A 72,089-nucleotide genomic window follows, 5' to 3' on the forward strand; every position below is an offset into this window, starting at 1 on the left:
TTCAGTTTGTTAATAAATATAATGCCAGTCAGATATCTATTTTTGAGTTTTGGTAAGTTGTGTCTTCAAAATTAATAGCATATCAATGGTCAAAATACCCTCTTGCTATCTTTTTTAATGCTTCTAGAATATGTGGTGATATTTTCCTTTTCATTTTTGATATTAGTCATTTATGATTTTTATTTATTCCCTTTGATTAGTATTTTTGTTTTCTTGATCTTTCCAAATAAGCAAGTTTAAAAGACTTAAAAATCTTTTCTCTTAATATGTTTCCTACTTTATTAGCTCCTGGTCTTTTGTTATTTTCTTTCCTCTGTATCCTGTGAGTTTAATTTGCTCTTCTTTTCTAGTTTCTTGAAGCTGATATTTATATAACTGATTTTTTAGTCTTTCTTTTCTGCTAACATATGCATTAAAGTTAGAAATTTTTCTCTAAGTTGATTTATTGTTTCATACCAAAAGTTTAATAGCAAGATTGAAGTTTTTACATTTCTAAATATAATTTTGGATTATTATGCTTGTCCTTTTTATTATGTCAGTTTTTTCTTTATTTATTTTGAGGCTATAAATTAGCTGCAAAACGTGTTACATCCTTTTGGTACGTCAATCCTTTAACATTTAAAAAAAATCCCTCTTTCCTTCTAGTAATACTTGATAAGTTGAGAGAAAATATTTGAGAAAATACTTGCAAATCACATATCTGAAAAACGTATCAGAACATATAAAGAGCTTTTAAAACTCAAAAATATACAAACAAACCAAAAACAAGCAGAGAATATGAATATACACTTTCTTATTTAATTTTTATTGTGGTAAAATTTACATAATGTAAAATTTACCTTGTTAACTTTTTTTAAGTGTACAATTCAGTGATATTAACTACTTTTGCAACCATCACCACTATCCATCTTTTGAACTTTGCATTATCCCAAAATGAAACTCTCTATAAATTATAATATTCTTTTTATTTTTAAAAGATGTCATGATACACATTTACTTTTGCTGTTCAATATAGGATTCTATATCTGTGGCTATAGACATATTTTGTCAAACTTGATTTGTGGTTCAATTCTCTTAAAAAGAATCTACAGATCTTTACAATTGACTGAAAGTTTTTATTATACTATCTAGATATGAGTAAACATAAAACAAGGAATAAACTAACTTGGTTATAACTACAAAGCCAAAATGAACTTATAAATTAAAATTAAAAAACTATAAAACCAAAACAATTCAACTCATTAACTTAGGTAAACATTTAAAATTCAAATAATCATTTAGAAACTAAATATATAATACTGATTACTATGGCACAAATTATTTTGAAGGTGGCAATCCTGTATTACCAAAATGTGGGATGAAGGCACCATTTTCAATTGTAACTAACATGAATGTGTGCACCTCATTTGACTTTGCTTAGAGCAGTGTTTCTCAAGCTTAGCCTCATACCACCCTGACACAGGAAACTTTCAAGAATACTAATGACTCATGGTTCAATTCAGGAAGGGGAGCATCACACACCGGGGCCTGTTGTGGGGTGGGGGGAGGGGGGAGGGATAGCATTAGGAGATATACCTAATGCTAAATGACGAGTTAATGGGTGCATCACACCAACATGGCACATGTATACATATGTAACAAACCTGCACGTTGTGCACATGTACCCTAGAACTTAAAGTATAATAAGAAAAAAAGCATACTAATGACTGGGCCTCACCTGCAAAGATACTGGGTAATTGCCCTAGATGTGGCCTGAGTTCTGGAATGTTTTAAATGTCCCCAGCTGAACCTAATGACAAGTCAAGGTGTCCACTCAAGGTTGAGGACTGTGGATTTATGTGAATATGTTGTTTGTATGCCAGTTCTACCACTATTATTTTTCTCATTAGACTGTAATTAACATATAATTACTTGGAACTGACAGTATATGGCAGTATAGTAAACCAAACGTAATGCAAAACTAAATGTTTTATGGCAGTACTGGTTATATACCTAATCCAAAATATGCGTATATTAATTTGTGTTTATATATTTTTCATTTAAAAAGCACAATGTAAAATTTTTTGAAGACAGATTATCTGTCTCCAAGAATATGTGTGAGGGCCAACAAAGATCTACAAATCATCATTTGAATAGTGTTCCTGTAACTATTTAACCTTATATAAGAATGAAAAATAGCCTACCTTATTGGTTCTCAACCATGGCTACACACATTAAAATCAACTGGCAAGTTTAAAAGGAAAAAAAAACTCACCTCATTTTCAACCTGAGAGGAACTAAATCCCTGGAGGTAAAAGTAAAACAATAACTTTTACAAGTTTCCCAGGTGATTCTCCTGTGCAGGCAGGGGTGGGAGTCATTGGAATAGACTATTCTATTATTTGCAAATTACATAAACTAAGTTGGAAATTTTGAGAAAGATTTAAATGCATTTGTGTCCTTTATGTAATCTTAAAAATCACTTATTTGTAAATAAATTGTAAAGGCAGTCTGGATTTTTATAATTACAAGAGAAATAAATGCACTGCCATATTTAAATGATATTCTCATTTTTTAAATAACAAATTTAAAGCTGGCAGCTATGTTTCACTTATTACTAACTGTCTTCTTAAGCATTTAGCATAGGGCAGAGTTTGGTAACATAAACGAAGATAAACTTTAACTCTTTAAGGATTTTTTTTAAGGAGAATAAAATGGCAAAAAGGTTGACAAATTATAAAAGACAAGAAGATTTCAATAAAGGTAACATGTGGCACTATAATATGGAAAGAAAATTGTATCATTTTAAGTAAAGTGATCCACAATTACCTAGAAAGTTCAGGAAAAAGACTGAGATTATTTTAGTAACATTTTATTCAGTAGCCATTTCCTGAAATGTTCTTCATAATAGAAACAGCACACATTACACACACACACACACACACACACACACACACGTAGGACTGGCAAATGATAATGTCAAAAATTCCACAAGTATCTGTGAATTCTGATTTACTTTTATGAAGTTTCTCAGTAAAATAACATTGAGAAATCTACCTAATCTTGTTTGAAGTCTAAGATATCTGGTATTGGAACTGAAGTTTTTTCATACAAAAGTTTTTGTTTGTTGGTTTTTCAGAAGACATTATATATTTGCAATACTAGGGAGTTCTTTAATTGATTCAATGATGTATTTATTATTGCTATGTGTCAGGCACTGTGGCAGGATCCAGGGAGTTACAAATGATTAACTTTTAAAGTATTTATTGGAGCAATGGACAAATCAGCCAAAAATTACAATTTAATTTGAGTGCTATAAATACTATTATTGCTATTAATAATAATACCAGCTAAAAACAGACAAATGAGATTACATCAAACTAAAAACTTCTGCACAGCAAAGGAATCGATCAGCAGAGTGACAAGACAACCTATGGAATTGAAAAATACATTTGTAAACCATACATCTGATAAGGGGTTAACATTCAGAATATTTAAAACACTCAAACAATACAATTGTAAGAAAACAAGTAACCTGATTTTAAAAATGGTCAAGGAAACTAAATAGACACTTTAAGAAAAGATATACAAGTGGCCAATAGGTAGATTAAAAGAATGCTCAACAGCACTAATTATCAGAAATTGCAAATCAAAGCTACAAGAAGATACAACCTCACACCTGTTAGAATGACTATTATTAAACAGCAAAAGTTAACAAGTGTTAGTGAGGATGTGGAGAAACAGGATCCCTTGTACACCACTGATGAGAATGTAAATTAGTACATCCGTTATGGAAAACAGTATGGAGGTTCTTCAAAAACTTAAAAATAGAACTACCATATGATCCAGCAATCCCACTTCTAGATATGTGTCCAAAGGATATGAAATCAGCATGTTGAAGAGATAGCAGCACTCTTATGTTCATTGCAGTATTATTCACAATAGCCAAGATATGGAATCAACCTGTATCTATCAGTAGATGAAAAGATAAATAAAATGTGGTATATATACCTAATAGAATACTATTCAGCCTTAAAAAGAAAATCCTGTCATTTGCAACAACATGGATGAACCTGGAGGACAATATGTTAAGTGAAATAAGCCAGGCACAGAAAGATAAATGCTGCATGATCTCATTTATATGTGGAGTGTAAAAATGTCAAACTCCTAGAAATAAAGAGTAAAATGGTAGTTACCAATGGGAGGGGGTGGTGGTGAGGGGTTGGGAGATGTTGATCAAAAGATATATTAATAATTTCAGTTAAATAAAAAAAATTCAAGAGATCTATTGTCCCTCATGGTGAATACAGTTAATAACAATGTACTGTATACTTAAAAATTACTGAATAGATTTTAAGTGTTCTCATCCCCCAAAAATAAGTATGTGAGGTAATGCATATGTTAATTAGCTTGATCCTGTCACTCCAAAATGTGTATATATACATCAAAACATGTGTTGTACACTATAAATACAGACAATTTTTTTCAACCAAAAATAATAGTACCAGCTAATAGTAATAGAACACTTGCTATATGCTGGACTCTGTTCTAAGTATTTCGCATGTATTAATTAAGTTAATAATATAACACTGACTGCTTTTGTAATGCAACAAGTCAACTGCTGTCTAATCCCTATGACACCAAAGAAGTTAGTGATTGTTCAGAGTCATAAAACATAAATAATTCCTGGCCAATTCAAAGAAGCATTGAAGAAATAGTCTAAATAGAGGGAATAGCATTTGCAAATGCATGGATGCATGGACTGTCCATTGAACTACAGATAATTTAGTATATTTGGAGCATTGGGAATATGAAATAGTGGTAGGAGGAAAGGATGAAAAAATTCAGGAATTGTATCTTGAGGAACTAATATTTTATGCTGATGAAGTTGGAGTAGACAGAAAGTGAAGGGAAACTATTTAACAATTTAAAGCATGGTATTTACATAATCAGAATATTGTATTTTAGAACGACTATTCCAGTCGTCCTTCCAGTTGGTATAGAGAATGAATTAGGAAGGAAAAGTTGGAGTTAGAGAGTTAAGAGACTGTTGTAATAGTCAAAGCAGGAGCTAATAGCCTGGACATAAAGCAGTACAGAGGGGATGGAGGCAGTCAATAAAGTTGATAGATATTAAGAAGTAGAATAGAGGCCAGGCATGGTGGCTCATGCCTTTAGTTCCAGCTCCCTTCTGGAGGTTAAGGCAGTAGGATGGCATGAGCCCAAAAGGTCAAGGCTGCAGTGAGCTGTGATCACACCACTGCACTCCAGCCTGGGTGGCAGAGCGAGGTCCTGTTTCAAAAAACTAAGAAAAAAAAGTAAAATAGAAAAGGAATGCTAATGAATTTTGTGGTGAGAAACTCTGATGGTTGATTTTATGTGTTCCCTTGGCTAGGTTAAGGTACCTAGATATTTGGTCAAGCATTATGTTAGATGTTTCTGTTAAGGTAGTTCTTAGGTGAGATTAAAATTTAAATCAACAGATTTTTAGTAGAGCAGATTACCCTGCTTACTTTATGAGGTTACTTAGATTGCATAACGTGGATGGGCATCATCCAATAAACTGAGGGCCTTAATAGAAAAAGACTGACCTCCCTGGAAGAAGAGGGAATACTGCCAGCAAGGCTTTGAACTTGAATTGCAATGCTTCCCTGGGTCTCCAGCCTGCTGGCCTACTCTGAAGATTTTGGACTTGTCAGGATTTCCCAATCATGTGAGCAAATTCCTTAAAATAAATCTTTCTCTCTATATATCCTGTTGGTCCTTTTTCTCTGGAGTAGCTTGACTAACACGGAAGGTAATTGAAAAGGAAGAGTCTAGGATTATGCCTACAATGGATAGTTGTCAGGGCCATTCACAGGCATTGGAAACACAGAAGGAAAGATGGGAGGATATAAAGAATTTAGTAAATCAGATGTCTGACCCGCATAAAAATGGAGAGGATTAGTGGAAATTTTATAAGGCTAAAAGTCAAGCAAGAAATCTGGGATAGATATTCCACTCCGGGAGAGGGGTTCTGTATTTGGAAAAAAACCATTCAAGAAAAACAGCAACATAAAGATAAGAATAGAAGCCTGGGATAAAGTAAGAGAATGAGGAGATGAGCAAAAACCTTTTAGGGTTGAAAATAAAAAACTGGGACAGAGTAGAATCACAGAAGTCAGGAGAAAGAGAATTTTAAGAAAGGATGAGTCAAATGCTACCAGACTACATAATTTTGAAATTAGAAGGAAATCAGTGCCCTTGGGAAGAAGAGTTTTCAAGACCTAGAGATTTAAGATCGACAAAAGCCAAGCAGCACTTACTACAATAGTGTTCAGAAAAGCAAGACACATTTTTATCTATCTCATAGCCAGATTTGTAATGAAATTAGGAAGGATATTTTCACTTAGCATACACAAATTGATTTGATGTGCAGAACAAAGTTGAGGCTGAGAGAGTTCAGGAAACTCGCCATCTTCCCTTGTGACAAAATGACATATCCAGAATTTGAACTTGTGTTCAGTGTTCCATAAGAGAGTCATAAAACATTGACTTGCTGTAAAAAAGCAAGACAAGTAGCCACATATAGCAATAGCTGAGAAGGGAAGAGAAAGAGACACAGGGAAACAAATAGGAATAAATAATCTTACACACAAACTTGCACTTATTTATAAGAAAAGAAACAATATAAAGTATCTTAGACTGGGAAGAGAAGTTGTTAGCTGGCCACATGGAAAATACAACAGAAGAATTTCCACAATGGTCATTACTCGAGAAAATGAGTAAATATAAGATGAATGATTGTTTGGGAAATATTGGTTTATTAAGAATCTGCCTTTAGGTGACTCAGAGAAGGAAATTCAAATTTCTCAAGTGGGACTTCAGAATCCTGCATCAGTACTACTTTGAGTTATTTAAAATAATTATTCGGCTGCAAGTCAGAACTTTTGACTCTAAATATGTGTGAATGAAGATCTGCTTTAAAAAACTCATATATAGGAGTTATCTATATTTTATATGTATACACTCAAAGCATCAGTGCATTTAAGGGAGGATGAATGAGTATAAATGCATTCTACATGTTCTGGAAATTAGATGCATTAAAATGCATGTCAGCTTTTCTCTAATAAATAAAAAAATTAAAAGTATGTGTTTATGTAATTACATTTTTAAAATTCTGTTCTACATCTATTGTTTTTATAATAAATTCCCATCTAAATCTGAAAGAGTGGTAGAATTTTCTAATTCTTTTGAAAATCAGCTGTAAACTTCTTCTAGTGTACATGTATTGTAACAAAGTTCAAGAGTTGGCTACAATAATTTTTAGCCTCCAAAATTTTGCAAGTTGCCATTTATTAGCAAAGGTAGGAAAACATATTGTCCAAAATTTAACAACAAAGAAATTATGCCAATCAAGTATCCTTTAAAATACTATATAATTTATGTATTTGATATGCTTGTTTGCTTATTAATAATTTACAAAGTAGTAAATCAAAAGTGAGATCTTAAGCATTTTGAAAAAGAATGTATGAGACAAAATAATGGGTGCCTATAAAAACAAACTTCTAATGCTTTTATATTCTTAATGAAAAATATTGCTTGTAGGTAGTAACATATAAATGCCTGTTCTCCACACCAAGTTCATGTTGTCAACACAATTATCTAGTAGGTATATGCATTATTTCAACATACTTTTAGAGAATATAAATTCTCCAGTTTTAAAAAATTCAATTATCTTAGATATTAACCTACCTGTACGTAAATATAGTTGAATGACTTTTGCTGCTCAGGTTTTTAAATTATTTATAATTTTTGTTATTTTATTTCACTAAATAATGTAAACTAAATAAATGATATAAGCTACAGATATGCTTAATCTCTACTTCCATTCATAATTTTACTTTTATATCTATCCCAGCATTATTAGACCTTTCCGTACTAGTAGAACAGTTAGTTAAGGCAATCCAGAAAGGAGAAAGAAAATACAAATGCATGAACTTTAAACTTTTTTAATTGAATATTTTGTATTAAATGATTATTTTGTAATTTTACAGGATGTTTTCCTGTAAAATTAAATATGTAAGCCAAAACCCAAATTATTTCTTCATGCATTTTTTTTTTTGCCCAACCTCTAACAGTTATTCCAATAATTTATTCCTTCTGAGGTAAAAACTTATGTATTTTGGGAAGTCATCTAAATTATATAAGTATGTTTGTGTGTGTCCGTGCGTGTAATTTCAATTATAAATTTATAGATTATATGACTTCTATGTGAATATAGATGAAGTTCCTCATATATCATTGTATTCAGCTCATATTGTTTAAGTTTAACAAAATTTAACCCTAAATACTTGTTTTTGTAATTATACTTCAATCTGTGCACAACATTTCTTGCCATACAAAAATTATAGGCTTCTAGGTTATGGGAGTGGATCATTGATTACAATCAACAAGATGGAAAAATGAGTGGAAGTAATTTATTTTACAGATAATTGTGAAGTAATTTATTTCAACAAGCACTTTGTTTTCTTTAAAATTGCTATATAATGCAGCAGATTTAGTAATTTATTACTTCGTATTAATAACAACCAACATTTTCAATACACACACTTCAGAAAATTGCTCTTACTGGAGAAAACAGACATTGCATTTTATTTCCAAATAGCTTTCTAAGTGACAATAGTAAAGACACACCATTACGTACCATTTCCTAATGCTAAAAATCATAAAGCAAAAATGTTTTTTCTTTCAGGCCTACACGGAAAACATAAAACTTTCCTTTTAAAATAAGAATCTCATGACCAGTCCTTTAGTCTTCAAATGACCAGGTGTTTTATGACAAAGATTTCCAAAGGTTCTTAGTTTTCAAATTTCTATCAATTTCCTCTTAATATGAAACTCATGCTATCTTTGATTTTTTTCTCGCAGAAATCCCAAATACTTGGATATTCTCTTCTCTTTGAATATATTTCATAACTGTTGTTATGGTAAATCCAAATTTACTTTGCTTAATCTAGTTATCTATCCATAAAAGTCTTCCAAGTATTCAGTTCTAAAAACAGCCTTTTATTTTTCTTCTCCACTGACTCATATTTTAAGCAAATTGCCTATTACTCATGCTTTGAAGAGAATGTTTTTAGTTTGCTACTTTACTTTTTCCTTAGGGGAAAAGAAACATTTTTCATGTTCTAAATTCTTAATTTAAATTAAGACATTTTGGGGGTGGGGTGGGGGACTTGTTTATATTGACCACTTCATTCCATGTGTTTCAGGGTTTCACAGAAAAGCCATAGCAACTAGGGACTCTAGTATACATACTGCCACTTAGCCAATGGTTTAGAAATTTTCACAAGATTAGATTTAAAGGAAATATTAATATATTGAGTTTCATTAAATTTTTTCAACACAATGTGATACTGTCACATAAAATTTGAAACTTATGTAACTTTCAAAAAATTGTTACCCATTTGTGAGTTTTTAGAGTTGTGCTTTTAAATTTAGTTGTGCTTTTAAATAAAATTGAATAAAATCACACAAGGAGCAAATTTAATGCTATTGTAATGCCTCTAGAGGGCAGTATTAAATTATTTGAGATTATAACCTAGACTTTTTCTCAAGCAAGTCACTCAATATTTGAAGAGGTGACAATGAAAATGGAAGAAGGTAGTGTTCTCTTTGTAATCTTATTCATGGATGCAAATGGCTGTGAAATCCAAGTCCTCACACTTGAATCAACAAGTGTTGTGGGAAGAGGATTTTTTTTAATTGAGCTTCTTATCTGCTCTGCAGAGAGAGCTTATTTTCTCCTACTACTAAGGTCTCTGGACTTTTATTGGCATACTCAAAATACATGATGCTTAGAGAGTGAAAATAACTAATTGTTTTCCAATAAGGACTCTTTCCCTGCAGACTACTGTAAGAACAACACTTTAGGTCAGATCACATTATTTTCACATTTGCGATTTGAATTGAGGATTTTGAAATATTCAAATAAATTGTTTCAAGAATCTTTCAAAATTGTATCAGCTGCAAGTATAATTTTTATCCTATGAGGACCCTTTTTCTCACTACATAGAGATATAACATTTTTCAGGTGGTTTCTTAGCTCTCCAATACAATAAAAAGAACACGTAAATATAAGGGATAATGAAATCCTTACTAACCGGTGTCAGTTAACTTTAGCCCTTTTCTCGCAGAAACCATGCTTCATCCCTGAAGCACGAGAGACTCCTGAGACAAGGGCGAATTATTTGCCTTGTTCAAATAGATAACTATAATTTACAGTTCTTCATTTCAGTTCTTTTCTTTGTAGATGTATCTTTCCAAAGTTATAAAGTCAATTTGATTTTTCCTGAATAATCATGTTACACCCTGAGGTGATGAAAGAAGATTCGAGAACCCAGCTGCTTTCCTGTATTCAAAACTGGTTGAAAGCATGAAGGTTTATTCTTCTTCTTGTTTATATAAAAGGTAGGATCAGCATGACTGCTTTACTCATTCTTCTGACATTCTCTTTGGGAGTGTAGAATATATTTTCTTTTACAGAATATGCTTCCAAACTGAATACAGAATCTGAAGGATGGTTTTACATTTCTTCCAATAATTTTTGTGAAAGAAATATTAAATATGCCCTTTAAATTTGTAGCAGCCATGCTTAATTTAAAACTAAGTACATAGGAATTGTTGATTTCGGAAAAAATCTTATTTGTTAAGATAGCTTATATACTTTATCTTCTTAGTACTCTATTCGTACAATATTGTAAATATTTTATGAAACCTTACAGTATCTATGTGAGAGGTATAAAGCATTATTCCTGCTTCTAAATGGAAAACATTGAATTCTAGAATCAAAAGTGACTTCTGTAAGGTTACATATAGATCAACATTGGCATGCATAAGAAAAAAGTTTTCTAATTTCTGTTGAAAACGTCTTATTTGAAATAAATCCTTTCTGCATCAGAAAACAGACATCCTCTAAAAGTAAAGAAAAAAAGCTATTTGTTTCCAACTTTCTCTTAACACCTGGAGTCTCCTCAGAAGGCAGATCTCCACTCCTCGAGTGCTACACACTTGTCTGTCCCTCTTGCCAGCCAGTGGTACAGAATATACCAAACTGCAGATATTTCTGCTGTAAATGAACTGATAGTTTTGCTTCAGAGTGCAGCCACTGTGGACATGAGAGAATGATCGGTCAATATACTCAGGAGTCTTCTGATATTTTTAATACACTTGGATACAATTGGCATTAGCATTCCAGGAAAGTCCCTGATTTGGAACGTATCACTAATATCTCCCACTGGCCCGTGTGGCATAAGGGATACTGTGATGTACATTGTTTCAAACCTGGGACATTCACACCTGGTGGGAGTACCCTGGATTTATCAGTGGTTCTGCTCCTCGCATACCCCTGTGCATACACTAGTTTGTGAAACTCTTGGAGGCCGCATGGCTTGTGAAACATGTGGAGGTCCAGCAAACTCAAAGAACTCCGTTCTCCGAACTCAAAGAGCTCCATACAATCACTGTAACCATTTACTGACCAATCTCTTAAGCTGTTTTTCAACCCCTAGATTCTCTCTTTCTACCCTAATACATCCCACCTTCTGCCTCTGCTGTTCAAAATTTGTCCAGATGCAGCATCCCAAGCCCCCTATAATCTCATCCCTCTTACTTAATATTCAGGTAAATATCCGTTTCTCATGCAATATCTACCATCAAAACAGATCGAGTCATGCGTATGCCAAAAACTTCCAACTCTCTTTGTTCAGCCCAATTCGTGCTTCAGAGTTCTAGACTTGTGTATATGCAGTAGCCCCTTTGCATCAGTACTTAGATGCGCCATAGAAAAACTGACCTCATCCAGAATGTAATTCATCATCTCCATACCCAAACCTATTTTTCGTCCTGTGCTTCCAATCACAGTGAAGAGCATCACAATTCAGCAGTTGCCCAAACCTGGAACTGCTGCATTCTTCATCCGTAACTTCTGATTATTCCTGAAATCCTAAATATCTCTTGAATCCTTTCACTTTTCTCATCTTTCTGAGTCTGGCTCATCATCATCTCTTGAAATGACTCAGAAACAGAAAGCCACAAACTGCACATTCTCACTTAAAAATAGGAACTAAGCAATGGGTACACATGGACATACAGTGTGTAATCATAGACCCTGGAGACACCAACAGGTGGGAGGGTGGCAAGGGGGTGAGGAATGAACTACTTAACCTGTTGGGCACAATGTAGATGATTTAGTGTATACTATTCAGGGTACACTAAAAGCCTAAACTTCACCACTACATAATATATCCATGTAATACAACTGCACTTGTACCCCCTTAGTCTATTTTTAAAAATTAGAAAAATAAAAATAAATAAATAATAAAATATTACAGCATTTCTCATAATGGAATCAAAATAACTAAAACAAAATTCATTCACTTGAAACTCTTAAATGATTCATTTTTCTTTCAGGGTAAAGTCCATATCAATTATATGGTTTTCAAGATCCTGTATTATCTGGGCTTTGTTTATTCAACCAACCACAATCTTGGCTTTCTTAAGATTGGCACCAATCATGAAAAAAATCATTTTTTCCTACAGGAAAACAATTCTTACCTTGATTTCTAAATGTGAGGGAATTCATGGCTCTGAATTGTGGTAATCAAGTATTCTCAGTTTGTTACAGACAGTTGCCTTATATTATTATTTCCAAATATTGATTCAGTCACAACTCCATGTGGATCGCTTCTCTCAAGCACATCCTATTCTAAACAGCCACCTTGCTATTTAACTCTTCCTCAAGCATCAGGCTTTAGCTTAGATACAAATTTTTATAGGATGCCTACCCTACAAGGTAGGTATGTGGGGTCCTACCTGTGTGTGCACATAGCATCCTGCATTTCCTCCATCACACGATTATTATATCTTGATTTCCTATTCACTTAATTGTATTGTCTACGAGACTCTTAGCTCCATGAGGGCAGGGGCTCTTTCTCTCTTGTTCACACATTTGTACTCAGTTCTGGGTACAGTGCTTAGAACCATTAGGTGCTCAATTAACATTAGTTAAGTGAATGAATGTAGCAAATATATCTTAGAGTTCTAAGCCTTATGTCATATTGTTCCATTTTTGGGAAAGCCCACATTTTTGTTTTATTTTTGTATTAAATATTATTTATTTTCAAATAATCTCAAATATATAGAAAAGTTGAAAGAACGGTATAAAGAATTTTTTTTCCTGAACTATTTGAGACTACATTGTCAAATTGTTGTCTCATGATCCCTTAATCTCTTTAGGCTGCTGTAACAAAATACCTTAGACTGAGAAATTTACAAACACAGAAATTAATTGCTCAAAATTCTGAAGCCTGGGAAGTTCCAGATTAGGTGCCAGCTCTTTCAGTGGCTGGTGAGGGTCCATTCCTCATAGATAGTGCCTTCTATGTGTCCTCCTATGGTGGAAGGGCAAGGAGACTCCTCCTCCAAGCTTCTTTTAGAAGGGTATTAATTCCATTCCTGAGGGTTTCACTCTCATGACCTAATCATCTTTTAAAGGTCCTGCCTCTTAATATCATCCCAGGGTGGGTTAGGTTTCAATAAATGAATTCACAGGGTGGGGAGGGGACACACAAATATTCAGACCACAGTAACTCATAATACTTTAACATGTGTTTTCTAAAACACATGGACATTCGCCTATATAACCAACGTGGAACCATTGAAATTAGAAAATACAAGATAAGTGACTACTAATTTTCAGACCCTTTTCAATTCTTGTCAAATGTACCAATACATCTTGATCCATACATGGAAATGGCAGGTCTGTTGGATAGAAGAAATGAATTAACCAATCCCTGAGCTGCCTTAACTCATGACTTTTTCTAACATACATAATGCATTTTTATATTGTTAGAGCCACTTTGAATTCACTTTTTAAATATTTGCAAATAAAGGCAATCTCATTGTTAAATAATATTTAAACAGTTGTATGTTGTTATTTTATGCATTTTGGCCCTGTATCTCCATTTAAAATTTTAAATCCTAAAACATGGACCATAATTAAGAATCATTTTCCGGCTGGGCATGGTGGCTCACGCCTGTAATCCCAGCACCTTGGGAGGCCGAGGTGGGCGGATCATGAGGTCAGGAGATTGAGACCATCCTGGCTAACATGGTGAAATCTCGTCTCTACTAAAAAAAAAAAAAAAAAAATACAAAAAATTAGCCGGGCGTGGTGGCAGGCACCTGTAGCCCCAGCTACTCAGGAGGCTGAGGCCGGAGAATAGCGTGAACCCGGGAGGCCGAGCTTGCTGTGAGCTGAGATCGCGCCACTGCACTCCAGCCTGGGCGACAGAGCAAGACTCCGTCTCATAGAAAAAGAATTATTTTCCATTTTTCCCAGCATCAAGCACAGTGTTTGCTGTGTAATAAATATTTGTTCATTAATTATATTCTCCTTTAAACCTTATTAGATTGTTCATTTCTTCTCTTAAATTTGAAAGATATTTTATATACTTCCATGATCATGAAAGAATCATCTAGAAATAAGACTATCAGAGCATATCATTTTAAGTGCAGAAATGTTTTTGTTAAATAAATTTATTGCAAGTTTTCTTTTCTCTTACTTTAGTATAAGAGTATAAAATGTCAGATTTGAAAAGGATCTTACAGATGATCTAACCAAATTCCATTTTAAAGAATTATATTCCATGGCTCAGGAAGAATTTACAGTTTTAGTTATTTTTTACCAATCTGTAGTTAGCAAAATAGTCCAATGTACACTAGTCCAAAGTATTTGAAAACCCACAGCCTTGACTACATCATGCTCTTTTGAATGATTTTTTTGATCAAGTACAAACCGTTACTTGAAAAACATCTACACCTATTTAACATTTTGACTCAAATTTCTTCTTTGCTCCCAATAGTATGCTAACATACTTTATGTTATAATGAATTATTTAGCAAAATATATTATCTTTTTCCTTGTGTCGTCATGCTTCTCCTATCAAGCAATCTATTGTCTGTAAAATATGAGATAAAATATTATAGTTATTAAGAGCATGGGCTCTGGAACCACACTGACTGGGTTAGAACACCCATCTCTCCATTTGCTCCTTGTGGGAACCTGAAAAATTTAAATTAATCTCTCATGGTCCTTGTTTTCACATATACAAAACCAGAAGAAGAGTAGTACTGGCCTTCCAGGGTGGTTGTAAGGACTAAACTATTTAATACATGTACAGCTCAAGGAAGATGATGAGCACTTAATGAGTTAATCTTTTATGTTATGGTGATTGCTATAGATCATCTATTTATAAAAACAAAAGGACATTATTAAAATACTATGTTTAAAGAAAGTTGTCCATGATTATTTCAGAACCGTATATGCATCTGTGTTCTCCTACACTGTGCTCTATTCTATTAGATGAGCACTCACTTCATTTTATATGTTTGTCATTTATGGAATTATTTGTAATTTCTTAAGATATTATTTAATAAAATGTATCCTTTTTTGTATTGTCTCAGTATATATATATATATATATATTTTTTTTTTTTTTTTTTTTTTTTTTTTTTTTTTTTTTGAGACGGAGTCTTGCTCTGTCGCCCAGGCTGGAGTGCAGTGGCGCAATCTCGGCTCACTGCAAGCTCCGCCTCCCGGGTTCACGCCATTCTCCTGCCTCAGCCTCTCCGAGTAGCTGGGACTACAGGCGCCCACCACCACGCCCGGCTAATTTTTTGTATTTTTAGTAGAGACGGGGTTCCACCGTGGTCTCGATCTCCTGACCTCACGATCCGCCCGCCTCGGCCTCCCAAAGTGCTGGGATTACAAGCGTGAGCCACCGCGCCCGGCCTGTCTCAGTATATTTTTAACTTATTTAATGGCAAGCTGCTTTTGAGTTATGAAAATAAAAATCAATAGTAAAATACTATATATCTTTATACAGGCATACTTCAAAGATTTTGTAGGTTCAATTCCAGGACACCACAATGAAGGAAATATCATAATAAAACAAGTCACACAATTTTTTTGTTTTCCTGGTGCATATAAGAGTTGTTTACACTATACTGATCTCCATTAAGTGTACAACAGCATTATGTCTAAAACTGTACATATGTTAATTTTAAATACTTTATTGCTAATAAATGCTAACAATCATCTGAGCCTTCTGAGAGTTGTAACCTTTTTGCTGGCAGGGGGTCTTGCCTCCATGTTATTGGCTGCTGGCTGATCAGGTGGTAGTTGCCAAAGATTTAGGTGGCTGTGGCAGTTTCTTAAGACAACAGTGGAGTTTGTCGCATCTATTGATTATTTTTCTTTTCAGGAATAAGTTCTCGGTGACATGCAATGCTGTTTGATAGCATTTTACCCACAGTAGAGCCTCTTGCAAAATTGGATTCAGTCTTCTCAAACCCTGCCACTGTTTTGTCACCAAAGTTTATGTACAATTCTAAATCCTTTGTGGTCATCTCAGCAATGTTCAGTGTCTTCACCACTAGTAGACTCCATCTCAAGAAACCACTTGCTTTGTTCATTCATAGTAAGCAACAAATCTGTTTTTTTTTTTTTTTATCATAGAGACTGTGGCAATTTATATTTTCAGTCTTAGTTCTAATTCTAGTCCTTTTGTTCTGTCCACCCCATCTGCAATTACTTCCTCTGAAGTCTTGAACCCCTCAAAGTCATCCATTAGTGTTGGAGTAAACTTTCCAAATTCCCGTAAATGTTGATAGTTTGCCCTTGAATCCCAAATGTTCTTAATGGCATGTAAAATGGTGAATCTTTTCCAGATTTTTAATTCACTTTGCCCATATCCATGAGAGAAATCACTGTCTATGGCAGCTATGGCCTTACAAAATGTATTTCTTAAATAATAAGACTTGAAAATCAAAATTACTCCTTGATACAAATGATCAAGAGCTGCAGAATGGATGTTGGGTTAGCAGGCATGAAAACAACATTAATCTTCTGTACATCTCCATCAGAGCTTTTGGGTGACCAGGTGCATTGTCAATGAGCAATAATATTTTGAAAGGGTTCTTTTTCTGAGCCTTAGGTCTCAACAGAGGGCTTAAAATATTTAGTAAACCATGTTGTAAACAGATATGCTGCCATCTGGGATTTGTTCTTTCGTTTGTAGAGCACAGGCAGAGTAGATTTAACGTAGTTCTTCCACTTAAAGTCACCAGCTGCATTAGCCCTTAACAAGAAAGTCAGACTATTCTTTGAAGCTTTGAAGCTAGGCATGGACTTTTCCTCTCTAGCTGTGAAATTCCTAGATGACATTGTCTACCAATAGAAAGCTCTTTCATCTACATTGAAAATATGTTTGGTGCAGCCACCTTCATTAAATATCTTAACTAGATCATCTGGATAACTTGCTACAGCTTCTACAGCAGCACTTGCTGCTTCACCTTGTATATTCTTTTATGAGCCAACTTCTGCTAGCTTCCAACTTTTCTTCTTCAGCTTCCTCACCTTTCTGAGCTCACACAGAATTTAAAGAATTTAGGGTCTTATTCTGGATTAGGCTTTGGCTTAAGGGAATGTTGAGGCTGGTTTGATCTTCAGTCCAGACCACCCAAACTTTCTCCACATCAGCAATAAGGCTGGTTTGTTTTCTTATCATTTGTATGTTTACCAGAGAACTACTTTTAATTTTCTTCAAGAGCTTTTCCTTTGTATTCACAACTTGGCTAACTGTATGGTGCAAGAGGCCTAGCTTTCAGTCTATTTTGGCTTTCCACATGTCTTACTCACTAAGCTTTATCATTTCTAGTTTTTTATTCCAAGTGAGAGGCACATGACTCTTCCTTTCAGTTGTACACTTAGAGGCCTAATTGTAATATTGTTTTGTCTCAGGGGATAGGGAGGTCTGATGAGAGGGAGAGAGATGAGGGAAAGCCTGGTGGATAGAGCAGTCAGAACACACAGAACATTTATTAAGTTCACTGTCTTATATGGACATGGTTTGTAGCAGCCCAGCACACTTATAATAGTAACATCAAAGATCACTGATCATAGATCACCATAACAGATATAAGTATAATTAAAAAGTTTGAAATAGCATGGAAATTACCAAGCTGTGATGCAAATACATGAAATGAGCACATGCTGTTGGAAAAATGGTGCCAACTGACTTACTCAATGCGGGGTTGCCACAAACCTTCAATCTGTAAAAACTGTAATACCTGGAAAACATAATAAAGTGAAGTGTGATAAAATGAGGTTATATCTGTAATTTAAAACTGTTTAATGAACTTCATGATAAAGTACTAAAAAGATTTCTAGAAAAAGTTATACAGATGCTATATACTAATTGATAGAAGACTAAAATGAATCTCTTTTTTGTTACTGATTTTCTTAATAAAAAGTTTAATTTCTCAACTGGTTCAAGTGTGCAGCTGCTTCTTGATACTTCAGGTATCTCTCAGACTAGGGATAGATAATTAAGAGGCATTAATGCAGAATGAATAGTAGGGCAAAGAACTGTTCATGGAAACAAAGTGAAAATAAAGAAGAAAGTTATAGCTTTGGAGAGATCAAATTGATAATGGTAAAGTCAGTATAATGTTTTATGGTTTACAATGTGCTTTCATATACACTATTATTGTTAACATGTTTCAAGGAAGAATTTTTAAATTTCTCAATCCCTACCCTTTTGAACCATTGAAAGGATGTATTTGTTTATTATTCGATATTTAATTTTTGTTTCTTCTTACTTCAAATATATACATTTATATGCATTCAAAATAATTTTGTGTTATCTTTCATATTATGTAATTGTGAATAACTCTGCAAGAAATTCTCATCTATATACTTTCCTTATAGAAGTTCCATATTCCTTGTGATGAGACATTTGGGTACATAAAGAAGAGTTGCTATAGGTAGGAGCTGCTAAGAAGCATGTTAAATCCCTGCTGAGCTTACTTCAGTTAGCTAAGGGATGGGTGGTGGGGATAAGAAAAAAAGAATAGGAGGAGGAAGAGCATATATTTCTTGCTCACATTTTCATCCACTTGGCAACTCAATCCTTTTGTGTTAACAAGCTCTTTGGGGAATATAAGTAACCACCAGGAAGGCCAGAACTGTGGATGATTCATTTTTTATCTTTTGTCTAAATCATATCAACAGCTAGAAGTGACTAGGGATTATACTGCTGTATGAGAAGATGGGAAAAGAACTGGTATATAGGAAAAATAGAGAAAAAAAGGAAAAGAAAACTGTCAAATGTTGCCAGGCTGGTTAGGCACTTATAACTAGGAGTACTATCAGCTTACAGTCTCTTTGATAACTCCTCCTTCGTTTCTCTTTCACTGTTGGTAGTGTTACTGGACAGTGGTCCCCATCCAGACCCCAAGAAAGGGTTCTTGGATCTAGCACAAGAAAGAATTCAGGGCAAGTCTGCCATGCAAAGTGAAAGCAAATTTATTAAGAAAGAAAAGGAATAAAGGAATGGCTACTCCATATTCAGAGCAGCCCTGAGGGCTGCCTGTTGCCCATTTTTATGGTTATTTCTTGGTGATATGCTCAACAATGGGTGGATTATTCATGCCTCCCCTTTTTAGAGGGTAACTTCCTGATGTTGCCATGGCATTTATAAACTGTCATGGCGCTGGTAGGAGTGTAGCAGTCAGGACGACCAGAGGTCACTCTCGTGGCCATTTTGGTTTTGGTGGGTTTTGGCCTGCTCCGTTACTGTAAACTGTTTTATCAGCAAGGTCTTTATGACCTGCATTTTGTGTTGACCTCTTATCTCATCTTTTGACTTAGAATGAATTAACCATCTGGGAATGCAGCCCAGTAGGTTTCAGCCTCATTTTACCCAGCTCCCATTTAAGATGGAGTTGCTCTGGTTCACATGCCTCTGACATGTGATTTCCTTTATTCTTGGGCTTTCTGTAAGATACTTATGATAGATGTGGAGATTCTCTTTTACTTATTCAATATCAAGCTTCCACTAGGGATACACATTGGGGAAGGGGTGCTACTCAGAGTGGTTAGGAAGTGCGTACCACCTATTTCCCAACTTTCTTTCTTTAAACTGAACTCAAATTGAATCCTAATAGGTGTATATCACAGAGTGACCAAAAAGAAAAATAAAAGGTCAAGATCTGTGTCATGACCTAATTCATGCTCTTGTACCAAAAAGAGGAGCAGGGCTCATAGCTTTAGGCCTTCTCTATGTAATGCCTCTCTTCCAGATCTTAATCAGTGCTTCTAAAATTTCCCTGCCCTGCCTCTCCACACACCACAAGTGTACGTGGGTGCACACACACACACACACACACCATTCTCTTCTAAAAGCATCTCTAACCTCTAATATTTGATTCATTAGGACGTTTCTGTGTCCAAGATATACAGTATTTCTTGTGTTCTCCACTTTTGCTAGGCTTCAGTCGCAGGCTTTTCCTCTCTTTTTTATGAACTTCGATTCTGTCAGGGGTAAGATACAATGTCAGTAGTCTAGAGAGCCCTGGAAAATTTCTCCAAGAATAACTTGAAAGCAAGAACACTTACCATAAGACTCAACATAGCCTGGTCTCATGAAGAAGGCACATCCCTTTCATTAATGTGACTTTGACCCTACTCCTTGAAAAAAATAACTCAACATTACTTCACAATAGAGTATGTATTTTACTAATTTCTAAGCCAGTTTATACAAATAGGCTGCTATATAAGCTGAGAAGAACTTTGTGTCACTCGGAATAGGTGTCAGTGATTTACAGTGCAATCTGACTCTCTTTGTCTCCCAAGCAGAATGGATCACTTTGAATTCATCCCATTATAAAAGGTGAGAGGAGACACTCCAGCTTTCTTAAATAACACTTTGAAGACCAATTTAGTCTCTTCAACTTAAGTTTTCTGTGATAAGTTGAGAGATTTTGTATCATGCATAAGAATGACAGAACTTACTAAGTGTTCAAAAGTATTTACTGAGTTTAATAGAAATAAGATTGGCAATTCTTACCTATATTAAATTTCTTCAGTATTTGTCATATGAGGCTGCTCATCCATGCAGCAAGTAATTATTAAAGGCCTACTGTGTGCCAAGTACTGTTTCATAATACTATTTTTCAGTGTCCACTCCCTGTCATGTGTCTGCAAGATTTACACACAAAGCATGACTTTAGTAATGCCTCTCATCATATATAATAATTTTCAAAAGGACCCAAGAGAGGAATGTTCTAACAAAGTATATGGGAATAGCTGGTGGCAGGGAGCCCTGTGTAGACTGAAAAGGTCCTGACCCCATTCCCACATTCCACTCTGATATCTCAGACACTTTAGATCCTCTATCCTACCTTCTTAGATATCAAAAGCCAGGAGCAAAGCAAGGCCAACTAACAAATTTGAATTCAGCTAACATATAGTATAGTGTATTTTGTAATTGACAGTAATTTTTATAATCACAAAGTTTCAACTTCCTTTTAATATAATCTTAAGTTTAAAAAAGTTTTTGTGAGGTACTTTTCTGTAATACGAAAATTATATTATGCCTAGATAGAAACTTTAAAATGAAAAAAAACGGAGTTAATCTAATCTTCTTTTCTACTTTTTTTAGTATTATGTTTTCTAAAAGGTTTTACTGTCAGTTTATCTTATGTTAAGATACTCAAATTATTTCTCCAAGTACATTGGTGGGACTTTTGAGAAGCAGATACCACACACACACACACTGAAGTTACATCTCTTCTGAGTGTTTAGAAACTAGGATTGGTTGATTTGCTTTATATATATATATTTTTTTTTAGCAAAACTTTAGTAGAAATCATTAATTTATATCATTAAAATTCTCTCATGAAAATAGATTCATAAAAGATATTACTAGGCCGGGCGCGGTGGCTCACGCTTGTAATCCCAGCACTTTGGGAGGCCGAGGTGGGCGGATCACGAGGTCAAGAGATCGAGACCACGGTGAAACCCCGTCTCTACTAAAAATACAAAAAATTAGCCGGGCGTGGTGGTGGGCGCCTGTAGTCCCAGCTACTCGGAGAGGCTGAGGCAGGAGAATGGCATGAACCCAGGAGGCGGAGCTTGCAGTGAGCCGAGATTGCGCCACTGCACTCCAGCCTGGGCGACAGAGCTAGACTCCGTCTAAAAAAAAAAAAAAAAAAAAAAAAAAAAAAAAAAAAGATATTACTAGATCCAGAAATTATAGACCTTTATTCTGAGATAAGATTGTGTTTTTACTCATAATTAAGAAAATTATACATTCAAATATTAAGAATTAGTGTGGGAATCAATATAAAATGAAAAGAAAAAGGAAGAGAAATGTATAGCAAGCCATCATTTAAAAATAAAAAAAATACTTTTGTGGCTTGAAAAAGATGGCATTAACACACCTCTCAACATAATTAAATTTTAGACAGGCTTCTTCCTCACTCAGACCTCCATTTTCTTAAAGTATTTACTTAAGAAAACTTACCACTGTAAATTCTTTCTCTGTTTATTTGAGATGTAAATCTTTTAGAAAGCCTCTTGCCAGTTTTATAGCCTAGGAATGTCTCTCTCAATGACTTGGGAGCCATCGCTTCAAATGTACTCAGCAAGGATGATAGCATCCCTATCCCTCCAGTTTCTCCAGCAGGATGGGAGCCTAATTTCAGTGGGCATTTTGCTCTGAGTTGTAAAACTACCTCCTGCCTGAATATATGAGAAAGTTTACTTTTCCTCTGGGTAAGGCCAGTAATCACACATAGGTAGCCTATGCTCCCCTCCCACCCCCTACTCTAGCTGTTAAAGTCTTGAAAACTTCAGCTCTTTGTTTCAATGGCATCAAGGTCAGGCTGAGTTCTGGTCTCTCTCTTGTATTCCACTAGTCTTGAATAAAGTCTGCCTTGCCTGTTTAACTTTGTCTAGTGCAATTTTTGTTTTCACAAGCATTATGTCATATGATTGGTTATTCTATACCTGAGGTAAGTGGTTCAGAAATACATATATTACTGAATAAAATATTAGTATTTTGTTTCTTAAATAGTATTAGTGAGTCAGCCACCACAAATTCTACAGAAATTATATTTTATGTAATGTGTTCAAATTAAAAGTCTTCTGTGTCTGAATCTATCATAAATGTATCAGTTTTATATGGGGGTATATAGGCTTGTATTTGTTCCTAAATATGTGATACATTTGTTTGTCTATAGAAAAAAACACAAAAGGCATCTCTTACTCACTTAACAAATCAGTCAATAAACCCAGTATTTGAACTTTAAATTTCTCATGCAGAGAATCCAATAAATTCTTCCACAGATTCCCTTTGGCATCTGAGTACATTTCTAGTGCCCTTTAAATTTTTATGGCCAGTTCTCTTCCTGTCTTACCCTAGAGACAATGTTTCACTACTTTCACAATATTTCCATGTCTTTACTTGCTAACTCCCCCTCCCCCAATTCTGAATTAACGCATAGCTGCTAGACTTTGCTAGTTTCCACCCAGAATATCTCTTTCTGGCCCTTTCACTCTCTCTCTCTATCAATACTCTATCGTTGCCCTTAGTGCACAAGTAATAAGAGATTCCTAGTATTTCCAAGGATTAACCCAAAATGTCCAATGCATGCACACACACACACACACACCTATATATAATTGTATTTATGTATGTTCATGTTTACATTTATAGAGGCATTCAATTTTTCACAGGATCATGTAAGAAAACAATAACAAAAAGAGACCTTTATGTTAGAATATATATTGATTTACAAGAAAGGCTTAAAGATAGAGCTCATTATGTCAGAAGCTTATATATCACTAATTTGTTTTTATAAATTTAATGAATAAGAAAAACATTACACATTTTTGATTAGTTTTAAGTTTTTAAAAACTATGTGATATAAATATTCTTTAAAAAATATCAAGGTCAAGTAACAACAAGGAATAGAAAAATTGTATTCAGTTGAACATATTCGTTTGATAATTCAGAACTTTAATGTAAAGTGAACATTGCTCCAATAAGTTCATATCTTTGTGTACTATATCATTACGTAAAATATTAGACAAAATAAAGAAGACATCACTTTTAAAGTATAAAGTACAGAAGCTGGTCCAAGTTATATAAATTGGTTTGGCTGAGTTCACTTTATTAGTTCTTCAGTTTTAATGATGATTGTGGATCACCCATTATTGATTCTGCCAGAGTGGTGAGTAGTGATGTTGAAGAAAAACATGGTGATTGCATTGACAAGTTATCACTTACTGTGTTGCCCTCATATCAGTGGGATGCTGATGTAGTATTAATGATTTGTGCAGAGAGTCCCTGAATCCTCAGTTCTAGCAATATTAACTGAAGTAAATAAAGTATTGGTAATATACAAAACCTCTTTTCTACTGTAAGTTAGCAGCTTCTTTAGCTTTTGTAAAAAATAAGCTACATTATTTATGAATTGGTTTTAATTTCAATTGATGAGATTGCTAGTAATATACTCCTTTTACCTGTCATGAGACACATCCTGATGAATGCAGATGATCGTTGATAGGTAGCACCTCCAATGTGCAAAATTTTACTGTGAAATTATGTGAATTTGAATGTTACTTCTGTTTATGTTGGATTAAATTCATATTTCTAAATTCAGCAGCCTCTTCTCTCTCTCTCTTGGTTCATTTTCAACTGTCAAAAGTCACAGCTTTCCCCAAAGCATTATAAATAACATAAAACAAATGTAAACGAATGAGAAATAAGAATGACAAATTCCCAAGTTTTTCGAGGGGCAGAAGAGGAGGTGTATGAAAAATACATTCTTTATCAAATCCACAACTAAATTCTGTGTCATTTTCATAGGTTCAGGAAATTATAAAACATCAAGAAATCTTACAGATTTTCTTTTATTCTTAGGTCATCACTGATATTTCTGTCTCTTAAATAATAAAAAGTGTACCCCGCCCAATTTTTATCCTCTGCATCACAAAAAATATATGGCAATTATAGGTAGAGTATTAGTAATCTATGAATTTTTTTCTTTTTATTCATGTCAAAATACATTCGCTGCATTATAAGGATTTAGAAACAAATTTTCCCCCATAGAAAAAATTAACACTAATAAAAGAAACTATCATCAGAGTGAACAGGCAACCTACAGAATGAGAGAAAATTTTTGCAGTCTATCCATCTGAAAAAGGGTTAATATCCAGAATTTACAAGGAATTTAAACAAATTTACAAGAGAAAAACAAACAACCCCATCAAAAAGTGGGTGAAGGATATGAACACTTCTCAAAAAAAGACATTTGTGCGGCCAAGAAACATATGAAGAAAGGCTCATCATCACTGGTCATTAGAGAAATACAAATCAAAACCACAATGAGATGCCATCTTACGCCAGTTGGAATGGTGATCATTAAAAAGTCAGGAAATAACAGATGCTGGAGAGGATGTGGAGAAATAGGAATGCTTTTACACTGTTGGTGGGAGTGTAAATTAGTTTAACCATTGTGGAAGACAGTGGTGAGTCCTCAAGGATCTAGAAACAGAAATACCATTTGACCCAGCAATCCTATTACTGGGTATGTACCCAAGGGATTATAAATCATTCTGCTATAAAGACACATACACACGTATGTTTATTGTAGCACTGTTCACAATAGCAAAGACTTGGAACCAACCCAAATGCTCATCAATGATAGACTGGATAAAGAAAATGTGGCACATAAACACCATTGAATACTATGCAGTCATAAAAAAGGATGAGTTCATGTTCTTTGCAGTGACATGGATGAAGCTGGAAACCATCATTCTCAGCAAACTAACACAGGAACAGAAAACCAAACACTGCATGTTCTCACTCATCGTGGGAGTTCAACAATGAGAACACATGGACACAGGGAAGGGAACATCACACACCGGGGCCTGTCAGAGGGTGGGGAGCTGGGGGAGGGATAGCATTAGGAGAAATACCTAATGTAGATGATGGGTTGATAGGTGCAGCAAACCACCATGGGACATGTATACCTATGTAACAAACCTGCACGTTCTGTACATATATCCCAGAACTTAAAGTATAATAATAAAAAAAGGAAAAAAGAAGAAATGTGATCAAATACACTGAATTAATTTTTTTGATAACCATGCAGGAATATTTGCCCTTGAATCATATATGAAGTATATCTTTGACAACATGGGCCACCAAAATTTAATTAGTAACGAATAATGTTGAATAAATATGTTTGTTCTACAAAGGGAAAACAATTTTTTATGTCTAAAGCTTTAATGAAATTGTCACGAAATATAATTCATTTTTTTTCAAACATTCTTCACACTAAAATTTAAACCTCTTATGTTTCCTTTAGGATGTTCTTGACAAGAATTAGGACATGTAAGCATTAGAATTATTAAGATCTACTATTCCCATACATTAAAATACACCAAAGAATGCATAATGTTTATGCCAATTGATGTAGCCGAGGTATAATTTTTACTGTTTTTAAGCTAAACTAAAACTATACTTTAGCAAGTGCAATTGAAATTAAAAAGTGATGTGTAATTGGAGGCCATTTTTAAGACTTTTGTCAATATTTAGTGTCTACAGTTACTGATATTTTGTTATATCATCATCTACATTTCAAAACTCATCAAGTACTGTTAAAAGTCTCTATGGCTGCATAACAAACCACCCTAAACTCAGTGGCTTAAAACAAACAGTATCTTATTTGCTCCCAGTTGTGTTCCACAGTGTCAAGATCTTTAACTGGGATTTCATGAAAGATGAAGGCATAGCCGGGACAGCTTGAATGGGGCAATATGTGTGGGTCATTGGATATAAATATTGATTTAATTTCTAGGGTCTCCTCCATGTAGCTACGCTATATGTCCAGCTTCGGCTAACTCAAAAGGTGGTGGTTTCTTGGTTCCAAGAACAAATCTTCTAAGGAGCAAATCTTCAATGTGCAAATGTTTTAACAAGCCTCTGCTTGCCTTATTCTTACTAATGTCCCATTGGTCAAAGCAAGTCACATGACCAAACCCAGAGTCAGTGTGAGAAGAGACCACACAAGGAGTTGAATATCTAGAGGTCTAAGTCATCTGGCACCACTGAAGTAAGAGTCTACTATAGAACTATTGTTGGGGTTATAGAATTCCTACCTGCTAGGGATCAAATTTGAATGTAGGCTTTCTAGTTTAATTTCTTATTTTTATTGTATTTTTTCCCATTTATAATGTGAAAATCAGAGAAAAACATGAGAAGCTAAATTTATACTGAAAAGATGGTGGTGAATCTTAACAAAATCTTCCCAGTAGTTTTAAATTAACAATTGGAAATTGTGGACTGAGGTTTGGAGTTATGGATATAATCAGTATCTCTTCAGAAACAAACATAAAGCAAGCACATTAGACTAAGCCATCAATATAAAAATACCAATGACATCTTACACATTTTAAAGTAGTAATAATGAGCACTATACCATTTTCATCAATCTTTTTGCACTCTCTAGAAACTTCTAGGGTTCTTCTCTGCAGTTTAAAGATGTTCATAATCAGTTTTTCATTTTTACATAATAAGCACACCGGGTAACTTTAAAAAAATCTCTACTATATCTATGCCTTCCACCAAATACTTGATGTTTTTGTGTTTTTATAACTTAAATTTGTTGATTCACAACTCCCACTTCTGAAAGTGGACTATGAGACACAGAGTGACTTGGATGTTTAAGCTACAGAATGGCTTGTATCACTTTATGCTCTCTCCTCAACATCACTGAGTAGGTATTTCACAGACTGCCTCCTTTGTAGCCTGGGTTTCATATTTTTTGCAATTGCACACAAATAACTTCCTGTCAAAGCATTTGCCATCAATCCATTTCCTTTCTCATCTGAATGTGGTTCTCTGATTTGAATCGTTTTTCCTTTTCTCTCTTTATCTTTTCAAAGATTCTATTGTAAGAATCTCTATTTCAAGACAACCCACTTTAACTTCCTTTTGAGGTTCCCAACACCCAGTTTCCGTTTTCAAAATGATCTTCAATAGAAGTGAGTGGAACTGATATTCTAGTAGTTGCAAAAAATATATAGAAATAGATTTGCATATATTTGAAATTCATATAATAAGAACTAAAATTGGAGAGGGATTACTTTATATGTAAAAATACTTTTTGGATTGTAAAGTGCTATACAAATTTAAGGTGTTATGAATAATAATAGCGATGTTGATGGTGATCATCAGTAGCCTTTACTAAATCAGTAGCCTTTACTAAATCAGTAGCCTTTACTAAAGGGTATTTCAGCCATGAGGAGTTGTTCAGTTAATTTAATATTCATCGAAGAATAACTTCCAAATCATTGAACTGTCCAGATTATAATAGCAGTTATTTTAGGAATATGTTTTACATAAGTTCATTTACATATTAGAGTCTTCTTAAAAGTTCACTTTCAATGCCAATCCATGTAAGATGCAAGTTAGTAACTGGGAATCCCTATTGTCAGGTGGAATAATTAGAAGATAATTTTATAATTGACTAGGTCTGATATTTTTATAGGTTGTTTACAAGTCTGTAAATGTTGGGTTTATTTTAAAATATTCAACAACAAAATATGGAGATAATATGTGTGCTATTTTGCACAAAACAAAAAATCAATGGCAAACCTTAAGTAGTGAAAGGACATCACTGTAAGCTAGTTATTGATGTGCTAAAAGTCATTTACACCTGCCATGGAAGATAGATTGTGACACTATTAATTTAACCAGCAGTGGATATACTAACATAGCTGCCATGTAAACCAGCAGTCCACCATCTGTAAAATTTTATGCATATTTTGTGCAGATAGCTATACAATATTTTGACAACCCCAAATCAGCTTTAATCTATCAATTTCAAAGTTTGTCACCAGAAAGTTCATCTGAAGGAGAGTGTCTGTTCAATTCATGTTAAATACAAAATGATTACAGTAGGTAACACAAAATCCACCATTTCTTGGAAAAATAAAGTTGTTTAACATGGTTATTATGTACTTTCAAGGCATAATACAGTTTTTTTTTAAAGCACATCTTAAAACACCAATTTACAGTAGTATAATGAAAGATATATTTTCTCACGGAAGGCATATGGCAATAGCAGTAAAAGTAAAGATGCTTTTCTCTGCAATAATTCTTCATTCACATAACAATATGTAAAGGGATAAATGGTGTAGTGCTGAATTTTCATTTCTGGTTCACTTTGAGGGAGGCTTGAGAAACTATCGCAAAGTGAACATTTTTTCAATAGTGTCCACAGCTTTTTCATCCTTGGGCATTTAATATCATTTGGCTTTTTAGCAAAGTGTGGATCCTTTTAAAACAGAGGCAGAGCTGTCTCTACAGTGTCCCCTCCTTAACCATTCCAAGGGTAGCATTAAATAGCAGTTGAAAACTACCGAAGTACACAAAGGATCTCCCTCAAAGAAATTATAGTAAGAAATGATGTCTCAAGCTAACATATGATCACTTAACACTTTTTATTTTTTATTTTTGTTCTTGCCAACCACCCAGTTTTAATCTATTTAACTCAGATGTTGCATTTGGTGAAACAGCAAAAGGAAAATAATACTTCATGAAAAAATGATAAAAAAACTAATAAATATCATGGCTCTTCAAAAACCGTAATGAGGCATAATCACACCAAGTACATGAATGGTGTACATATTTTGCTTGATATTAGGACACATAGTCCAGGTTAGATACATAAGGATTTTGCAATTTTTTTCCTTGTCAAGTATGCTTTTTAAATGATTAAAAATCATTCTTCCTAATCTTTCTTATTGTACGAGAATCTTTGGACCCATTTTAATGAAAGTTTCTTTTGTCCAATATGTTTTCCTGTAATTGTGTAACAGTTGAAGAGCACTTTCCATTAAAACAAAATAGGTTTAGGGCTGAGTGCGGTGGCTCACGCCTGTAATCCCACCACTTTGGGAGACCAAGGCAGGTGGATCGCTTGAGCGCAGGATTTTGAGACCAGCCTGGGCAACATGGTGAAGCCTTATTTCTATAAAAAATACAAAAATTAGCTGGGTGTGATGGGGTGCAGCTATAGTCCCAGCTACTTGGGAGGCTGAGGCAGGAGAATAGCTTGAACCCAGGAAGCAGAGGTTGCGGTGGGATGAGATCATACAAGATGAGATCCAGCCTGGGTGATAGAATGAAATCTTGTCTCAAAAAAAAAAAAAAAAAAAAAAAAAAGAGAGATTTAGTTGGGTGGAAGGAGAGTGAGCTTGTGCCTTGGCTATGTGCTGACAGCGGAAAGATTTTACTGTTCTGTAGAAAAATGTCAATATAAATTGGCACACACAGGATGTGTTAAATAACTGTTCAATATTTTCTTTATCCCTATGTGTGGAAAGTTGTAATTACAGATGTTTTCATTTATAGATCTAATGGTATTACAGAGTCATGTCTACAGATTGTGCATAGTGAAATCTATTTCAACAACTCAGAGTTTAAAGGACATATCCTTCAAAATAGGAGCCTACACCTCATTGATTATATTGCCATCTTCTACTCCTTACTATTTCACTGTTGGCTTTTTATCCCACAATTTTTTTTAAATTATCTATGCAAGATCACAAATAACCTCTTAATTGGTATGTTAGTACCAGTTTTCATTCTTTTTCCTCTTTTTCCTTTCCCTAGTATTTAAAAATGCAAATCAACCACTACTTGAAGCTTTTGTTTCCTTACTTAGATGATCATTTTTTCTGTTTTCCCTTCATAGTTCTTAACTAATTCCATGATTCCTGAATATAAACAATCTTCATGGTTAATTTTTTACCTTTCCTCCTTCTATTTTTACTATTTCTAAATAAATTACCTAGACTCTTAAAAAATGAACCATTTCAAATCTCTTCCCAGCCTACCTGGCCAATGTTAATTCCTTTTTCTAAATGTCTACTAGACATTGACCAATTAATGTTATTCAGTGGTAGCTACATATACCTCACCAGGCTTAACTTTGGAGACAAAATAGTGAGGAAAAGCAAGATAGCCATTGCCATCACGGTTCCTTAATTCTTATGGGAAAACTAGAATTCAAATAATCACACAAATTAATGTAAAATTAAATATGTGATAAAGGGTATGAGCAAGTATGTTATAAGAGCATGACCTAGAGAAGGCTGTTGTTGGAAGTCATGTTTAAAGTGAGATGTAAAGACTTTTAGTAGAAATTAACTAGGCGAAAAGGAGAGATATGGTGTTCCAGACAATGAAAATCACAGGTTTAAAGGTCATTAGTGAGCATGTCCTGGTGTGTTTGTATCTGAAAAAGGCCAGTGTGGCTGGAGCATATGTGAGATGAAGCTAGCTAGGAGATGCCAGAGCTTAATGTCCTTTGTAAGCTGTGACAAAGAATTTTTATCTTTATCCTAAGAGCAAATTTTTAAGCAATGTGAGGAGTGGTGTGGTATGACAGACGCTCAGTTTGAAAATATACTAGGTACAGATTGGAGAAAATATTTGGGGGAGCCAAGAGAGGTACAGAACAGTGAAGAAACCCACTGAGGTGGTCTAGATAAAGGATCATCAAACAGCAGGCTAAGCCATAGTGATGTACTGATTTAGAAGTGGCAGTGAGAGAAAGGAGGTTCGACGATGAAGTCTTCCGAAGAGGGTTGTCAGATAAAATAAAAGGTGCCTAGTGAAATTTGAATTTCAGATAAACAATAACTTTTTTAGTGTATGACTCATGCAATATTTGAGAGATATAACACATGCATGCACGCGCGCGTGCGCACACACACACACGCACACACACACACACACACACAATTCAAATTTATTTGCTAAATCTTACAACCCGGTTTCTGACTTGCCATTTCTGATGTAGAAACAATGGAAGAGGACCAGGAGAAGAACAGGAGTAATGTTTTGCTCATGTGGAGTTCCTTTTAACTCTAGACAGCTGAGAAGAAATGTGAAACAGGCACTTGGACCTTGAATCTGGAACTGAGAGGAAAGGTCTGGGCTGAAGATATTTTTGTATGGTTTCTTCAGAAATATATCAAATTTCATATGTTCTAAACAAACGTATACTTTTAATCATCAAACCATTCCCTTCTCTAGATTTCATCTTTGTTTTAGTGATACACAAAGTAGCAGATATAACCTCTTATTATTCCCAAATAACCATTATCCACAAGTAAGCAGAAACGACGAAACAATTATTATTGTATGTTTTTCTTTTATTTTGTCCTACTGATCCAATTATCAAGTCTTTCTACTTATCACCCCAATATCTCTCAATATCAGTATCACTCACTATGTCTATTCTCTAATAATTTTTGAAATCACATTAGTTAGAACACTCATTTTAAAAATAAATTCTAATCAGTCTCTAGTTTGTTGCTTCTAGGATCAAGTTTTAAGCTTGTAATGCTTTGCTATTTCCGATAAAATAAAGATCACTATGATCTTAATATTTTGGCACGAAGTAACTAAAATAATTTTTCTTGACCGTAAGAGTCCAGAAGACCAGACAAATCTTTCTATAAATGTAAATATTTATGCTAAATGGATTTTCACTTTTACATGTAGTAAAGCTAAGCAGTTGAACACATAGAAAAATTGTTTATTTATTATCCAAGAAATGATTGCTTAAGAATTGATGAGATAAGAGATAAGATAGACAAAAGTGTTAGGAATCAACACGACAGTTTAAATGATAAACTCTTGATTTATGATCATGTTGACCACTTAAGCATGAACCTGTTAACACAGGATGTGAGTATATTATTAAGAAGATACAGATCTTTCAGAGGAAAAAATATTTATTGGTATTTTTCACCTAGCAATTCATAATTATTTTGAGTTAAAAATGATTTTCATGTCTCTCCAATCCCAAAGTACACAACTATCACTCTTACAGTGACACTATTGTTCAATTTTCCATATGTAAGGAATGCTTCTAGTTTCACAACTGTGCTATTACTGGAGACGAGGCTTGTTGTACACTCACTTTTCTGCTGGGAGTACTTCTATTCTGCTATTTCAAGCATGAACAGCACACTATTAGGTAAATAAATCGTGCACAGTGAAGAATGAGCATGACCTAACAAAAAGCAGTAAAATAAAAGCCAAAAGACTTCCTGAGTTACTTGATCTTTATTGGTAGAGATTATCCATCAATTTTCTTATAACCTAATGTATTTCTGAATCCACACTGGGGATATTATCTAATCTTTTTCTCTTTGGGTAGTTAGATCCATACCTGCATGCTCTAAAGAAAGGATTAGACCATGTTGTAGAAAATGGACAAGATTTTAAAATAGGATGAGTTGTAGACCACTGAGACAATAGAATATTAAGATAAATGGTCATTACTCATATGGTAAATGCAATTAGAGATTATTTGAAGGCAGTCATCTGCTGGGAAATAAACTTTTAAGAAAAATATAACTTCTTGATGAAGGCTGTCATTTGACCCCATTATTGTACCTTGTCAGTGATATCTTTCATTTCCAATGGTATGGCATGTGCTAGTCAGTTTTGTGGTTATATGTCAAGTCATTCAATTCCTGTATACGTCTTTCAAAACATGGAAGGGCAGGGATGAGAAGGGGGAAGGGATATAAACTGACTTTGAACTCAAGATGGACTTTATGGGCACTTCATCAAAACATAAGAGTCTCTATTCCCATGACCTTGTCTAAACCTTTATAAACATTTCATTTTCTTCCTAGCATACATCAAATCTTCATGCCAAACTCATCTTAAAAAAAGATATCTCCTTTCATTTCTTTTATTCAAATTTGTTTCTCCCCAGTGGTTCCACGTCTAGAATGCTGTCCCTCCCCATCTCTGGCTGAATTCTTAATTTACTTCTCTCACCCATAAGCTGTTGTCCCCTGAGGTGACAAAGTAACAGAGACTTGCACCATTTGACCAGGATGGAAATAAAGTTCATCCCGAAATGACAGTCAAGGGCTGTCCAAATGCAAGTGAGAATCAGAGAGGAAACTTAAGCAATATTCGAAGTCCATTTGCAATAGTCTTCTCCAAATTCTCCCAATACCAAACCCTGAGAATTTGCAAAAAAAAAAAAAAAAAAAAAAAGGAAGAAGGGGCAGGTGGCTAATATGTATCTTGTCCTTCACCAATTTTAAAATCATAGCACCAAGGCAAAGCCAGATGCCTCTCCACCTTGTGCAATATTGAGAATCCTAAAAGGTGCAGATATTGCATACCAACGAGGGTTGCCTTCCCTATGTCTTCCTTGATCATCAGGGGTTGTAAAGAACTCTAAGCAAATTTGCATCCAGACATATGCAGAGGAAATCTAATGTGATTATCTTGGGTCAAAAGGAATAATAGGACAACATTATGTAAGGTATGGACACGATATTATGCTTTGAGAGATTAGCAGATGTCGGGGATGATTTGAAGAACATGATTCAAAATAAAGGTAAGGAGGTAGGCAGAAGTGTGACCATGAAGGACCTTATCAGCTATATTTAAAATTCTGGTATATTTCTTAAAAGTCGTTTTAAAATTCTTTAATAATAAATGTTTATCATATTATATGCTTAATGTAGAAGATCTCATTAAAATACCATTCCTACAGCAAATATTTGTTTGGTGCCTGCTACATACAAGTCACTGAAGTGCTTCCTCCTCTAATAATTTCTTGACTCCTCAAATGAGATTTGAACCCTGCTTCATCCAAATCCTTATAGCATTTTTATCATTAGTTTTAAATTTCTCATTGTATAATATATATTTTAAACTTACATATGACATGTTAACCTCTGGCCCTTTGTCAAAATTTACAAAAGATTATTATTTCTTTATTGTTGTTACTTTTGCAGTTAAAATACTTTCTAGAACAATATTGTTTGTACTATGAGTTTATTTTGGGGTTCAGTATTATTGAACTCTTTAGGAGTTCAATAATAAGCAGTGTCACCTGCTGATGTTAGAAGGCTTAGGAGATCAAAATGACCCTAAATCCAATTTTGATATCCTCTGTATTTTAAATTATAAAGGAGATCTGACACAGTATAAAGTCCTCAAATTCCAGACTCTCAAATACTGAAGTCCTTTCCAGAGGCGCTAATGTTGCTTAACTCTTCATCTCACTGTCTTTCATCTGGAATGTAACAAAGACATTTGAGATCAGTGACCACAAGCAGATCATATTAGTAGGCCTGCTATCAACTTGTCATATCAGTGCTTAGTTATTCTCACTAAATTCATTTTGTGTTGTTTATCAACATAGGCAAGGACTTCAGAGAATTCATGATAATAATCACGGAGATGAAAAGATTGGCAGGAAGGAATCATTATGGAGTTAAGCAAGTTTACACCCTATCCAGTTAACTTCAACACTACTATCAGAGTTAACAACTGAAAGTAAAACAAACAAAAAAAGGCTTCATCACTAAGGAAGAATAATCCTTTATAAAAAAATTGATACTGTATTCAAGTATTTCTGAACATGTATCAGTAAACCAGAACCATCTCAATGAAGTAGGTGTCATGGATTGTAAATATTTCCTAAATACGCTGCTATGGAAATGATCATTACTTTTTAACATTCTCTAAAGTTAAATTAAAGAATGAAGACTCCAGATTATTGTTTCTCAAAGCTTGGTTCATAGACAATTTGCATCAGAATAATGTGTGCTTTATTTATTCATTCATTTGTTAGTAATTTATTCACTCATGCTTTCGTCAACTATTTATTGTTTATCATATGGCAAGTATTGTTTAATGTTCTGGAGTTGTAGTGGTGAAACTAAGAAAGCACCTTCTCTTGCTATTAGAGATGGGTATTATTAAAAAGGAAATTATCCTAGGCCCAACACTGACCTACCAAATATGAATATATGGTGATTAGACCATCCAAACTTCTGTCTTAGATTTATAGGTAAACATTGCAATTGGGAGAAAAGCTGCCCACAGTTAATCATTTCTGTGAGATACAACTTTTAAATAATGTACATTTTTCCACCATTTGTTTCCCCAAAACTGTATACTTGAAATAAATAAAGAGTTCTCATTCCTTATGTATAAGCACCTGTATAAACACAGACAACCCTCCAATTTTCTCACTCATGTAGGGGACTGAAGACACAACTAGAAACATATAATCCTCTTTTATTTGGGCAGGAGGCTTCCGTTAAGCATTACATGAACACTTCAATGGACTTATTCAAGCCTGACCACTTTTTCTATGATTTTTACGTTTGATTACTTCTGTTCTGTTTGCATCCCCTGACCATCTTTTAAAAATATATATTTAGTATTACAGATTGGATGTGACTTATTGTTTCATCTGTTTCACAAATGGCATTCATATTTTTCAGATTATAAATTTAGCCTAATGTCAAAGTTTTTTTATAGTGATCCTACAATACTCTTTCTGCCTCTTTAATTACAATTTAAACCCAGACCTCTTTCATGTTTTCTAACTGGATTCTTTTTCCCTCATAGCTTTCCTAATTATTCTTTCACTCATGCCATTTTTGGGTGGGAAGGGGATCAATATCTTAACTAAGTTTTTTTCTAATGTGTCACCTGCTGATGTTAGAAGGCTTAGGCTCCACACAGCCAATAAAGTTAGCAAAGTCACTGCCCCCAAGATAAAGTGAGACTAATTTGCTTTGGCAGCCAACATGTCCCAAGAGATTTGGGAGCCCAGCCAACCTGAACTCGGAAGCAGTGATAAAGCTGTCGACTGCCCAAGATTCCCCTCACTCTGATTCAGTGCAAAAAGGGTGGTACAGGACAAAGTGGTACCCAAATAGATTTTTTGCAGCCTAGATTTCATCCAGAGTATGGTGCTATGAACCAAGCCACAATTAAGACAGGAAATAATGTAGAATAAAGCAATGCATCTTTGACAGAAAACATTTTAGGGTATCAAAATAGTATGCTAATAATACAGTGATTTTTCTGCAACTGAGGAAACTACAAATACTTTCCTAAGTATAATTTAAATGGCTTCATTTAGTTGCATTTTGTGACCCCCAATACTCCTGGGAATTTACAAAGGCACATTTAGAAGAACAGAGTTGTGATGTCACCTATTTACTTGGATGCTTTCAGTTGAATATATTTTTTTCCAGTGGATTACCATGAAATACCCCTGCAAAGAGCATATTCAAGATGTTCTTAATTAGCTTCAGAGCAGGTATGCACTGCTAGCAATTTCTTAGTGTCAGGGTCAAATATAGTGATCATCATTGCATCATTTCATACATGGAAATTCCCATAGAAAAGTTAATCACGTAGAAATTTAAAAAATTCTGAGCCCTGACATTCAATGTGTACAAGAAGAAACAAATATGACCAAATTAAACAAGATAGTAATAAACAAATAACAATAATAATGATAAATGTGCATTTTTAATAACTTCATTAAATTTAGAATCTTTGATTCACATAGTATATGTATACCATATAAAACTTATTTATAGCTCTGCAAAGTACTATGGGCCTAATTTTCACATTTTTCATCATTAAACTTGAAGACTCATTTTAGAATTTTGTAGGAATTAATAGAATGTACTTTCTGTGATGCTATCTTAAAGATTCTTAGAAAATTGCTTATATTTTAAAGTATTTTATGATGAATGAATCTTCTGTATATTATACAAGATACCATAGTTTGCTGACATTTGAGGTTTTCTTTGATACCAAGGCAAGAAAATGAAATACTTAGATTCGTATTCCTAATTTCTCTCCCCATTTCTTTCTGTCATCCTGCTGTTTGTCAGCTGCAAACCTAGCTCTTACCTCTAGGCAAGCAGGCAAGCAAGCGTCTCTTTCCTGAACTAATAGCCATGTAGCTCCTTGAATTAATTGGCAAGTCAATGGTACAGCCTGTGTGTTGTTTCCCCAGGAGACCTGGTACTTCACATCAGCAACTTTTTGAATTCAGTTTGGCCTTAAGTTTGCTCCCAATCTTAACCCTTTTTTGGCCTCTTGTATTCAAATGGATGGTCATATTGAGTATATTGCATATATGGTACAGGGACACATCTATCAATAAAACTCGAGAAAAGTGGGAAAGAGCCACTGATTTTTTGCAAAATAACTAAAACACGCTTTTAAGGAAGTCTCTTTTAAAAAATTATCTTTTGTTTTGATCATTTATATAAAGGAAGATCTTTAAGAGACTCTTAAGAAAACCCATTTTTATGTGTTTTGCTGGATAGTTTCTATTTTAAATTATTTAAATTCTTAATTCCTTATACTTATTTAATCTTAGCAGAATAGATTGAAAATTAGAATTTTTACTCCTGACTTGATCACAGACTTTTAAAATAATCTTGGAAACTCAACATAAAGTAGGTTTTCTTCTGTGTAAGATTAACAATTTAGATAAGGTAAGACCTTTTCCAATTCCAAATTTCTGGATATATTTTAAAAATTCAGCCAGTGATTTGAAATATATTGTCAGTGATAAAGACAGAGCCTCAAATGCTTTTAATTACTTTAATTAGTTTTTCTGCTTAACAGAAATAACTTCACTGGAGCTCAGGTGTTCTGCTTCATTTTTTATTCACTCACTACCTGAATTGAATGATTCATGAGTAATTTTAGCAAGAACTGCTTAGAAATTATTCCCTTCAAATGACCCAGTGCTTCAGATAAGAACCGTCCAGTGGAAAATAGTTTGAGTCACATAAGCAATTTTTTTTTTTTCCAGAGATGGGGTTCTCACTTAGTCACCAAAGATGGATTGGGTGTGATTGCAGTGGTGCAATCACAGCTTAGCTCACTGCTGGCTTGACTCCTGGCTCAAGGGATCCTCCCCTCTCAGCCTCCCAAAGTGCTGATTAGAGGCATGAGCCACAGTTTATTTTATTTATTTATTTATTTTTGAGAAGGAGTATCACTCTGTCACCCAGGCTGGAGTATAGTGGCTCAATCACAGTTCACTGCAGCCTCCAACTCCTGAACTCAAGCAATCCTCCCACTTCAGCCTCTCAGATAACTGGGAACTGTAGGCGTGTGGCACCATGAGAGACCCCACCTAAGTAATTCTAAATTTTCTAGTAGTCACATTTAAAAACTAAAAAGAAACAGATGCAATTATTTTTAATATATATTTTAAGCCAATATATTCAAAAATTGTCATTAAGACATATAGTCAATATTTTAAAATCATAAAATATTTTACATTGTTTTTTCTTGTATAGTTTATATTTTCAGTGTATCTCAATTTAGGCAGTAAATTTGTATCAGAAATAATTTATCTGTATTTCAAATGCATAACATTTCCAGTTGAAAAAGTGAATTTATAGCCACAAGTTATTCCACACATACTTATAAAGCTTTTAGTTAATTTTAAAATTAAATTAAATTTAGTTAGATTTATATTAAATTTCAAAATTGAGTTCCTTAGTGACACTAGTGACATTTCAAGTGCTCATGAAGCACATTTACTGCTGTATGTGTGGGTATCTACACATAGATCCACTTCTCATTGGAGATCAAACTTGAACATTTGCTGGCTTTTAATTTACCAACAAAAATTCTACAAAGGGCAAAAGAGATTTTCTGTTAAATACACACAGTTTAATGAAACGTTAAGATAAATAGTTTTGCCTGACTTTAAAAATTTTCTGGTTCTTCTCTACAAATATATGTTGCTTATATGAAAAATAATTATTACCCTAGACTTTTTATTTTTGAGGTAATCCAAGTCACCCACCCTGTTCTTTAAGTAATCTAAAATAAGAGGTAATCCTTGAACAATATTTTTCTATTTTTTGCTGAGCTTTTACAATTTTGCAAGATAAAGCCTCTCAAGAGTGGAGAGAGAATATTGTCTAAATGAAAATATTTAAATATACTTGGGCGTTGATTTCTTAAGTACATATACTACAAATGATCTTTTTGAAGCTCAGATTTCCTAAGCTCTGAGTGAAAGTTACTGGAGAAGAGGAAAGGTTTTTAATTTTGAATATGGTATTTTTTTAACAACAACTATTTATTTTTATATAAACTCATATTATCATTTACAATGCTTAATTTTTCTGTATATAATCTTTATCTCTAACTAACCAGGAAAAAAATTTGTTCACATAAACTCTTTTTGTTATCATTGTTTTCAAGTGTGTTTTACATACACAAGAGAAATTGTATATGGATATTGCTATATTAACAAATTTAAATGAGTTAGTGTTCTTATTTTTAATATTTTCTTAAAATGTAATGGCCAGACGTATGTGAAGACTACATTTAATGAACTAGCACCACCCTGCTGAGTCTTAACCATCAGTACATGCCTGTGCTAGGCCCGGTTTCATTTCCAGTTTATTTCAATTAAGTGTCTGTAATGTAATTACATGGCACAGGAAGGATCTGTTGATGTTGTGAATTTGATTTTTAATAAGATTACTCTAAACTATAATCTGTCGTTATAACTTTGAAAATTCCTGTTAGGTAATTATCTTTCTATCAACTGTTAGGAAAAGACCCATTTACACAATTACTGGGCAGGATTTCCTTTAAGGTGGGTTACTGTGGTGAGGGTATTAGAATCACTTCTTGGTTTATTAATTGTAAACACTTTCTAAATACAATTGGCACTTTTGGGGCTAGAGGTAATTTCAAAATATCACATGTGGAGAAGTACTGTTATTTAGAGTAAAAACTCCCCATTATTTGGATTTTTAAATATTTTCTTAATTTTTCTTCTACCACCTCTGTTACCCACCCATATTTTCCTTACCGTTTCCTCGAATTTCCCAGATATCTCTTGGGAAATCAGGTTTTAGGGGCTGGCAGTTCTCAATACTTAAGCTGCTAAAGAGTACTTGGCTTTTAGTTTGGGGACGTCATTTCTCTGCAACAATCACAGGCCAGGTGACCTGTAAAGGGATTTTAGTCAGTTTCACTGTTCAACTGATAGCTTTTTGGTTTATGTTTTCGCTAACATTGAGGAGGGAGCTGTAACAATTGGCTCCGGCAGTGGAATGTGTTGTTGAAGAGAAAATTCCGCAGTAATAATTTTATATTACTTGTAATATTCTGTATTATCTTAAATATTGAAGAATATATACAATACTTCCATTATTTTATTATATTGACTTATGCGTTCTTCCCAGAAGATTTTTTTAAAACAACAAAAACAAACTTTTTCCGCCTGGCTCTGTGTGCATGTATAAGTGTGCGTATAGATTTTTTGGGTCACAATAAAAACACGGTAGCATATTTGCAAGAATGACTAATTAAGGTCAATTTAAGACCCCTGAATTGAATGTGTCCTTTACCCTAAATAAATACAACAAATGGATAACCATCAGTTTGATTTTATTTTATGACAAACTTGTACTGAAATATAAATGGAATAATTTTCATTTTAGGAATCTTTATTGCTTAGCTATATCAGCATCTTGGAATAAGTCAGTTTTATTTTAACCCTTTTTAGGTAAAAATTTTATCCTATATTTTGTTAGAAAAATTACTAATTTCGATGTGTGTAGTTTCCTTAATATTATAATCTAAAACTTTAAGAATTAAATACACGAAATGGAGAAGGTGGCATTTATATAGCTGTACATACTAATATCAAATACAGTATGAGGATAAATCAAATGATGAAGATTATATAGTGTTTATTACATAGTGAGCTTACCTTATTCTTGTCTTCTTATACTTAAACATAATTTAAAGATAGAACAGAATCTAATTAAGTAAAGTATTTCTATGATTATTGATAGCATATTCAAAGTAGGCTTTTTTGAAATAAAATTTTAGGAAACTAAAATAGGTCATATAATTGGAACAATTTTTAATTTAACTTATTTGTTAAGTTCTTACCATAATGCAAATGTCTAGATAACAAACTTAAATCTTTTGCATTACCTATTTGTCACTGTGACTTCTTTCAGCTCGAGGATTGAAATTGACCTCTAAGCACTGCCCCCGCAATAAGAACCTTGGCTGAAATCTCTGACATTGGAACTCTGCTCACTCTTTCTCTGGGACCTTTGAGACTGAAAGCTGCCATATGATGTGAACTAGAGTCAGTTATATACCAACCAGTTTTATTCACCAGGGATCAAGACTGAGTAGCTTTGTAGACTTCTGAAATTAATAGCCACCCTGACAAGAGTTGTTTATCTTTTTCTCTTATTTTAATTGATGAATGCTTCTTGGATCTTTAGAGAACTGTAAGTGACTGGCTGAGGCTGGTTGGCCCATAATACAAGATTTAGCCACTGCATTTTAGCACTTTAGTTTTCTCTTCCCCATCGGCTTCTAAAATAAGAGTTGAACAGTTAACACTGTCTATTTTTTTAATATGTAATTTTTCATATGTAGTGCCATGTTGGTTTTGCTTTTATATAAATGAACCAATGACATACTCACTCTAAATTTATTTGTTAAATACACCATAAAATAGAATGATTTACTTTCTGAATTTACACTGGACTGTGCAGCTAGGAGGAAAACTCTCTCTAGGTATACTGAGTTACCTTTATAAAATCTCAATCCTGCAACTAAATTTTGAAATGGCATTTACCAAGCCTTGCTGTTTAGTAATATCAATGAAAAATAGTTTATTAGGAAGAAAAATGGTTTTTGGAAAAGAATTTTAATCAGTACTTTTATATATGTCAAGATGTATTAGTTATGCAGTGACCTGGTGGCTATGAACTTTACCTTCTTTTCTAGAAGAGAGAAGGCCCCCCATCAGCCAAGGGCAATTCTGTGGAGAAGGGGTCAACTGTGAGCTGTTAGAAGCCAACTCTTCTAGTGGCTGATAAACAGACCGGGAGACAGATGTGCCCAACTGGTAAATGGAGTCTGTGTGGAGCATCACAGGGTTTGCTGTGGTTAGAAAGGAGTATAAGAACTATCTCTAAAATCATAAAATGTCACATAAGGTAACATTTAAAAAGTCTACATTAATACAATGAGGGGACACTTAGAAAATTAAGTAGTTTTAAGACAAATTTAAAAATGCTCTTCTGCATAATGATTAATCATTATCACTAACCTAGCAGCATCATAGTCAATGAATATCAAAGTTAGCTTGGGTAAGTGTATGAGTAAAGAAAATCACAAATGGTTTGGTGGGAAGCTGTAATAATTCCACCATTTAAGATTATTATTTGGAAGAATGACTTTCACTTGGAGTGTCCGTTGACAGTAAAGACTAAACATGATCCGGTACTACAATAAGATATGTATTATGTTTACATTCATTCATGCGTTCATTTGACAAATATTTATTGAAAACCTACTATGTGCCAAACACTGTGCTAAAGATACAATACTCCCCACAAAAAAGCATACAAATACTCAGAAAAAGCATACAAGATACACAAAAAAGATACAATACTCCCCATAAAGGCATGGGGGAGATGATTGTGATCCAGTAATCATACAAGGATAAATTCTGCGAAGGAAAAGTTTGTGAAGGTATAAGAGCACGTTTGCAGTATGACAGGGTTAGCCTTAGGGTTTAGAGAAGAGTTCCCTGAGGAAATGATGTCTGAGCCACGGTCTGAAAGATGACAGGTGTTAACTTAAAAAAAAGGTGGAGTTTATCCCAAGAACATTAAACAGTGTATTTAGAGGACATGAGATGGAAGGGAACAAAATCCAGGGTAGAAAAGGATTTCAGAATATGGTTTTAAAGTGATAATTTATAGATCTACATAAACTAGCTCATGAATAGTCTTGTAGACCATAGTAAAAATATGAGTCTCTATCCTAAAAGCAGTTGGAAATCACTGATGAGTTTTAAGCAAACAAAAAACATTAATGGATTTTTATTTTAAAATGCGTGGTTTCGGTGGGGTGGGGCAGCAGGAATAGACACTGGCAGGGCAGTGAGGAGGTTCTTACACTTGTACAGGTGAGAGAATATGAAAGTTTAGACAAATAGGAGGTTAATGGTAAGAATAAAGTGATGACTTATCTGTTGGGGGTAACAGACAAAGGCAACATTGAATATTACATTTCTGCTTGCTCTGCTGAATAGATGACTCATGCCTGATGGGAGTGTTTTTCTCTGCTTTGTCAACAGTCTTGGCTATAGCAAGGGCTAAAAGTTAGCAGAGGGGACACGGAAGTGCAGTGCTGCCTTCAAAGTCCTAGTGAAGAGATACATGGTTTTTGAACTTTTAGTAATTCTGGCACATGTCACCTTTCTACACTTCTCTAACCATTTCTTTCAGGAAGCCAACAGTTGATTCTGAATCTGTGGTTCTCACAAGCCCATTCAAAAGCATGTTGAATTGGTGGCTTTAAATTACCTGTAATTCTAGCAAAGAGTCTGGCTGGAGCATCAATGTGTTCTCTCAAAAGCTTTGTTTTGTTGTCTCCTTTTTCTTTTTTTTTTCCTTTTTTTTCTTTGCACTCTCTCTCTCTGTATATATATTTTAAATTATACTTTAAGTTCTAGGGTACATGTGCACAATGTGCAGGTTTGTTACATATGTATACATGTGCCATGTTGGTGTGCTGCACCCGTTAACTGGTCATTTATATTAGGTGTATCTCCTAATGCTATCCCTCCCCCCATCCCCCTACCCCACGACAGGACCCGGTGTGTGATGTTCCCCTTCCTGTGTCCAAGTGTTCTCATTGTTCGATTCCCACCTATGAGTGAGAACATGCAGTGTTTGGTTTTCTGTCCTTGTGATAGTTTGCTGAGAATGATGGTTTCCAGCTTCATCCATGTCCCTAAAAAGGACATGAACTCATCCTTTTTTATGGCTGCATAGTATTCCATGGTATATATGTGCCACATTTTCTTAATCCAATCTATCATTGATGGACATTTGGGTTGGTTTGAAGTCTTTGTTATTGTGAATAGTGCCACAATAAACATACCTGTGCATCTGTCTTTATAGCAGCATGATTTATAATTCTTTGGGTATATACCCAGTAATGGGATGCCAGAGAAATGCAAATCAAAACCACGATGAGTTACCATCTCACACCAGTTAGAATGGCGATCGTTAAAAAATCAGGAAACAACAGGTGCTGGAGAGGATGTGGAGAAATAGGAACACTTTTACACTGTTGGTGGGACTGTAAACTAGTTCAGCCATTGTGGAAGACAGTGTGGTAATTCCTCAAGGATCTAGAACTAGAAATACCATTTGTTGTCTCCTTTTTCTGTGTCAGGCAATACCAATCACAAATATCTAGGGATTGGGATTGTCCCTAAATGGTAGGAGAAATTTGGAAGCACCTGGAGCAGAGCTAAGTAAGTAGCTTATGCATACACTTAGCAGAAATTGCTAGAGCCCTTGTCTGATCTCTCAGGTGCCTCACTGATGGTCAGTGTTAAGAATCATTAAATTGATGGCGTGTTTATGGATAGTGGAGTTTCAGAGGAGCATTTTGGAGATGTCAAGTAGGCCACTCTCAGTGGAGTTCTCTGGGTCGGGTGCATGGTTGGTATAATAATATAAATTTGAGAATCATTTGCATAGGGAGAGTGATGGATGGAGTGAGTTACCATGTAATTTATTGCCCAAACCAGAACACTTTAGAAAGTAAAAGTGGTGTTTTTAAAAATCCTACTGAGACAATAGGCAACTGAGGATGTCCTAGAAACACCAGGAAGAAAAACTAGCAAAATAATAAAAAAGAAATACCAGCAAAGAAAGAAACCTGGGATTTGAATGATCTTGTCACAAATTCCTTTACAGATATTTCATCAGTGGAAACTGGCATTGTTTTGGATTAACATTGCCATGTAAAAATCACTGTTATTTGCAACCCATTCAGGTAGAAAAAAAATCAATAACATTGCTTTAAACTGAAATTGAAAGCCATCCTTTTTTGTTAGGGTTGAAACAAATGTTGTAGAGTCACTGTTTAGATATTTTTGTCAAGCTTTATTTTATTTTATTTTTAGTTTTGAAAAGCTCTTTGTAATTATAACCATAGAAAGTGGACTGGATTTTAGATGAGATCTATCATTCTTAGTGGCTACTCAGCACCATTTGACAATTCTTCCTTTCCTTTCTTTTGGCACATGCAGTCCAAGGTTCCCTGGCCACTATGTGCCAAGTAGCCTGCTGGGAAGCCTGTTACTTTCAGTTTGAAAGTGACTGTCGTGGTTGATACTGCTTTTTCCCTTGCCCATCTTTGATATAGAAATGATACCTAAGCTATAGGAGCAGTCTTGCATCAGTGAGGGAAAGGTCAAAAATAGATATATTGGACCTGAATTATTGAGCTAGTTAGATGGTATTCAGTGTCAGTAGCTATTTTTTGTTTTGTTTTACACGTGAGAAAAATGAGCTCCTTTTATTTAAGACACAATTTATCAGTTTTTCTATACATTTGCAGCAAAAGCATTTCACAGTGATGCAAAGGGCCAAGAACTGGTTACTAAGGAACTATTCAAAAAACTCTGTTGCAGAGAAGTTGTTCAGCATTCATGTTCATGGCCACTGATTTCCTTATAATGGATTTTAATTTCCTTATACACTAAAACTTTAATGTTAAGTGATAACTTGAGTCCAAAAAAAGTCAATCAGGATGTGGAATCAGGTTTTGGCAAGAGGAATGACATGACTGGGGCAAATTTGGATACTAATTTTTCATCAGTTCCCTGGATGCTTCTGAGGCATTCAAATGTACCCTGGTAATGGTTTGACAACACCTGAGTGGTGTTTGTGCGCTCTGGTTTATATACTAATGGAGGCTGTTAATGGTCCTAAGGGAGTGATTCACAAAATGAATTACACTGCCCATTTTGTTGTTCCAATCTGGATCAGGTAGCCAGGATACTGTGGAGGCAGGGATCTGCTTTCTACCTCCTTTTTGCCATTCCCAAGCCTGCTGGGTGGAAGATGAGATTCAAGATTAAATCCAATTATATCTAAAATCTCATTCCTATGAAACTTTTTGAGAAGGTTTCACTGTACTCTATGTCCATACTCAAAACACTTGTGTTCTTTGCAGTGATAATAGCCTCTCACGATAAGGTTCTGCCCTCCTTAAAAGGTGAGGGATATATGGCACTCACCTGACTTCCCTTTGACCCATATCCCATGTGCTTAGGTTTGTGGGATGGACGGTAAGTTTAACAAAGAGTACCGTCTTTGCCATATGCTTTTCTATGAAGGCCACATTAATTGGGCTTTAGTCTTAACTGTCTTAGGTTTTTTCTTTTTTTCTTTTCCTAAGAAATCCATTAGGCCAAATATTGGTTTTATTTTCTACTACAGTGTCTTCTAAATTGGATTCTGTAGTCATGTGCTTAGATAAGTTTGGAAAGGGTAAGCATTAAACGGTTATTTTTAATTTTAAGTCTTCTCAGAATTGTCATTCCTGAGCTTTTAAGATTGGTAGTGTAGAGAACGTTTTAGACACATTTGATCACCAAACCCTTTCTTTTTTTTTTTTTTTTTTTTTTGAGATGGAGTCTTGCTCTGTCACCCAGGCTGGAGTGCAGTGGCGCTCTCGGCTAACTGCAAGCTCCGCCTCCCGGGTTCACGCCATTCTCCTGCCTCAGCCTCCCGGGTAGGTGGGACTACAGGTGCCCGCCACCATGCCGGGCTATTTTTTCTCATTTTTAGTAGAGACGGTGTTTCACCATGTTAGCCAGGATGGTCTTGATCTCCTGACCTCGTGATCTGCCCGCCTCAGCCTCCCAAAGTGCTGGGATTACAGGCATGAGCCACCCCGCCCGGCCACCAAACTCTTTCTTATGGAGAATATTGTGGAAATAATGTCTCATGAAACATACGTGGGATTTTGGCAGATTCATGTGGTAAATTTGGAGTTGTGTTTTCATTCTGGAATGAGGCAGTCCTATTTGCATTCTGCAGCCTCTCTTTTTTGTGTGCTCCCTGTTCAAGTATTAGGTGTTTTCCCTTTCCAATATTTTTGTATATGAAGACTAGTATCAAAGGACTCTCATGATATGAACTTGATTGTCAGAGTGGGAAATGCACTGCTCAGTTTGAGGAGTCTGGAGCAGCAATCTGGAGACCCATGGGCTAAATATACAATATGATGCACTGTCTGATTGAAAAATGAAAAATGCAGTAATGAATGTTAGAGCTGGAAGATACTTTGTTAACTATTTTACTCTTCTTATTTTACAAATGAGAAAATTAGTGCTCATTAAAGTAGAGTAGCCTATTCTTGGTTAGCAGCCAGTTAGTGAAAGAACCAGAATTAAAACCATTAGCAAATTAGTATTTTTTCCCACTACACTATTCTTCCTCACAATTCTTATAACATAATAGTAATGTAGTAAGTGTTTATTGAATAAATAAATGATTACATTAATAATAATAACTGAGTATTTTCTCTAAAGCTGTCTGTCTATATTTTCCTTTCACATCTCTAGAATCGTTCTCTTACAGTATTTTATAGCCTATCCTTCTATCGTAATTATTCGGATATCAAGTGAATTAATTTGTCATCCAAATTTTTTCTTAAGTCATAAAAATCAACACTTTATTTCAGAATTCTTCCACAGTTACCCATAAGGGAAATAAGAAAGAAACTGTATGGCATGGATGCTTGGTAATAAAGATGAAAGTGAGACTGATAAAGTATTCTTTGAGAACAAATTTCTCACTCCTGCTTCATACTCTCTCCTACCAACTAATGCCTAAAGTGGCTTTCGTCACTTACAGATGCACCATCATGATATCCAAATGAGTTCGCAGTAGCCATTTCTCTGTGTTCTTAATTTGTGAAGTTGCAGTGGCCTCTACATCGCTGGACCCACACTTCCGTCTTATGGTCTATCATCATTGTGTTTTCTGGGAACAAGTAGCACATGCTGACCTTTTTGTATTCTATTTGGGAACAAGACCTGTATTCAATCAGAATGACCAAAGCCTGACATTTTAGTTTAACCATTCATCCAAATCTGAATTAAGAGACCCATATGTGTGAATGCAAAGACACATCTACATGCTATTAGGTGAGCAAATTTGTACATCTGTGTATCAAACAGGCATACAATGAAAGTCACAAACATTAGGTAAAAAAGCTATACCAATGCACTGTGACCTTTTTGGTGGATGTAATGTCCTTAGTAATCTAAGACTTTGAAGAGAGTCACTCTCAAGTTGGCAGAAGGAGGTCAGAAAGAAGCTACTACACATTCTATAGTGACATGCTCCCCAAAGGAGAGTGAAAACGCTTCAGAAAGATAAGTTGAGTACTATGAATTCTCTTCATATGGAATGTAGTGTGCATCTGAACCTCTTCTTCACGAGTGCTCTCAATTTCTCCCAGCTGTTTCATACCTGTTAGTGTTTCATACTAAGCCTCACTCCAGGGTTTTGATTACTGACATTCATAAGGTTAACTCATTTGTATAAATAGCTTGATGTCTCATGACAACCTACTGTGTTCAAGATATGAGTGTGCAATATTTTGGCAACTATTCCTGATGCTGAGTATTACTTTTACATTCTTTAAGTAGTAGTGCTCTTTTTGTTAAGTAAGAAAAAAAAGACCCACAAACCTCTTTATGAACTATACAAAGTAACCAGTTCCGTCAAGGTAATCTCATAAGCAAAGAGAAAATGATGTCCAAAATGATATAATTCAGTGTGACTCAAAAAACCTTCTGCCTTAAAACAGCTGTTTTTTTTTCATTTTCAGTTTGTTTTCAGGTGTGTGTGTGTGTATGTGTGTGTGCATGTATGTACACACATGCTCAAATTAGTCATGATTTAGTGTGAAGCATTTCTTTCATGTGGTCCTCTTTTAAAACAGAAAGCTTTAAGAGAGAGTGAAATAGTAAGCTCTTGATATTCTACCGTCAATAAACTTTTGAGGTATGTTTTCATCTGAGGAAAATGGAATTGAAATATTGAGTTTAGAGACACCAAAGACAGTTTTTGTTAATTTTCAAAAGTTTAAAATAACAAAACTTTGGAATTGGAAAGAATGAACCCGTACTTAATAGTCTTAATTTGTATTTGTGGGCGTTTGCTATATCTTGAGTATACCATTAAGAGTAGGAAATAGTCTTTTCACATATTGAGGTGGGTTAAGTGGAGTCCTCATGACTTAATTTTAAGAAGTATATTAATTTAATAGATGCAAAGTCAATAGCACTCAAACTACCATTTAAGTAAAATCACCCTTTATTCTTATATACTGCACTTGATGCTCAATAAGTTGAATCAAAGATAATTTTCAAAGTGAGTTGACAGTGGTCAGATTTCTTTTATAATCGGGTGCCAAGATGATTATGCCCACTCACATTTACAGAGGTCTTCTTCTTAAGTAGTAATTTCTATGACACTGGTTAGAAAAAAGTAGACAAGATGTGATATTTGAGTACAGGTTCTCAAAAAAATGTGCAAAGCTGGAATGTAATTGTAGGCTGTATTATTAACTCAAAGGCTGGCATCATTTCAGCATAAAAAAATAACAGTTATGGGAATGAGGACCCCCTTTTTTTAATCATGAAAGAGCTTGTGTATGGATATTATGAGGGATTTTCCCGAGCCTTATTCTTGAACAGATTACACTATTCAAAGTCTCAAAGAATCAAAATCATGCTCAGCTGGGGCAGTCAATGTGCAGTCTAAACATGTGACAGATGCAGAGAAAACTTCAAAGATGCCATTACAAATGCCTGTGGAGATATTTAAGGAGCCAGATGCTACTGTTTCATGTCTTCCGCAGCTCTGAATGTGTCCTGTGATCACCTTCCAAAGAGGAGGTGTGGTTCAATATGGTGAGGAACAGAACGCCACCTAATCTTTTTGTTGTTATTGTTTGCATACATTGTAGGGTTGGGATGTGAGAGTCTGGGATTAGTGATGCTAACAGGGAGGATATGTATATGAATTTGCTATTCCTTATAAAAACATGAAGGCACAACTGCAGCGAAATATGTATATGATCTATTCTGTGAGAGCTCTCCTGTCTAAAAAAACATGATTTATAGGTGTGTATTGCCATGGAAGCACTTTTTTTCTTTAACTTTCACCATTTATTTAGATACTAAAAGCGGTAATAAATATATTCATTATAGTTGGTGTTTTATTTCCAATTTTGTTTTGGTGTTGAAAAATAAATTACTTGAGACAAGATATTATTAAGTGCATGTTTCATTTTCATCACTACTGCATTCTGGAGAAGAACTTAAATAATATTTTGAGATAGAATGAAGCCCCAGGTAAATACAAAGGTGGTGAGATTTAACAAAAATTCTACAAAACACCACCTTCCTTTATTTTATATGGGTTCTTTATTTTTAAAGTTTTCTTCTCCATAATAGACTATGGGAGAGAGTTTATTCCATCTCAACTTTAAAAAATACAATTTCATAGGCTTATTATTCCAAATAGAATAAAGGGAAAATAAAGACAACTTCTAGGAAAGATAGAATATAGCAAATAAAACAAACCAAAACATTTGAGTCACTATGTAATGTTGAGCATATTTTTTACATTGCAAAGTGATTCTGTCCAAATTTATTCTTTTTATTACATGTATGATTTATCCTAGCCTATCTTCTGTTAGATCATACCTATGGAGAGATTATTTTATTAATTTCTGAATTGAAATTTGTGGCATATTATAAAAAACTTATATACATAATTGTCTACATGAAAAGGGATGGCTATAAGTGGAAAATAAATGGCAAAGGATATTTTTCTTTCTAATGTAAACATCTGGCAGTAATCCTTGCTTACACAATTAATGGGCATTTAATTGGCAATGATCAGTTTATTGCTGCAATATGAAGTGAGTGTTTCCCTAGGAACAAACAGCTGTTGCAAGAATTTCACAGTGATTTAGCAAACACCAGGTGATAGCTGTATCTAGAATGAAGTGCTGTCTCTCAGCAAATCACAATGCACTGGAAAAGAAAAGAAAAAAGAAAACTAGGTTAAAAGTAGCATAGCTGGAGAGATTGATTGTCATTGACATTAAAATCTATCTGAAGACCAAGCTTAATAAAACAACAGATTAATTACATTAGATGGTATTCAGGTGTTCATGCCTCAAATAAAAAGAAATAATTTCTCTAAGAAGCTAATACTAAGTTGGCATGACATTCATCTATTTAAAAGTAGTATTTTATGTCTTATTTTAGCGATATAACGGTTGATGAGATGTGTTTTTGTATTCTAATATTTTATCTTTTTATAAGTCTTAGAAAATTTGATAGTTGTGATTCTAATTTTTTGATTAAAAAGTTATTGAAGTCATTCAATGGTTACCGACAATTATATTTTTCTTAATAGATTTTATTCAATTGTCTAAAATTAAATGTACCACTTTTTAATTTGCATTGCTTGTGCGCTGCTTTCCCATTAAGTTTTAAATAAAAAGTTTTTCATTTTTCATTATGCACTCTTATTACTAATTTAATAAAATGATAATAGCTATGCAAACTTTCTGTTACTACTCAGCTTTTGGCATAGATTAAATTATACATTTTAAATGTAGCACACTGGCAGACACTGTGATTTCGTAAAGCTGAGTTTCATTAGTGAAGAAAGTAATTTTGCTTTAGCAAAAAAAAAAAATGCTTTTATTTACTATGCTATTTGGTATTAGCTCATGCTAGAGTCTATGAACAATGAACTCAAATGAACAAAGCATCAAGGGCCAATTTATAGAACAATGCTTTTATTTTTTCATGCATGCATTCTGCAATAATTCATCTCCATGACAAAAGCAGACAATCAATCATCTTCTATTGTGCCTTTCTCAATAAAATTACCATTCTTGATGTAACAAAAGAAAGCTGCCTAAGTAACAGGAACAGTTTTACATGCTCAAATCAATAAATTGACCATACTTCAAAAAACCTTTACCCATTAATATGACAATGCAGTTTTATGTTTAACTTATCCGTATTAATATTAAATTATTGTTAAGTTGCATTGTTCCTTTTTTTCATTCAAAAACATGAAAAATTTAAGAAAGTATTTTAAAGGAATGCTTTCAATTATTTCAGGGACAAAACTTTTTGGCCTAAGAGTATTGAAATACTCTCATCTTGTAATTTTGTGTAAGTTGAAATATGTCACATTTAGCAAATGAAATTCCTATATGTGTAACTCTTAAAATCATATGGCATCTATATACTACTACAAAATGTGTTGTGAAATCATGTAAAAATAGCAGATTTAAGTTGATCTTGTAATACATGGTATGGTTCCTAAAGTAAGAGGTTTATATTGTAGAGTATGTTAAACGAAACAACTTGTCCACATATTTCAAGAAGTGTAATATGTAAATATGATGTAAAGAAAACTTAAGTTCAAAGGTTAAGTACAAATTTCCACAGCAGGAAAATCATGACGAAATGTTATAGATATAGCTACATACCCATTCTGAATAACTAGCTATTTTATTTTCAACTAGAATGGTCCCATAAAAAAGTAAAGACTTAAGAAATTTACTAGCTAATGTAGAGTACAATACAGAGATATGTATTTCACTTTCATATGATTTATAAATGCAACATTATTTTTGCTCTAAAGTATATCTTAAGGAAATCCAATGGAATTACAACAAAATTCTTAGATTAAAATATGAATAGTTCCAAATAACCTACCAAAGCAACAGAATTAATTTAAGCTAATAACACTCATGCCATTAACCACTCCAAAATTCATAGCACTTTAGAACCTCTGAAGACTTTCTTTAATTGTATTTTTTTATTATTTCTGAATTAATGAGGCCAGGCCATAATATGTTTCAAGAAAACAAAATCCTTTGCTACGGAAATGCAAATGTAGTGGCTTAGTATCTAAAATACTATGGAGTATAAATGACTGAGAATAGTTTTATTGCAGTACATAGGCCATAACAATATTCATAGTTCACAGTAGTTTATACATCAATTATCTAATTAAATTCTGAATATTATCTGCTCATAATATTAGTGGTTTCTGAATTTACAGTGTCTTCATGGGTTAATTCACCATGTCACAAGAATGGCATTCTAAATTTGAGAGTAAAAAAATAAATTACTGTATATTTTGTCAGATTTTTTAACCACTAGCAATTAATTTGAAAAATTGCAACAAAAAATACTCCTATAATGGAAAGTTTAAAGTAAACAATGAAAATTTTACTACATTCTATTGTAAACTAAATGTGTTAAAGAAAATATTAGGTCATAATGGATTTTAAAGGTTTTTTTAATCTTGTTTTCTTTTGCCTATGAACCTGTTAATTCATGTTTATTGAGTTCCAGGTTAGTGGGATGTAATGAGTTATCTACTGAGAGAGATTTATTATTAACAGTCAGCTCTTATTAAAAATATTTTTTATTTACGTGTTATTCTAACTCAATTCAAAGGAACTTATTTCAGGGAATACTGGAAAGTCATTTTATGTTGGATACTTCATTTTTGTCTTAACGACCCTTAGCTATAGTTGCTGAAGAAAGGAAAAGCAGAAGATATAATTCAACAAGAAAACATAATGTTGTTTGTCATACCATGACAACTATATTGCTGAATTTTCTTGAACTGTAACTTAGCTTCATAGAGACTTTATGCCAGGGATCAAGATTTGATTTTTTTTCCACATGTAGAAACTTAACAGCTCTACCAGTCAATTACTTTCTCTAGTAGCCATCTCAGACTCTTCCCCACACTCCCATATCCTCTCTCCCTTCCTCTTTTTTTCTTTCCCCTCCTCCTTCCCTAATGCTGCCAGATCAACTAAAGTGTAATGAACAACATACCTAGGATTTCCTTACAACCTTCACTTTGAAGGCAGAAGGGAGGGCCCCTGAAATTCCCATCAAGTGCCATTTCATTAGCCCTGGGACTTTGTTTAAATTACATAGCCATTACTACTGTCTGTGAAAGCCCTTGGTTTCTTTCTCTTATGGATTGTAGTATTTATTTCTAACACACCTTTCAACAGCAAAGCTGAAAAAACTAAAGTCACCTATGCTGGAAGGTACGTAAACCAAGAGGATTCTATCAAAATCTGAAGTGTTTTTGTTTTGTTCTGTTTTGTTTTGTTTGCCCCACTTTAACAACCTTATTCAGATCAGTAGAGTGCTTCCTATTTTGGGCTGTACTTTCACTGAATCTTAATCCTGGCTAATCTGTCCTTGTTAGTAAGATATTGGTTTGAAATTACAGTTTTTGAAAAAATTTTGGCAGATAATACAAGTTAAAATCATAATTATTAGAGGAAAATCCAGGCTGACCTTTTCGACCAATCAACTTGCACCTTGAGATTAGTGTACTGTACAGCCTCTCACACTTTAGTAAGCATCAGATTCACCTGGAGGGCTTATTACAACACAGTTCACTGGCCCCCACTCTGAGAGTTTCTAATTCAGCAGAAGAGTGGATGGCAGAGAATTTGCCTTTCTAACAAATTCCTATAGTATGCTGATTCTGCTGGTCTGGAGACAAGGGTTTGAGAACCACGGTTGTGTTAGTCGATCTGAAAGATATTTTACATCTTACACTTGTGAACCCTATAATCTACTGAATATATCGTATCATGTTGGGGTTTCTAAAAAAAATATGACTTAATAGTTTGCCAAAGACTACATTATTTTTTATAATATAAACTGCATGCTTAATGTTTTTGACTCAGGCAGTTTGTGCCTTCAGGCTGATGTCACCAAATCCTAAACTTATTCTGCAAAGCTGGGTATTTTTACCAGATGTTGCTTTTGGAGATTAAAATTATTTATAAACCATAGTTGTCAAAGTTCTGATTAAAGACAAATTTCTTTTTATACTCATACTTCAACAAAGTCAAGATTTGTAATGCCTTGACTCATACTTTTCTTTCTTATAATTAAACTTTCCTGCCTCTACCTGCTTTGCTACCCAGTGGAGAATGTGCATCATATCACTTCAATCACTCTCTTGCCAATTATCTCCTTTCTGATTTCTGTTTGCTCTTCAAAAATCTAACTCTAAATACATTCAATTATCCCTCTTTCCCTAAACTATACACAGTCTGCTGAGTGCTGATGAAAAGAAAATCACACTGCATAACCACCACAAATCTATGACCTCCAATCTCAACTGGGTCCATCTTGCTATCTCTAGCAGCCCTTTCTTCAGTTGCTTTTCTTTTAACCTGCTGTACCTATTCTAAAACTTATCTTTCAAATTTACTAGGCAACCACAATATTCATCACTCTGCAAATTGTTTTAATACCTGCTTTACAGAGAAAGTGCTAGAAATTAAATAAAACACTTGCTACCATCATATTCACCCTTACCCCCAACAAGAAGAAAGAGAAAGTTCTCATTCTTAAAGCAAATCCATTTTCAGTGTTCTGGATGTACCTATTCGTAAGACCTCATTTCCTTGATTATTCCCCATTCCAATCATACATTTCTTTTTCTCTCCACTTTCTTAATATCAGCATTAAAACCATGGTTAAATTTCTTTCAGTTTTTCCATGTTTCTTTTTTCTAGAGACCCACCTTCTCATCCTTTCCCTGACACACTTATTAAAGGATTTGCCTCGTCTCATCCTCACCACTCCTAATCTATTAACTTCTCAGCTCATGGCTAACAACTCTCTTCTAGAAATATCTTCTTTCCTTACCTTCTCCTACATTTTAACTGGTTTGTTTCACTCTATCTATTCTTCAGATACTGTTCTCTTTGCTGGTTTCCCAAAGCAGGGTGATCTCAACACCCAGTCTTTGTTATATTTTCAAATATAGCTTCCAGCCTGGTTTACTCCTTGAATACAAACTGGTGTATCCAACTGCCAACTGGAGATCTTTCCTAGAAGTCCCACACTCACTCCAAACTAAACTTATCATCTTGTTCCCTAAGACGTGCTTCTTATCATGTGGGTTTTTAATTCCATGAAAATGTAGGATAACACAGTATATAATATTTTACCTGGAGCCAATAGGTCTTAGAGTGCCACACTGCCACTATGTGAGTTGGTATAAGTCACACCACTACATCTCTGTTTCTTCTCTGTAAAATTAGAATAACAAAATACACAAAAGTATTTATATTTTGTTTTACATATTTTATTTTTTCCGATACTTAAATGTTACTGCTTTATAAAAATGGTGCTTGACTTGCTTAAAAAAAGCTAACATATATTCAAGACATAGACACAGTTAGGCTTGTGGCTAAGCAAAACTAGAGATAACAGGAGCAGCAAAAATAAGAACCATAAGTAGAACTTAATAGAATTGAGCTATTAATTTTAGGAAAGGAGAGAAAGCCATAACTTAATAGCCTATGTGACATGATAGGATCAACAATAGTAATGATTTATCTTATCCAGTGACTATTGAACAGAAAAGTGTGGACCAGATAAAGAGAGATTGTGATTATATATTAATACATATTTTCTGACAGTGAGAATTATTAAACATTGCAGTGAGTTGCTTTGGAGGTCTCTAAGAATTGGATAGATTTTCACTAGTCCTGCAAGATCCTGACACATGAAATTGCATAGGGATACAGTAGGTACTCCTGAGGCACCCTTCATAATTCTATGACAGCTCTGAAAATTTGCTTGAAGATATTTGAAACAAGAAATTTAGACTAATATTCTTGGAAACATTCTGAAGGTTTAATTCAGTCTGAAAATGAACAATTAGCCATCTAACTCACAAAATGGCTTTTGTATCTTTTACTTTTTCCCCTGTCCAATTAATCATACAATCTGTTTCAGATGAAAGATTCAAACATTTGACTGTGATCAGATTGGCCCCATACTCAAAGACATTCACAGATTTCTTAGTCTAGATCTTTACATCCTTGATCTGATCCCCAGATAACATTCTAGCCCAATCTCCACCTCCATTTCTTCATGAATCATAAGTGTAGACAACCCTCATCCCACTTATTGACAAACTGGTTCTATACTTTTTCTTCCTCCTTTTCTCCCATCTGAGTGTATGCCTATTGTCTAACTGTGCACATGCTATTCCCACAATATGCAGTGCTCTTTTCATTTCTATCTATAACAATTTCACTCACTGTTCACATCTTGTGAAGTTTTCCTTTCTCATCAGATGCAGGCCCACTGTGCAGCTATCATTTGTTTGTACCTTTATCTCTACTTCTAGATTATAAATTCCACAAAGCCAGAGTCTCTTTCCTATAAATCATTATATTCTCTGTGGGGGTACTGGCTGCTTTTACATAGTACACAGTTTCTGCAAATTTGTCTAACTATAAGAATCACAATTAAGGATGCAGATTCCTGGGCTCAGCCTGGCTATGGAATTAGGATCCTTAAGAGTGGTGGTAGGGACTCTCATCAGAAGGAAAGTTTGGAAATAACAAACACTCAAGTACTTAGTGAAAGGGTGTTAAATAAATGAATGAACACACTCCTTTTTGTTTCTTTGGAGTTTCCTATTCAAGAACATTTACTCGAGTGTATTTTTCTTTGGTTTTTCTGCCTTTCCTGTCCCTCACAACTCCACTGAAACACTCTAGTTAGAAGGGTGTTAAACTCAGCAAAAATTACTTTCAATAGACAATTAATAAATAATATTTGGAGCAACCTTGTGACTCTTACAAACAACGAGTAGTTTTGAACAACATTTTCATCTGGTAAGAACGAGTTTAAAGTAATGTGGTAGGCACAGTGAGAAGACTGCAATGGAATGTCTCTAGATGTTTTTAAGTCACTGGATGGACTTCTTCACAGGCAGTTTAGAACTAAGGGAAAAACCTGAACCAAAAGACCACTCATCCTTGCTTTATAAAAAACTTGGTTATGTAACCTTTGGAAAGTTCCTTAATTTCACAGAGCTCGATTTATTCATATGTAAAATGAGGGGGTTGGTGTAGCTGATCTCTAAGGTCTCTTTCAGCTCTAAATTCTATGATTCTCGGATTCTTGTTTTAGCTGAGAATTTCATTTGTCTATGTGATTTCTTTCTTGCCTCTGAAATTATAATTGAGGGTTGATTATACGTATCCAGTGCAATTATCCGTAGATCATAAAGATTTTTATTATTATATGTGGGAGATTAAGATGTATGAAGGGCATAAGAATGAAATTTCTACAAAGTGTAATGATAAAAATACTGTTTTATTTTATACATTTTCTTCTTTAGAATATTATAGTGGCCCTTTATTTAAAAATTAAGATCAATACTTAATATTTAGTGTGTTTCCATTCTTAAACTAATAAGAGACCTGAATTTAAAATATATATGTATTTAACATACTTTCATATAAATGTATGTTACATCATTATTAAAAGCACTGAGCCATGGCAAATGATCTATTACATCATGATTTACTGTCCTGTATTATATTGCTTGATGAATTATAGCATGTCATGTTTTGATACATACAATTTTTAAGATAATTAGAGATACAAAGCAAAAAAAGTTCATTACTTTTGAACATATAATTTAAATAGCTGATGGCACCATATGAGAAATACAAAAATTAGGACATTTTATAAATTATTCACATTATATCTGTTTTTCTACTCTTATGTTTTAGTATTATATCAGCCATGTTCTTGGAAATATAATCCTGTTTTTCCAAAGTACTGAAGTATTTTGTCTACTAGCCTACTCAACTTTTATTATCAGCATAAAGAATCTGTCCAATGAATCAACAAAGATAGTTCTTAGTTGAATTGTAGGAAAAAAAAGGTAACTTTGACAGAAAAATTATCTGCACTTTTAATCTGATTAATAACATAATTCATATGATGTTAACTATAAATTTGAATGCAGTAGGAATACTGTAATTTGCCAGAATTAAGAGGTGATCTGAAAACCTTACAATTTCTTAAATGCCAAATATTTATCATTTAGATACATTTTGGATTCAAATATAGACATTTTCCATACTGAGTTAACTTTTCTTAATGAAATGATTATAACGTAAAAATATTGTGATTGGGTTGGTTCTGGGTATCTGGCAGAACTGAATCCTGTTTCTGTCTACCCAATTTTCTGGCTGTATGGGCTGGCTAGACAACTACTTAAACTCCTGAAACTCACTTCTTCATATGTAAAATGGGGTTAATAATCCTCTACCTCTTAGTAGTGCTGTAATATATGAAACTACACATTAACTTTCCCTAACAAATTGCTTGACTACCGAAAAGTTCTCAATAAATATTAGTTGTTTGTTTTAGGCTTGTGCAATACTTCTTATTTACTAACTGATTTTGAAAAGTTTATCTTTTCTTCTTTACTTCTTTTCATTCAAGTTTTGAGACATTCGATGTGTAGAAAGTTGTTTTTTTTTAAAGTCTATATTCATCTGATTAAATCCTTCAACAGTTTAGAGATTATGCATCCTCTCAGACCAGTGTTTTCCTGACTGCATTGGCTTGGAGAATGTGAAACTATTTAGTCACTTCTCTACAGAAGTTTTTCTGTATGCTTATATTTTCAAGAACCTCCATAGCTTAATAGAGCTTAGAAAGACAAAACACTAATGGAAATATGAAAAAATTCAGTTTATTATCATATAACAAAAGTTATTATGACAGTTTATTTGAGTTATCTGTGTTGAATTTTTTAAAATTTTGAATTAAATGAGAAACCTTGTCCATGTATCCTCTTTTTAGACCTGCATATGTTTTGAATAAAAGGTAGTAGTATAGATTTTTAAATACGTGTGCTGGATATCTGTCTTCCATTTGCTTCTCCAAATATTCCATCCTTCACCTTTCTCTGTGCCCTAAGAAGTGTTTCTGAATGGATTATAACAATAGGGTTCTTGGCCCTCTAGCTTCTTGTTGGGTTTAGCATGTGGAATTCAACAGGGATGGGACGGAGGAAAGAAATAGAGGTTGGGGTTTATTCCTCCACATCCCTCCCTGCAGGTTTGTCTGAGGCTGGCTGCATCTCTCCATCACAAGTTACAGCTCATGCCAGACAGCCCTGCTACTCAGGCCTCTCCCTGTCTCACCTGGTTCTGGAAAATGCTGTCTCCCCCGCCCTTTCAGGCCAAGGGATAGGAGTGATAATGATACTTTTATATTTTTCTAGCCCCTAACCTAGTACTAACTCTGGTTTGTTTACATTCTTCCCACACTTTTATAATACTCACTTACCTTTATAATGTATTTTTATTACTATTTGAATTGTAATTCCTTTGAGAACAAAAATTTTTACATTTTAATTCACCTCATTTTGTAATCATAGGGTTGTGGCTGTATAAGGATAGAAATAATGGGTAGGTTAGATAACAGTGCTGGAATTGAGGCTTTGAGTTGTGTAAGGTGTAAAGATATGTGCTGGGCAAGGGCCAAGAGATTTCAGGAGGATGTGGAGGGAACCTGGAAGTTTCCAGGGTTTCACTAACAAAGGCACTGGATTCTACAGGATTCTGCTGTCTCCCCAGTACACTGTAGCAGCTAGAGAAGGAACACAGATAGGGAGAGAAAGCAGAGTTTTTTTTAATGTATTTTTATATATATATATACTTCATGGTGTATAAGCTGATGACTTTGCTATGTTGGTGAGCTCAGCTTAACACCTTTCGTGAGAGTACTCTTAGATACAGTGGAGTCAAAGTATAAATAAAAGATTAACATTGGTGTTTTACTAAGATATTTCAGAGATATCTATTTCTTGGGGATGAAGAAAACTGAGTTATTACAATCTAATAGTCTTCAAATATATATATTTCAATATGTGTGTGTATTCATATATATATATATACACACACACACATATATGTTATAGTCAATTTTATAGAGGAAATAGCTTCTAAAAATATCTATTGATGTCCACATACAAAAATAAAGTGTAGACACAGACCTGACATTTTTCACAAGAATTAACTCAAAATATAATACAGACCTAAATGTAAAGTGCAAAAATATAAAACTTCTAGAAGGTAACATATGAGATAACCTAGATGACTTTGGGGTTGATGATGACTTTTTAAATATGACATCAAAGGGATGATCATTGAAAGAAAGATTTGGTAAGCTGGACTTTCTTAAAATTAAAAACTTCTGCTCTGTGAAAAATATTGTCAAGAAAATAAAAAGAGAAGCTACAGACTGGGAGAAAATATTTTTAAAAGACATATCCAATAAAGGACTATTATCTAAAATCTACAAAGAGCTCTTAAAATTCAAGGATAAAAAAACAAACAGCCTGATTAAAAAATAGATCAAAGACCTTAACAGACATCTTGCCTAAGAAGATACACAGAGGACAAATAAGCATATGAAAAGGTGTTCCATATCATATGTTATCAGAGAAATGCAAATTAAAACAACAATTAGATATCACTGCCCACCTATTAGAATGACAGAACCAAACGCTGGAAACGATGTGGGGCAACAGAACTCTCACTCATTGCTGGTGAAAATGCAAAATAGTACAATGACATTGAAAAAAAGTTTGGTAGTTTCTTACAAAATTAAATATACTCCTATCATATGATCCAGCAATTGTGCTCCTTGGTATTTACCCAAAGGAGTTGAAAATGTATGTCCATGCAAAAAACCAGCCCATGGGTGTTTAAAGCAGCTTTACTTATGATTGCCAAAACTTAGAAGCAACCAAAATATCTTCCAGTTGGTAAATAGATAAAGAAGCTGGTACATGCAGATAATGGAATATTATTCGGTGTTAAAAAGAAATTAGGTAACCATCTGCAAAAAGATATGAAGGAAATATAAATGCATATGCCTAAATGAAAGAAGCCAATATGAAAAGGCTACATACTGTATGATTTCAACAATATGACTGCTATTGATTGAATATGCTCCCCAAAGTTCATGTGTTGGAAACTTAATCCCCAATGCAACAGTGTTGGAAGGTGGGGCCTAGTAAGAGGTGATTAGGCATAAAGGCTCTTCCTGCATAAATGTATTAATGTGATTATCAAAGGAGTGGGTCTGTTATAAAAGCAAGTTCAGCCTCTCTTGCCCTCTTGCTCTTGCCTTTTCTTGCCCTCTGCTTTTGTCACTAGATGATGATGACACAGCATGATGTCATTTGCCAGATGCTGGCATCATGATCTTTGACTTTCCAGACTAGAGAATGATGATCCAAATAAATCTCTGTTCATTATAAATTACCCAGTCTCAGGTATTCTATTACAGCAGCAGATAATGAATTAAGACAACTAAAGGCAAAAGTATGGAGGCAGTAAAAAGATCAGTGGTTGCCAGATAGCAGTGAAAAGTGAAGGATGAATAGAGTGACTAGAGGAACACAGAGATTTACAGAGTCGTGAAACTATTCTGTATGACACCATAATGGTAGATGCATGTTATCATGCATTTGTCAAAACCCATTGGATGTACAAGACCAAGAGTGAACCCTAATGTAAACTATGGATTTTGGGTGATAATGTCAATGATAGTGTCAATGCAGGTTTCATCAACTATAACAAATGTACCACTCTGGTGAAGATGTTGATAATGGGGGAAGTTATGCATATATGAGGGCAGGGGTTATATGGGAAATCTCTGAAACTTCCTTTCAATTTTGCTGTAAACCTACTCTAAAAAGAAAAAAGTCTTTTTAAAGGTCTATGCAATCAATTTAGAGTGTTTTTTAAGTTTGCTACTATATTCAACATCATTAATTAGTAGATGTGTTTTTGCCTAGAGTTTCACCAACTGTATATTTTCTCAAGAATGTGAATATTTTGTAATGATTGCCTTTTGCAAGGTATTGCATCCACATAATTTCTAGGGTATCTATATTGCTTACTTATTAACAATCTACAGAATTGCAAAATTGGATCAGTGAAGAACTGAAGGTAGTAGGTAAGTCCAATTGTAATCCTTAAACCTGTTTAATCCCTAAAGGTACATTTGTATAAAAAAGCTAGAAATGAGATTATGAGCGCATCATATATATTGATTTATCTATAACCTACAAATTTGATTGAATATAACTCTATTCCTTGATTCTAAATATATTTTGTGAGTCAAGGAAATAGAGCTGGGAGAACATTTACTTTATCACACAATCTTTTCCATGAAGATCCTTCACCTTAGATTTCTAAGCACTAGGCTTTAAATTCAAGAAAACTTTTAGGTTATATTTTGGATAATTATGAAAAAGTTAAGTAATATAAGAATCTTCTACAAATATCTGATTAGAGTCAAACATTTAGGTTAGTGTGTCCTCATGAGAAGAGGAATCCTACAATTTACCATCATTTTACAGAACTTTGTTATGTACATGCAATTACTTTATGTTACAGTTTTAGAAGAAAAAAACTAAGGCATAAGAAGGGCAAGCATATGTAAGTTGTATTATCCACTGCATTTAGGAAATAGTATGTAATCTTGACTGCCTAGAGAGATGTAATTAGTTTTCTTTTCCTTAAAAGATCAAGAGGATTGAAAACTGTCTATATGCTGTTAAGCGACTTATTAAAGCCACACTCATCATTACTATAGATTTTTTTAGCAGGGAGGGGCTTCTAGCTCATTTGAAGCTGGCTCTTTACTAATAGAAAAATTCAGATATTAACTTTTGAATTACATTTTGCCGAGTGACTATACTTTCAAGGGTAGACGTTTCATTTTGTTAGGATGTTAGTTTGCCTGGTATGGTTCAGCTTTTATGTAGGAAATAAAAATATATGCCATTAAATCTTGAAGGAAAGATACATAAGAATAATTATGATTGACCAATTGTTAATATAACTTACATTACATTTGAGTGAAACCTTCAAATGATATATAGAGAGGGTGCTACAAGGGAATTTACACAGAAGTTGACACGGTGATAATATAAAAATATTTTATATAGTATAGGCACACAGAAGTCTCCTACTGAAAATCCAAAGATAGTTTTACAGGAAGAAGAATACATGCAAAAATTATTTAACTATTTTGCTTTACACAGATTCACAGAGAGGTTTAATATTCAGGAATGCTCTTCTTTTTTCTTTGCATGCAGATGTAACATAATTTGCTAAATGTCTTAAATCTGTAACATGATTACCTTCCTTTATTCTATGGGAAGTCCCTGCAGCAAGTTTTAACTACCACATTGGCTCAAAATATTGTAACTCATACACTACTTAGCTCTGAAAAATACATGTTCATCCTCTATTGAACAAGGAACGTGAAATACCTTCCTGTTTGTGCGCTTTGTTCTACAAATGTATACACCCTTGAAACTGATTTGATGAGTTGTACCTTTATTTTAAAACTCCAGTGCTAAATTCCCATATTACATTTTCAGGCCCATGGCATCTAGGATCAGCTTTGGGCAAAAATATTATTTTATTTCCTATTTCATTAGTTTTTATTTTCTGGCCAACCTAATATACCACCCATGCTTCTCAAAATAACCAAACTAAGCTGAAAAACTGGATGGCAAGTGAAAGCGAAGACAACTTGGTCTTCTCAGAATCTCACAGAAACTAATTTCTTTCCAAATACTTACTAAGTAAGCATCTACTATACAACAGACGTTTTGGGGGTTTCTCACCAACACTTCATTGAACAAAAATGGAAAAGACCCCCTGTCCTCATGGCCATTACATTCTAATAAGAAGGAGGTTAAGACATATTTTAAAAAGTAAAATTAAAATAGTGGTTTTCCAGGCTATGGAAACAGATGAAGCGGGAAAGAAAACATACGAAGTATCAGCTGTAAGGTGGTCAGGAAAGGACTGAATGAAAAGGTGACAGTTGAGCTAAGACCTAAAGATGGAGAGAAGCAATCCTTCAGGCAGAAGAGAGGGTGAATGACCCTGTTTAGGGAACACCTGGTAATTGGAGGAAGAGCAAGAAGACCAGAGGGGCTGGAGCAAAAAGAGTGAGAAAAACAGCAGAAGGGGTAGAAACAACCAGAAGTTGAATCTTGTCAGTTATGGTAAGCTTGTGTAAAATCAATGCTTTTATTCAGAGGGAGACAGTTAGGAAGTCTGATTTATATTATTATCTTATTTATATTGTTAAAGGATGATTCTGGTTGCTGGTTTGGGAAAAGATGATAGGCTATATGAGATGGTCAGTTAAGAGCCTTTTGGCAATAAGTCAGGCTGGAGATGAGGGTGAGTGGCTCAGACTGGAGATAACAGAGGTGGTGAGAAATGATTGGAAGGGAGATGATGTAGAAGTTTAATCTACGGATTGTAGAGATTCAAAAGTGCAAGCTCATTAGGAAGGCCTAACGTGCCATAACTTAAAGGTGGTGGAACCTGTAAGATTATTTTTAAAAATTCAGAAACAGGAAAACTTCTGTGAGTTGAAATTCCCTTTTCACATGGATATATAATAAACATATTCATATAGTATTGTTATATAACATGTGAGTGGTTCTGTTATAGATTGCTTGACTGAAATTAAAGTAAGAGAAAAATATTTATCTAAATTGAAGAAGCTAAAGAATTAGCTGAGGATTATAACAGGTTAATAGTTTAGGACTGCATTGTCAAATGGTTGATAGAATGCTTAAATAAAATTCTATAACTAAGAACAGATTATGTTCATAAAATTCAAAGGAGGAAAAGTGTATCGACATTGGCCTGGACAAATGGATGGCCAAAAGATCAATATTTGACTAGTTGAGACAATAATACTTATCAAGGAAAAGAGAATTACATACAAAATCCTAGTGAGAGAAGGAAGAGAGGGAGAGAAGAGGCAATTAATTTTTATTGAATGCTTACTCTATTCTAGAAACTGTGCTGTGAGTTTTTCTTATGTTATCTCATTTAAACCTCAGAATACTCCAGAAAATTAAATTAAGAGGAAAGCCATTAGGAAACTACTTAGCATTGAAGGTAAAGCCACAAGGAGACCTGGAAAAGCAACTAGTTCTATGCATGCAAGAAATTGAATGATGGGTGAGGAATGGGAAGACAGAATTAATGCTTTTATAATGAAGTTACTGAAGAATTTTAAGAAGTGTTGTGACTACCATATTTGCATATGATCATGTTGGTAGTAGTGTGGAGGCTAGGATTACAGAAAGCGAAGGCTGGAACAACAAAAAAAGGACTAATTAGGAGGAAGCAGAATCAGTAAACGTAAAAAATTAGTATGACCTGAAGTAAGGGAAGTAACTAAGAAGATGCTAAGAATGGACTAGATTCAAGAAATATTAAGAAATTTAAAACAAGATAATTTGGTGATTATGTGGCAAGATTAGATGTGAGATTTGAATGAAGAGAGACAGATAAAGAAAAATTGTATACTTTTTGAATTTGTGACCAGGAAAAGGATATTTCTGTTTGAAGAGAGGAGAAAGAAAGAAAGAAAGAAAGAAAGAAAGAAAGAAAGAAAGAAAGAGAGAGAGAGAGAAAGAAAGAAAGAAAAAGAAAGAAAGAAAGAGAAAGAAAGAAAGAGAGAGAAACGAGAGAAAAGAGAGAGGAAGGAAGGAAGGAGGGAAGGGAGAGAAAACAGTATAAATTTGGGCTTCTTTAAAAAAAAGTGTTGGTTTTAAAGTTTCCTTTGGCCATCAAAATGTACACATAGCTTTAATATAGAGTTAAAGAGATAGGTCCAAATGAGACAGAGATTTGGGACCAATCCCTGTAGAAGCCTTAGACATAGATGCTATCATGGGACTTGATGAAAATTAGTAGAGTAGGACAAAGTAAAGGACAACAGCCAGAGAAAAGGGGGAAAAAAAAGGCACCCATAAAAGAAACTATGAAGGAACACTGGAATGTTCATGGGGAGAAAGAGGAGAGCAGCATAGAAGCCCAGGGGAAACAGTTTGAAACAAAAAGGAGGAGTCAACACATAAAAATGAAAGACAGTAGTCAGTGAAGGTAAGAGCATGCTTGTAACATTCAGCAGCAGGATATTCTTATGACCTTGATAGGAACATAGTAGACCAATGACTGGGACAAACACCCAATGGAAGTAGTTTAAGGAATGTATTAAGAGTTGAGGAAGTGTCTGTTCATGTCCTTTGCCCACTTTTTGATGGGGTTGTTTGTTTTTTTCTTGTAAATATGTTTGAGTTCATTGTAGATTCTGGATATTAGCCCTTTGTCAGATGAGTAGGTTGCAAAAATTTTCTCCCATTCTGTAGGTTGCCTGTTCACTCTGATGGTAGTTTCTTTTGCTGTGCAGAAGCTCTTTAGTTTAATTAGATCCCATTTGTCAATTTTGGCTTTTGTTGCCATTGCTTTTGGTGTTTTAGACATGAAGTCCTTGCCCACGCCTATGTCCTGAATGGTATTGCCTAGGTTTTCTTGTAGGATTTTAATGGTTTTAGGTCTAACATTTAAGTCTTTAATCCATCTTGAATTAATTTTTGCATAAGGTGTAAGGAAGGGATCGAGTTTCAGCTTTCTACATATGGCTAGCCAGTTTTCCCAGCACCATTTATTAAATAGGGAATCCTTTCCCCATTTCTTGTTTTTGTCAGGTTTGTCAAAGATCAGATAGTTGTAGATATGCGGCATCATTTCTGAGGGCTCTGTTCTGTTCCATTGATCTATGTCTCTGTTGTGTTACCAGTACCATGCTGTTTTGGTTACTGTAGCCTTGTAGTATAGTTTGAAGTCAGGTAGGGTTATGCAGCCAAAAAACACATGAAGAAATGCTCATCATCACTGGCCATCAGAGAAATGCAAATCAAAACCACAGTGAGATACCGTCTCACACCAGTTAGAATGGCCATCATTAAAAAATCAGGAAGCAACACGTGCTGGAGAGGATGTGGAGAAATAGGAACACTTTTACACTGTTGGTGGGACTGTAAACTAGTTCAACCATTGTGGAAGTCAGTGTGGCGATTCCTCAGGGATCTAGAACTAGAAATACCATTTGACCCAGCCATCCCATTACTGGGTATATACCCAAAGGACTATAAATCATGCTGTTATAAAGACACATGCACACGTATGTTTATTGCGGCACTATTCACAATAGCAAAGAGTTGGAACCAACCCAAATGTCCAACAATGATAGACTGGATTAAGAAAATGTGGCACATATACACCATGGAATACTATGCAGCCATAAAAAAGGATGAGTTCATGTCCTTTGTAGGGACATGGATGAAACTGGAAAACATCATTCTCAGTAAAGTATCACAAGGACAAAAAACCAAACGCCGCATGTTCTCACTCATAGGTGGGAATTGAACAATGAGAACTCATGGACACAGGAAGGGGAACATCACACTCCGGCGACTGTTGTGGGGTTGGGGGAGGGGGGAGGGACAGCATTAGGAGATATACCTAATCCTAAATGACAAGTTAATGGGTGCAGGAAATCAACGTGGCACATGGATACATAGGTAACAGACCTGCACATTGTGCACATGTACCCTAAAACCTAAAGTATAATAAAAAAAAAAATGCACTAGAAAAAAAAAAAAGAGTTGAGGAAATAGAGGGAAGAAAGGTAAAGCATGTTATTACTTATACTACCCATAATAATGACCCTCGAAGATATCCACATCCTAATTTCCAGCATCTGTATGTTACTTAACATTGCAGATGTGATTAAATTAAGAATCTTTTGATGGAGAAAGTATTCTGAATTATGTGGGTGGATTCAATATGATTTCAATGTTTTTATATAGGAAAGGGGAAGGTAGAAGAGACAGGGAAGGTATAAAAGTCAGCGAAGGAGATGTAGTAATGGAAGCAGAGGTCAGAGGGATACAATAACTGGCTTCGAAGAAAGAAAGGGACCATGAGTCAAAGAATGCAGGAAGCCACCTGAAAGCTGAGTAAAGCAAGGAGATGAATCCCTAGAGCCCAGAAGAAAGACAGTTCTCCTGACACCTTGATTTTAGCCAAGTTAAAACCCATTTTTGTATTCTGACCTCCAGAATTTTAAGATTATTTATTTATTTATTTTCTTTAAGTTCTGGGATACATGTGCTGAACGTGCAGGTTTATTACATAGGTATACATGTGCCATGGTGGTTTGCCACACCTATCAACCCGTCATCTAGGTTTTAAGCTCTGCATGCATTAAGTATTTGTTAATTTATATTAATTTTAGCCACTGTCTTAGTCCATTGTGTGCTGCTATGACAAAATGCCCGAGGCTGGATAATTTATGGAGAACAGAAATTTATTCTCTCACAGTTACAGAAGCTGAAAAGTCCAAGATCAGGTCATCTTCTTGCTGCGTCCTTACATGGTGGCAGAAGGAAGGGCTAAAAAGGATTGAATTCTGTGTCATCACGTGGTAGAAGAGCAAAAGCAAGAGGGCTCACTCCCATAAGATCTTTTTATGCCAGCATTAATCCATGACCTAAACACTTCCCATTATGCCCTATTTTCCAACATTGTTGCATTGGGGATTAAATCTCCAACACATAAATTTTGAGGAACATATTGAGACCATAGCAATCACTAAGTTTGTGGTAATTTGTCATACAAACAATAAGAAATTAATATGTTACTATTTTTTTGAGATGGAGTCTTGCTCTGCTGTCCAGGCTGTAGTGCAGTGGTGCAATCACGGTTCACTGCAACCTACGCCTCCCAGGTTCAAGGGATTCTCCTGCCTCAGCCTCCCGGGTAGCTGGGACTACAGGCGTGTGCCATCACGCCTGGCTAATTTTTTGTATTTTTAGTAAAGAAGGGGTTTCACCGTATTAGCAAGGATGGTCTCGATCTCCTGAACTTGTGATCTGCCTGCCTCAGCCTCCCAAAGTGCTGGGATTACAGGCGTGAGCCACCGCACCTGGCCAAGAAATTAATATGTAACTTTTGTCTATAGAAGGGGAGAATGGGAGAGATAGGAAGACAGACGAGAGCACAGAAAATACACACAAAGACACACATGAGTCTGTGTATAATGTGTATGTATGCGTGTGCATAATAGATATGTGCATGTGTTTGTGTATATATATATATATACACCCACACACAAATGCACTTACAACAGAGATATGAATGTTTACACAATATGTATATGTGCATATGCATGTGTATTCATACATATATATGTATTTGTGTACATGTGTATGTGTTAAATATGTGTGTGTATATATATTACATATTACATATTATATATTATATATTATATATTATTTATATATTATATATTATATATTATTTATATATTGTATATTGTATATATATAAAATCATCATCATCACGGATCCTTCAGACTGCCCCATGACAATTGGGTGGTAGATTGGAATCTGTTTATTGGAATGTTTTAATTATATGCAATTATATAAACAGTAACCACTCTATTATGATGATTTTACTCAATTCTTGTCATACACATTTGTCAAGGACTAAAGAAGCAGAGTTGACAGGTATACTGTTGGGCAATTTTATATTTGTGTACTTGCAACATTTGTATGCTCTCCTCTACAGACATTTCCTTTTATATATGCAAATCCCTTCCTCATGTCATTTTTGTGTATTTAAAAGAAATCTCTGTTCAGAGTGTCATTATAATAATAGTGTGGTCCAGTTGTTTCTTAAAAAACTGGTAGAAAATAAATTCCTGCAATATAATGAGGAGTCGTGACACTATCCAAACTATCAAACAAAAATCGTTTTCACTTGCTATTGGTTTTCATAATAATTCTTGACTAATTCCACTGCAGAAACACCAGAGTGGCAAAATGTAAAACTTCTCCATGTATTTCAAAATGACATAATACCTTAGGAGAATTGGCTTAGTTTAAAGAAAAGTTCAAGTGTTTGCAATCAAAGTAATCAATTAAAGGTGGTTCGATAGTAATAATGAAACAGAATTATATTCTCCTACCCACTTATTAATTCAGACTTTTCTTATTGTTACATATTACTAACCATTATTACAATTTGTAAATATTTTAAATCGAGTGAAATAAGGTTTGCCTTTATACTATATACTATGCTAATCCTATATATACCTTCTTCCTCAGACTGTTTTACTAAGCTAAAGATTAGTAAATTATATACTCTATCCTCACAAATACAAATTAAATTTATTTTAAAAGATTAAAATACAGACTTTAAGAGACAAAGTTAACTAGGTTTTTGGCATGTAACTGCTGTGTTTAGAGTTGCCCAAATTGACTTGAAGTGTATTCAAAACCGTTTCCTGTAACATGTTTAGATAATTCCATTTTCTAGTTAAACAATATTTTTCCCTCTAAGCAACACTTCCCTCGGTGATTTCTTTTGTCTGTGCAATTGCCTATGGTAATCTTTTTATGTGCAATTATCTCTCCTCCCATCTTTATCTCTCTCAAAGCCCAACTCTAAGTTGACTGTTTTTTTAATTTTTTTTTTTAACTTTTTCTTGTTTTAAGGAAAATAAAATTCACCACTTTCTTTTGGAACCTAACATTATAGCTCCTCATGAATTGATTGTTCATTCCCTACTATGAAGTATAAGATTACAGATGGAAGGAAT

The sequence above is a fragment of the Nomascus leucogenys genome, chromosome 2, assembly GCF_006542625.1.
Source record: "Nomascus leucogenys isolate Asia chromosome 2, Asia_NLE_v1, whole genome shotgun sequence".
In the NCBI taxonomy this organism is placed as follows: domain Eukaryota; kingdom Metazoa; phylum Chordata; class Mammalia; order Primates; family Hylobatidae; genus Nomascus; species Nomascus leucogenys.